The 71,398-nt window shown below is 43.1% G+C and overlaps 5 protein-coding genes across 8 annotated transcripts in view; 1 reads left to right on the top strand and 4 right to left on the bottom strand.

Moving 5' to 3' along the window:
• gpr184 (G protein-coupled receptor 184) overlaps window positions 1-3,971 on the bottom strand; it is a 4,062-nt gene extending 91 nt beyond the window's left edge. Inside the window, exons 1-2 of the mRNA XM_084019241.1 lie at window positions 3,618-3,971; window positions 1-1,513 (exon numbers count right to left, since the gene is read on the bottom strand). The exon at window positions 1-1,513 is cut by the window's left edge and continues 91 nt beyond it. Coding sequence (XP_083875367.1) covers window positions 443-1,471 — 1,029 coding nt within the window. The 5' untranslated portion in view covers window positions 1,472-1,513; window positions 3,618-3,971 and the 3' untranslated portion in view covers window positions 1-442. The remainder of the gene's footprint in view (window positions 1,514-3,617) is intronic.
• Window positions 3,972-6,945: 2,974 nt separating this feature from the next.
• prkd2 (protein kinase D2) lies at window positions 6,946-33,628 on the bottom strand. Its single transcript, XM_084019859.1, has 19 exons — window positions 32,689-33,628; window positions 15,974-16,112; window positions 15,588-15,719; window positions 15,239-15,438; window positions 14,386-14,569; window positions 14,198-14,269; window positions 14,051-14,068; window positions 13,718-13,877; window positions 13,521-13,632; window positions 12,856-12,933; window positions 12,460-12,778; window positions 11,735-11,787; window positions 11,574-11,646; window positions 11,199-11,305; window positions 10,037-10,198; window positions 9,701-9,799; window positions 9,246-9,513; window positions 8,910-8,995; window positions 6,946-8,412 (listed from the first exon to the last, which is right to left on the bottom strand). The coding sequence occupies exons 1-19, from the start codon at window positions 33,013-33,015 to the stop codon at window positions 8,191-8,193; spliced, it is 2,811 nt and encodes a 936-aa protein (XP_083875985.1). The 5' UTR covers window positions 33,016-33,628; the 3' UTR covers window positions 6,946-8,190.
• A 4,286-nt stretch (window positions 33,629-37,914) lies between these two features.
• Window positions 37,915-50,533, bottom strand: strn4 (striatin, calmodulin binding protein 4). Of its 3 annotated transcripts, none has more exons than XM_084018660.1 (19): window positions 50,040-50,533; window positions 43,638-43,741; window positions 43,418-43,494; window positions 43,213-43,291; window positions 42,869-43,054; window positions 42,389-42,451; window positions 41,828-42,005; window positions 41,573-41,729; window positions 40,944-41,039; window positions 40,469-40,587; window positions 40,199-40,374; window positions 40,006-40,053; window positions 39,805-39,926; window positions 39,553-39,720; window positions 39,323-39,463; window positions 39,120-39,218; window positions 38,940-39,026; window positions 38,432-38,630; window positions 37,915-38,204 (listed from the first exon to the last, which is right to left on the bottom strand). In XM_084018660.1, the coding sequence occupies exons 1-18, from the start codon at window positions 50,370-50,372 to the stop codon at window positions 38,461-38,463; spliced, it is 2,403 nt and encodes an 800-aa protein (XP_083874786.1). In that variant the 5' UTR covers window positions 50,373-50,533; the 3' UTR covers window positions 37,915-38,204; window positions 38,432-38,460. The 3 variants fall into 3 exon arrangements, with proteins under 3 accessions (XP_083874786.1, XP_083874785.1, XP_083874787.1); XM_084018659.1 differs by having other exon boundaries at window positions 38,442-38,630; XM_084018661.1 differs by lacking the exon at window positions 42,389-42,451 and having other exon boundaries at window positions 38,442-38,630; window positions 50,040-50,531.
• Window positions 50,534-51,658: 1,125 nt separating this feature from the next.
• fkrp (fukutin related protein) lies at window positions 51,659-54,692 on the top strand. Of its 2 annotated transcripts, none has more exons than XM_084019817.1 (2): window positions 51,659-52,054; window positions 52,190-54,692. In XM_084019817.1, exon 2 carries the CDS (start codon window positions 52,296-52,298, stop codon window positions 53,892-53,894), a length of 1,599 nt encoding a protein of 532 aa, XP_083875943.1. In that variant the 5' UTR covers window positions 51,659-52,054; window positions 52,190-52,295; the 3' UTR covers window positions 53,895-54,692. The 2 variants fall into 2 exon arrangements, with proteins under 2 accessions (XP_083875943.1, XP_083875944.1); XM_084019818.1 differs by having other exon boundaries at window positions 52,039-52,054; window positions 52,216-54,692.
• Window positions 54,693-55,176: 484 nt separating this feature from the next.
• Window positions 55,177-66,447, bottom strand: slc1a5 (solute carrier family 1 member 5). Its single transcript, XM_084018662.1, has 8 exons — window positions 65,810-66,447; window positions 61,691-61,733; window positions 61,498-61,566; window positions 59,403-59,569; window positions 59,000-59,233; window positions 58,577-58,771; window positions 58,249-58,383; window positions 55,177-58,078 (listed from the first exon to the last, which is right to left on the bottom strand). The coding sequence occupies exons 1-8, from the start codon at window positions 66,343-66,345 to the stop codon at window positions 57,880-57,882; spliced, it is 1,578 nt and encodes a 525-aa protein (XP_083874788.1). The 5' UTR covers window positions 66,346-66,447; the 3' UTR covers window positions 55,177-57,879.
• Window positions 66,448-71,398: the final 4,951 nt, after the last annotated feature.

Genomic DNA, 71,398 nt, shown 5'->3' with positions numbered 1-71,398 from the left:
CCTTTTATTTGGCATGCCATAGAGTTAATTGTAGCTATACCGGGGACACAAAATCACAATCACATCCTCCTTGTATAGATTGGAAGGAAAACACAAGTGCTCTTCAACCCCAGCAGTGTCCAGCCACAGACCAGAAGTGGCTGCCCCTGAAGAACTCTTGGGAGAGCAGAACCTGGCAATCCAATCCAATTACAGAGCTCTGAGATGCATGTTATTCAACTCCCTCCTCTACGCACTGTGCAGGATATGAGGGAGACAAATAGACAAAAGCGTGGCTCTCTCGAAGTCCGATCTGTACACACAGGGTTAATTATGGGATGTAAACATCCCTGCTACTTACTTGCTTACTCTGAAAACAAAGCCATTGGTTTAAAAGCTATCATGCATAATCGTGTGCACACGCATGTACAAAGAGCACAGAGCACTTATCGTAGCTTACCCTTCATATTAAGTTAGTAGTAGTCTTTCCTGTGTTGTATGCAGTCAGAGCACAGTCCCCTGACTGTGTCCTTCTATGCCTTCTCAAGAGAAGTTTCACCTCCTCCTGGAAGCCGTTACTGACCAACACATACAGCACAGGATCCACCACACAGTTCAGACTGGACAATGCCAGCGTACAGGAGAATGGATAGTGCATTGTTTGTTCAAACTGGCAGTAACTTCCTTTTATGTCACTACTGTTGTAGAAGACTAGGGAGCGTGTGAGCAGGAGAATGTGATACGGAGCAAAGCAAATTGAGAAGATGCCAATCACCCCAAAGGACAGCAGGCGGACCTTCCTCTTAGCCTGGGCACTCAGGCCGGGACTCTGGCCCACAGTGGCCAGCACCCTCCAGTAGCTCAGCGCCAACACCAGCAGGGGCAGCAGGAAGCCGATGCCCACTCTCAGCAGGTTGAACAAGGCCACAGGCTTCTCCATGGGGTAGGTTTCATAACAACGGTCATTGTTGTTGACCTCATCATGGGCGTCAGTGAGATTGTCATTGACCAGTACCATGATGTGAAGCGCAATCACAACAACGTAAACGGAGGCACACTGTGCCCAGGCGTAGCCTGACGTGCGGTGGATCTTGGAGCGGAGCGGGTAGGTGACCACCAGGCAGCGGTCCACCGAGATGCAGCAGAGCAGGTAGATGCTGATGTACATGTTGGAGTAGTAGAAGAAGCCGGCTATGCTGCAGGACACAGCACCGAGCCTCCAGTGGTGGTCCTGGCGGTAATAATTAATCCAAAGTGGCATGGTTAAAAGAAAGAGCATGTCGGAGATGGACAGGTTGAGCAGGAAGATGCCCAGAACGTTTTGCCGCCGCACTTGTTGGCAAATGGGGCCCAGGGTCAGCACATTGAAGATCAAACCGAAGATAAAAGCCAGGATGTAAACAGACATCAGGAAGTCACTGACGGCGCTGTCCCCAATTTTGACACACACAGTTGAGTTTGTGATTCCAGCTGGTGGGATGGTGACGTTCATTTTTCTGTCCGTTTTCTTTCACTTTCCTGGTTGGAACTTTACCTGTAAAAAAAACACACAAAAAAACAGTTTGACTAAGTTATAGTGACGCAGGCAACATGAGCTTATTCCTAGGATGCCATAAAATTCACAGTACATCTTGGCCATTTTGTATCCCCATCCTATTTCACGGTTCAACGAGCTGGATAGATAACATCATACGGTTGTCCTCGGATGTTTCTGAATGTGAAGTAGTTTGGTTCTGCAGTATATGATGCTTGGGCAGAGAGTTGAAGACGGATGGATTACATGTTGAAACCTTTGCTTCCAACTCCACCACCTCCAGCTGATTACATCCTTTTATGATAATGCTTTCATTTTAACTGCATAAATTGTTGCACTTATTGAACCTGCATGGTTTAAATCTGAGTGGCAGCCTGAACTCGTAAAGTGAGCATTTGCATTTTACTGCAATCAGTCCTAAATACAACTTCAGTCCGGCGGCAGAAAAGTCAGACTCAACCAGTTATTTCTAATTTAAAGACTGACTGCCGGTCCAGCTTAATGGCTGATGTGGCAACCATCAGCAGAACTGGGGGGCTTGAGTATTTCTCCCAGACAAGAGCTTTTAAGTGTCTGCTGTGGCTTGAATACGTAATGTGAACTTAATTAATGAATTGACTGTGGATCAAAAACATGATTCACGCTGCAGATGCACCGTCAGTCCCAAATCATCACAGAAATGTGGGTGTGATTCCCGTCTATGGACACAGATATTAGTCTGTGTTGCTTCCTGTGGAAAATGAGGTGCTGCTGAACCATGACTGGCTGCATACTTAATGTCATCAGAAAATGAATAACGAGTTACTCCTCAACATAGATCTCTTGAATCATTTCAACATCTGGTTGCTATTTTCTATGCCAAAGGAAATAAGATCACTTATTTAAAGATTTTATAAGTCGATTATATTCTGTCAACTTCTGAGATGTCAGCATTCTGTATCTTTGTGCTTATGTTTCTGTATCATAGCGAAAATATTGGATATTTGTTTCCTCTACCTTCCGTTTTACCGCTTAGGCTTGGCCCTGGTGTGTTCAGGAAGCATCTAATGCCATTAACGTCTGGGCAGAGATGGCTGTCCCATCCAAACTCAATAATGGAGCAGCCATTTAGAGTCAGGCCATCTTTAGTGGACGATAATGTGCAGCTGCAAGTGTAAGTGTGTCTTAGTTTCTGTGATTATGTGTGCTTGTGGAAGTGGGTTCGACGTAATGGATTATTCAATACATTCTAATATTGGTTGGGAAACAAGACTGACTCGGAAAGATTGTCTCACAGACATGATTCCGTTATCATTCCAAAAATGGAGGCTACTGCTTAGTCATCAGTCTGGGTGCAAACCAAAAATCTCTCCTTTGATTTCATTTTTTATTTCATCGTCTACCGCTTATCCGGTGTCGGGTCGCGGGGGCAGCAGCTCTAACTGGGGACCCCAAAAATCTTCCCGTTTACTCTGTTATTCCAATCAATATGGGTTATTTTACAAATATTCATGTAAAGCATTGCATTGACTTAATCCTAATATAAACCCACTTTACACAACAGGTCCAAGCTTCAGTCCGGTCTTTCATCCATCAGAGCCAACTATGTGTTTGTTAATATTGTAAACTGAACTTTGTTATTACAAAGCCTTGTTGATTTGGAGAGTCAAGAGTCAGCTGCCAAAGGTTTTTTTTCCAAGCAATATGGAACAATATAATTCATTTTGTTTCATAGCTTGCCTCCCAAATACCAAAGATGTGATTCAAAGGATCACAGTCCACAGTAAATTCCTGGTATTTCCCATTATTTCTTCTTGTCAAGCAGTTCTCGGCTGCACTCTCCAGCCCCGTGAGCTGACCACCGCTGGGAGATCTGCAGAAAACATCCAACCTCAACATTTCTAGCGTAATTATTTTTGTCACGCTCGTTCAAAGAGCCTGGAGCATGGCGTCGTTCCCCTGACAACAGTCCACAGGGACAGGAATAAAGCTACCAAAGAAAATTAGTTTTCAAACTAAGTTAACACCCAAAACACCCTGCTTGCCAAACATTAACACAATCTCAGATCCACTGTTAATTTAAGTTTACTCTTACATCCAGAACTGTAATCAACGGTGAACTCACCTTTTGTTTTTGGTAAGATGTGTGCCTTGATTGCAAAACCAAGCTGTCCAGTGGACGGAGAGTTTGTGACACATTCCAGAGATGCTTCTTGTTGGTGGAGTTCAGTCCAGGAGGATTGGAGGACGATGGGAGGATGAGACTCTTCAGATCTGCTGACATGCAGCCAAGCCACTACAATCCCACATGGCACCCTGGATCAATTACTCAAATGGATCATTAAAAGCAAGTCAAAAAAGTCTGGTGTTGTTTTTTTTCTCTCCGTTTATGGTTTTGTTTTTTTGCTGTGGATGAGATGGTTTGCTGTTGACGGCCACAGTTGAAATGTCAGCAAGGAGTGTGGGGAAGAGATGAGACAAAGTACAGAAAGGGGAAGACACATGTATGAGGAGGGAGGTTTGGTTCTGCACACGTGCACGGAGGAAGTACGCTTCAGGGGTGGAGAGAAACCAGGCTGATGGACGAGACAGAGGGAGGAAAGTCTTCATGGTGTACTGCATGCAGAAAACCGTTACTTTATATTGGATGAGTCATTTTGTCGTGTAACAGTGTAAATATAAATAACCAATGATGTTATCGTCACCGCTTTGTGGTTGCTTCGGTGTAAATCCCCATTGATACAGAGTGAGACTGCTCACCGTCATTGTGTGAAGTGAGAAGTGTGTACTGAAGTACTTCCTCCATTTCACTGCTGAATAATTTCCACGTTGTGAGCTCTGTACCAGGCAGCAGTGGGAACAGTGGTTATGAGGAAGTAATTTACCCAGAACTAGTACGCGTCACTGAAGAACCCACGGCTCCCCTTTATGTTTATGAGAAGAATCTATGACGGAAGCCTGCAGCCGATCTGTTAACGTGTTGAGTAAACATTTACACCAGCTGTGAATGAAGTATTTTCCTATGAGCAAGAATGCAAACCTGAGGTACAGAGATAACTGAGAGGTTAGAAAGAGGAACGGCTTAATGCTACATCTTAGCTGATGAGTAAAATATTCTTCAGGGGCTTTCTAACCTCATCACACCTCATCCATCACTTTTTTTTATCCGTGTTAAGAGGCCAAGTGAGAGTTTCAGAGTCTGGCTCTATGACAAGGAAAAAGAGAAGGAGGTTTGTAAATGTGTTTGTGGGGACCTGCACCAGTTCAGCTTCATTTTGAAAGCATGCCTCAAGTCTTCAGTAGCCAAATGCAATGCTACAAAATGTGATGTCATGTGAAATGTATTTAAATACACGCCTACTTTCTGGAAACAGTATGAATCAAAGTGTGGATTTTCCCAGAAAACACTAACAGGTGTGCACACATGCCAGAAGTATCTACTTCTCCACTAAATCTTACTTTCATTTTCGCTGTAGTGAAAAGCCCCACATCCTCTCTTATCTTCTCCTTTTTCCATTCCTACACGTAGCTAAAGTTGAAAATAATGATTCATCAGAAAAACAACACAATAACTTCACTGGTTGTTTGTTCAAACATTTAGGTTTTTTATTAAATTACCTTTTGCATTGTGACGTTGACTGACAAAGCGAAGGAGAAACCACAGGCCGCTAGTGAGAGAACAGTAATTCATCAAGTAATTAATAACAAAATATGCAATCATGTGAATGCATTTATACATTTTTCTTTGCTCAAAACCAAAAGGAAGTGTTAATTGATGCATTTAATATAATTATCCTTTAATGAGTTTAAAGTACCAGCTCCCTCTATTTCGTAGTCGGGGAAAGCATCCGCCTGACAACCGGAAATGTTCGGCAATTTGCCTCAATTTTGCTAATTATTTTACACTGTTGAATTATTCCCTTCGGAAGTGCATTATGCCCGATGCCAAGGGCAGGCTCAGCAGCTGGCCCAGCCTTTCAGCGTAGTTGATGGCCAAACTGCAGGTCAATGGTTCCGCAGTCATAACGCTGATGTGCACGATGAAATCACGTTACACAATTAAAGAAAACATTTCCAGAGCTAACAAGGTTTTTGTTTTGTGTGTTTGTCGACAGTGTTGAATGGTTATCTCAGGAAGGAAGCGAGGTTACTGACGTGAGCCGACTTCATAATGGCCCTGAAACCTTTTGACTTCAGTCCTCATTCCAAAATTCAGAGGGTTAATACAAATTTCTTATAATTTCCCTGAAAGAAAACCAGATATTACACAGAATAATGGAGGAATTTAATGAGTAGTATAAATAAAGTTATTTCATTTCCAGATTTTAGTCTATTAGTGATGATGACGTTATGATGGATTGATTATGTTTTTGGGAATTACTGGACCTTTTTAAAATAACTCAAACTATTTTTTAAACCGTTTTAAACATCCGATGTGTTTAGCAATGCAAATTCAATGAATGATAAAACGAAATTCAATCTGATTATCAGGCACAGATTGAACAAATCTGTTTTTAACTGAATAAACATTCTTCATGTTAACATAAAAGAAAAATGCTGCCATCTGTGGTGGCAATTGAAGAAAAATACCTGCAATAGAAGCTGAAAACATTGGTACACTTCCATTTAAGAAGCACCTGTTCATCTTTAAAGGTCATCACTCTCAGTAGGAACACATTTTTCAGCCTGCTCTTGTGAAATATTAGACTTTTTGTAGAATTAGATGAAGCTCAATAGAGACAAGGCCTAGAAAAGTGTCTGATGGGATAGTGACAAACCTGCCCACACTTGAGAGAAAGAAAAGGAGACAGAGCGAGAGAGTGAAAGAGTGTATCATGATTCATTGATTATGGGTGCAGTGTAGGAGGAAAACAAGGGTGTAATTTCACCAGAGGAGCTGGCTGGAGTGCACTTATCGCAGAATGGAAAACAATGCATTCCCGCTGCCTCTATAGCCACAGGATCCTAGAGAGCCACTCAGTCTGTGAGGAGTAATATGTGTGGAAAGAGTCTATTCTTTATTCTCCGACAGGCGTGAGTGATGTTTTTGTGTGTGCACTCCAATGCATACATAAATCTATCATATCGTAAGCCCACGTTTCATTTTGAAAGCATCCTTGAGAATTTGCACTGGCCCCAATAATGTCAGTACATCCCCGTTTTCTTAAAGGGACAAAATAACCGTCTGTCAGACTGCGGGTAGAAAAGTATTTTATTTCTGCATAGTAAAAGCTCCTTTATCGGTTGTCTCAAGTCATCCAAAGCATTTCTTCCACCATAGAAAACCCGAGTGACAGTAATGGCCCTTGCTTCTGAAACATCTTAGTAGTGAAAGGTAATCACAAATCCATGCCTGCTCAGTTTTGTATTCTCTCTCAGGAAAACTGAAAATTACATTTCTAGATGACAGTTATGTAGGCAGGAATAAATAAAAGGTCCAAGACAAAAGAGAATATTGTTCAAGGTTTGTATTATCTTTTACCAAGGCTAGGATTATCTTTCAAACGTGTTATACACTCTACGCATATTTGACAACTACAGAGACTTCAGGTTACACATGCGTATAATAGAACATCATAACTACAGTATAGAGAGTAGTTTGTATATTGTATCATTCTACTACTTCACAGAAACATGCAACATATTGACATGACATGCAGTCAATAATCAAATTACATAAACTCTATAAAACCTAGTTCTGTAACCCAAGTTGTCTGATGCACTTACATGATGGGAGAGTCTTCTCTTCTTAACAATAAACCAGGAAACAGGTGTCCATTTACCTACTCAGGTGTAAAATCACCGCCTTCATTAGCAGTATCTCAATCTTATGTAAACACAGCTGTGAGGACATATTACTCACTATTAAAATGCACAACTGTTGGACTTCAGAGATGGGTGAGTGTGGGCAACTCAGATAATGGACCCAAAGCTGAGTTCATTTAAACCCACAATCTATTATCACATACATACGTCTATTGTGGCTCAAAACTTGTGGTAATTACTGGAGGATTTGCTGTCACCGGATCAATACCTTCAGTTTTCACTGCAGGACATGCAATAATGGGATTCATTTGTGAATATAGCTGGGTTGGACTCCATGCCTGCACATTAGTAATTACCAGAGGAAGTCTTTTGTCACTGTAAAGCACCGAAAAGAGACTGAGCCGGTCTTTACCAAAGACATAAAAAGGGACTGTAGTTCCAGAAAGTCCCATTAAATGACGCCCAAATGTTACATCTCTTTTAATTTTAGCCCGTTTCATTTTCAATAATCACCATTCATTTGTTCAGAAAAAACACCTCAATAAAAAAAGACACCTACACCTCACCTTTATCACTTGTGGTGAAATGATTTCCTGCCTCACTGAGTGTGCAGCACGTTGCAAACGGAGGAAAAGAACAAGCTGCTCTTCATTCGTCTATAAGTTTGACTCTTGATTTGATCTGTGAAGTCTGCCCAGATGAGACGCACAGAGGATGTGAAATAGAGTTCAACAAACAGCAGAGGGGAATTTGATGAGGCTGGAGGACAGGCGTATTGACTTATAGCTGGAGAAAGGAGTGCTGGCAAACAGATGATGTGCTGTCAAAGTCTAAACAGCGAGACTCTATGTCTCCTTCAGGCTGCAGGTGGAGCATCTCTCCCACTTCTTTCCTCCTTCCTGAATGAACTCCAGTCCTTGGCCTGGTTCTGGTCAGAGGATGCTGACTCTCTCAGTGAGGCCTTGCACATCGATATCCTCGCAGCCCTCGTCGTCAGAGGCCGGCGCAGGAGGAGGAGGCACAAGGTGAGCGGGGTAAGGCAGAGTGTGTTCACAGGCAAACATTTGCCAGCGGCTGTCGTCGCTCTCATGGGTGATGTAACGCCCGCCGAGTTTAGTCTCCAGCTCCCGCAGGTCCAACCAAGCCTGATAGTCCTGAGACGTCGGAAACGGGAATGAACACAGAGATGAAGTTTCAGTTTCAGGAAGCATGAAATTAAGTTCAAGTTAAATGGGATTTTATGTGTTTATAGCACAGCATCCATTAATCTCCCGGAAGCTTGTAGCTAAGGGTGCTAGCAGAGCTTTCAGCACCAACATGCACTTAATAACACTCGGCCGGCCCAACTATGTTACAAAGCAGGGAGAAGCTGTGTTAACAACCCAAACAGGAGAGGGACTTCATTCTCAGCTCAAGTAGACATTACTCTACTTAGGCTTCACATTGGAAATAGCTGTTTTCTTCTATATTCATGCTCAGAATGTCCTCAATAAAGTTCCAAAATATCAGCCTTGAACCTCCATCATGGCACTTAGGTGTGAGTGAAGACTCGTGGTGATTCCATTTTCTTTAATTACAGAAAATGGCACTTTGAATTATTTGGGATAAATAATGATATGCTGTGTGCATAGGAGTAGTTTCTATATGTTACCTGTAAGTATACATGGCTGAGACTCTTGTCCACGCTGTAGCGTTTCCTCATCTTCACTTGCAGCAGGTTGTTGATCAAGTCGGTTGCTGGAAACACAAAAGTATACAGACGTTTAAAATTGAACTGACTTACGGTAACGTGGGGAAAATAAATCACGCCATGGTGTGCTTCACCTGAACAACAAATATCTGCATGTAGTTGTGGTAGAGATAAAACAACAGGAACCATATCTGCATCATCACGATGTATTTTTAAACTAATACACTGGCAACTAAGTGCATGTCCAGATACGTCTTCCAATAAACGCTCCTATCTTCCCTCCCCGTCTGTGTTTACCATCACTGGAGATCTGTTTCCAAGGGTTGGGAGGGTACATGAAGGCCGCGTTGTGGATCTGATCGTTGATATCTTCGTCCTCATTAAAAGGGAACGTCCCACTCAAGCTGACATACATAATGACGCCGACCGACCACATGTCCAGTGAGCGATTGTAGCCCTGGTTCAGCAGGACCTCCGGGGCCAGGTAGGCCGGGGTGCCGACCACCGAGCGACGGAAAGACTTCTCGCCGATGATACGAGCGAAGCCAAAGTCACACAACTTCACCTGAGAGGAGCAAACAGTGAGGAACAGCAGGCAGGGAGTCAGGCTGTCATTGAGACAATTGAGAAGTTGTGAGAATAGTAAATAGTGACCATCCTACTCATACTACTACTATGAGTACTCATACTCGTGACAGAGTATAACATCCATAATGAGAATGGGTTAATGTTCCGTGTGCGTTGGTGTATACCTGGGGGAAGGGATCAGCAGAGGCAAGCAGCACATTCTCAGGTTTCAGATCACAGTGAACGATGTTCTTAAAGTGGAGATGTCTCAGAGCTGCAAGAATCTGTACAAACATACAAGCACATGCCAAAACCTCAAAAACAGGATATGATTCCGTTTGTACCAAAAAAAAACACACACACTTATGACGCATTGGAAATGAAACAAGATGCTAGACGTCCAAACCACAAACAGCAAGACACTGCTGCATTGGCATGAGCAGCATGAACAGCAACACCGTCATGTTGTGGCTTAAAGCTACCGATACGATAAACCCTTCTTCGCTGGTGCACAAACACACCTGAGTGATGAGGAATTTGGTGAGCCGCTCAGGCAATCTGCCTTTCTCACTGGAGAGGATCATCTCCAGCATGTCGCCGTGCAGCTTCTCCATCACCACAAACACTTTCTCTGGGGTCTCAAACATGCACTCCAGGTTCACAATGCCCAGGTGACGTAAACTCTGAGAGGGGGACCAGGAAACAGGAGAAGGATGATATGGACATTTGGGATTTGTTTGAAAAAGAGATGTGTGAGAATTTAAAGGACATAATAAAGAAAGTGAGAGACGGGAAAATTGCGACAGTTTGAGTTGAATGGGAGAAGAAAACGAGACAGAGACAAACACGCAGCAAAAGTGGGTAAACCACATGACAGGGATGTGAAACACAGAAAGGAGAGCAGAAATGTGATTATTACATAGTTATGCCTTACAATGTTCTACAGAAAGCATATCTACATGATTCAGAGGGGCATCAAGGTAAAAACATATTTAGATTTTAAGCTGGTGAATGTCACAGAGCCTATTTAGTCAGACAGGCCAAGTGAGTAACAACCTCCTGTCTGTCTCACAGACTGTCTCCATCTGCTGGTGAACAACGATCAGTACATTTACGGTTGAGCTGAAACGTATGCTTTAAATGATTTTATAGATTAAATAGAACATTTAATGTAGATGTCATGCACCAAATAAGTATTAATGACTGTGGATAATCTTATTCCTCATAATAATGTTGTATAACGACGATTCATCACTGGGAACATGAGCTGTGGAGGCAGCTATCATATAACTCCTGACCTTTGCCATCTGACCTTTTGCAGCTTACTAGAAACAATCTGGCTATTGTTGAAGCACACGGCCCTTGTTAACGTTTCCCAAACTGATTGTCTCAGTGCTTTGATACTATTGTCCTATTATACTAAAAAGTGTTGGGTATTTTTGCTCAGACACTGAATCATCTGTTCCTAAGAAGTAGACGTTAAGGTTTTATGTACTTCCTCTTCCTCTTATGTGAGAAAATTAGAATTTTGAGACTCACCATCAAATTGCGTCACAACAAACCATATCAATGTCACAATGAACGCCAGCAGCTATGGGAATGACCATCAGCATTTTTCATGGAGCGAAGCAGGAGTTACGGTGTCAGCGTGAGCATGTATGTGTGAAACGTGTGTGTGTTTACCTGCAGGATGGCCACCTCGTTCCTCAGCTGGCTCTCCTGCTTGGTGGGAAAGCGAAGCTTGTCAATGACTTTGACAGCTACGTCCCTCCCCGTCTTCCTGTGCTTGCCTGATTAAGAAACTGCGTTTTAGTGACAGATGTGGTTGTGAGCTGGACCTCACATACATATACAGGTCATCCAGAGTTTGTGCTGTACTTAAAATAAGAATCGACTCATCCATAACTGCAGGATATGTTTTGAGGCGATTGTGATATATTGTCTTGTTAGGTAACTTTAACCATTGTTTCCTATACAGCCCTCCAACCTGTGAATTTACCTTCACAAAATACAACAATCTAGAGCTCAATAGGCATCACCGGACATAGATCTGCATACCTCCATACACTACTCCAAATTGCCCAGATCCCAGCACTTCATCAGCAAAAATCTGGTACACTGTACCAATATCCTGTAGGAAAGGAATATTACACACATTCATCATCATCATCACTGTATAATGCATTTAAAGATTGGAGGAAATTGAATTAAAGTCATACCACATTCTCTTGGATTTGACTGTTGGACACCGATATGCTGATAGAAGCTTGTCCTGAAAACACAGCACCAGCAACAATGAAAAGGTTCCTTTCAATGGAATCATATCATGAGGAAATCCAGAAATATCTTGATACACAAATTAGACATTTGATTTATATACAATAACGATCTTAATTAAATGAGAAAATACTGAAAAAATACTCAGTACTTTTCATTTGTCATGTATTTAATTCACAAGTATATAAAAACTTTTCTATTTTATGTAGACTATTTATTAATTGAAATAACAGATACCCTATTATACACTATTTAGATTTCTTAATTGTGTATAATTTAAGAAGCACTTCTTGTCACCTACTAATACATCACATGTATTGAATGGTATTTTCTTGAGCTTATAAAAGGAGAACTTTGCTCGACTTCAGCTCGACAAACCAAAACAAAGTATGCTCTTTATTTGGCCAGTGTGTTTTGGCACAGGACGTTCGCTGAGGTGGTCCTGATAAATGAACAGCCGACCCTTCTAGTTAGTCAGCTAGATCTGGCAAGTTGTTTTTTCACATTTGGTCCATTGTTTATTGAGCACCCAGTTGGCTCGTAACACAGCAACACACTTGGGCATACTAAACAGACAGCTCATTTATAAATCTCAAGCTGCAATGTGCCAACAAGCCAATATAATAAACCAAAACACACCACCTGCATTGGGCTGTGCTCAACTTACTGTGAGTTGTGTTCCCCTCAGCTGGCGGTGCGTCCTGAAAGATGACTGGCATGAGGGCCTGGCGAATGGCGCTCTCCCATGCTTTGGCCACCTCACGCCCAATGCCACTGTTGGGAGCTACTTGACTGGGGGAGGGAGGAGTTGGAGGGAGAATCTGGGGGTTGCTGGGGGACAGAGGGGGGAGGGTATTGGGGTCCTCCCCTACAAAGTAGCACATAGCGCCGGTGATGAGCTCAAAGCAGTGAGGATTAGTGCCTGGGGGGACGAGAGTGAAGTTGCCAGCAGGACGCACCTCCAGGATCTCCGATAGAGGGATCTCCTGCAAGAGGACGGACCAGTGAGGTGGTACACTTCAAATAAACCACTTGGAGCTTTTCATGGAGTATCTTTATTTACCTTGTAGTATTTGTTGGTGGTGTTGTTCTGGAAAAGGATGATGCACTTACAGTCCAGACGCCAGTAGTGCCTCTTTCGCTGTTGGGGTGTGGAATTGGGGCAAGAGGGGTGTGGGGGAATTAAAGGTAAGACAGGACATTGAGGGGTGGGATAGAGAGAGGACAGGGTGAGGGACAGGACACGGATCGGCTTCAGGGATCAATATGGACTGGAATGATATGAATATGCATTTCATGTTTGGCGTTGACGTCCAGAGAAGAGTGGCCAGATGTGAAGAGGAATCACAAGCTGCAAGGTGAAGAGGTAGAAACAAAGAGAAAAGAGACAGGTGAAAGAAAGAAAGAAAGAAAGAAAGAAAGAAAGGGTGTTAGTGAAGCCGTAGACCAGAGAGGCAGCACGTTTTCCTGAGGTCAAATATAGACATATACATCACGAGAAAGCAAAGGCAGAAATGATCAAGGTTGAAACAGTGGACAGAGGAGCTGGTGAACAGTGAAAATAGACTGATGGCACAAAGGTCTGTGAGGGAGTGGAAAGTAAACAAAACAAACGTGCTGCAGAGAAAAGAAAGTGGAGGAAGGGCATCTAGAGTAGAATTAAGTGACTTCTGTATGTTCAGACTGGTTTAGAGAGGGTAGCATGGGAATTATGGGTAATGTGTTTACCAGTGTGTCCTTATTGCTGTAGTGAACCACCCATCCTTCCTTGATTGCCGTACTGGAGCGACGAGTCGTCTGTCTCACAGACTGCACCACCCTCATTAACGGGATGTAAACACTAGAAGAAGGACAGAACTCAGTAGGTCAAATGTGCGTTCTAGTTTTGTGTAACTTTCTATAACATGTCCATGTTTCCCTCGTACCTCTGGTCTCCGCTGGTTCCATCCTGGTTGTTGTCAGGAGAAAAGGATCCAGGGATGCTGCAGGCCTCGTCTGAGTCGTCTATTGAAGACTTGTCTGTGGCGTCGTACTCACTGCTGTAGTCCATGGGCACCTCGGGGTCAGCACTGGGACTCATCATGTCTGGGGCAGAAGAAGGCAGAGAGAAGGGTTTGAGTGCAACTTCATTTAAAGTGACTGTGTGTTTAAAATGTTATAAAAACACTACCACTTGCTACTGCTATGACTCCATCTGAGACCTCGGCTAGAAGACTACAGCTGGACATGCATCAGTAGAGAGAGCCGGTGAAACTTACCGCAGTTACTTCTGTTGTCTGAGGAGATAAAAACATTAGCTTTAGTCTTTTTAGATGATGTTTCATGTGTGGTTATTAAAGTAACTTACTTAAGACAATCAGAGTCACAAAGACATGAGAAAGGTGACAGATTTATAAACTCCTCACCTCCAATGGTCTCCCCGAGGCAGTCATTAGGTACCTTGTACACGCAGCGTTTATGGCAGTTAAACTTGCAGTCTGAGAAGAATAAAACCCATTCTGATCAGATTACATGTCCTCAAATTAGATTCATTTTTGTATTCTGCATCGTCCTGAACACCCAGGAATGAGTCTCTCTGTTTGTCTGCGCTCACCTTTGCACTGAAGGCCCTGTCTGAACAGTCCTCGGAGAAGCCTCTTGCAGTACTGGCACACTGTCGGCCTCGTGTACGTGTGGACAGCGAACGTGTGGGGAACCTTCACCTTGCTCATCAGGATCTTGTCCAAATGAACTGGTCGGCCCGTGTAGAAGCGTCGAGCGTCACTCGGGGTCCGTGGCTAGCAGAAATATGAGATAATAAACTAGATTTTTGTGGCTAAACAAAATAGTAAAATCACTCATCTACTTTGGCTACAAGATAAATAACTACCACACAAATTAATTACTAAATAATTCATTTAGGGAAAAAATCCTGACCGTAGACCTGCAATAGTCGTTTTTTGGCCACTTGGGGGCAGCAGAAACAAGTTATGAACACATGATATATCATCAGCTATGGTGAACTGAGCTGAAAGTACTTATGAAGTGCTGTAAAGCCAAGTGGAGTGGCAAATTAGGGTGAAAATTCTCTGTAGGTTCATCATTAATAACAAGCCATTAAACATTGTCATTTGATGCATTGTTAAAATAAAATATAAAGCTGCTTAAGGTTACATTTCCTCTCTAACTAAAGGGCTCTCCTGTAATTAGCTCAATCAATCCTTTGCTTTAATTAAGCTGATCGGTTTACTTTAAGTGTTAAAATTCCAGTGACAGCTTAGGCTTGATTCTGAGGGTTTTCAACACCTCATTATGCCGTTATAAGAAAGTTCCAAAAAGACCTAAAAACTGCTAAATGAGTGACAAAGCTGTTTTATGTGGTCAATAAATGTTGTGTATTGAAATGCCTCCTTAAATCTAAAAGTGTACACCTGACCAGAGCATGGTGTGCATGAATCCACCAGTACCATTTGTGTGTGTGAGCGGATGAGGCTGGTGTCTTCGGTGCAGACGGAGGCCGTCCCTACGCTGTACACTGACTCGGTGGTAGAGAGACGCAGCGACTGGCTGCTGCTCAGGGAGGTGGTGGACAGACGCCTTTTGCGAGCTCCGCTGCAGTTGTTTGGGATGCTGAATGCACAGCGCTTGTGGTAGTTGAGTCCACATCCTGCAGGGGGCGGCATGGATCAACAAACCAGGGAGATCAACAGAGCCCATGAATGGAGGAGTATATTTGGTGAGTGTTAGAATTGTCAGAGAAATTTGAAATGCCTCATCATCTTTCATCATGTAGACTACATCTCTGTATTCCCTCACCGTCACACTTGAGCCCCTGTCGGACCAGTCCGAACAGCATCTCTCCACAGTGATCGCAGAAGGCCGGGGCCCGGTACGAGTGCACGTTGAGAGCGTGGGGCCGGATCTGGAAATCTTCAAATGTGGCCGCCGCTAAAAGAGATAACGGGTATAGAGTGTGGTCAAGATACCATCATACGACTATATGAGAGCATTAGAGTTTGAATCAATGAAAGAGCAGATTAGACAGTGTAAGATATCACCTGTAGTAAAATAAGCAGATAAGGACTGATTTGAGGAGCCAGCCAAGGAAAGGAGATGGAAGGTAATTTAGATTTGAATATCGCTATCTTGCACCCTAATGACACAAGATAGACACATTAAAAGATAGAGAGCTGGAGACTTACCAGAAAGAACCACCTCCACCAGGTCTCCCTCCTGGATGTCACTGGTACCTTTCACCAGCTGCAGGATGTTGTTGGTGGTCGTGTCATGCTTAAACAGCAAAATCTTGTCATAAATGCCGTAGAAGCCGCACTCTGGGAACTAGAGGAGAGAAAACATAATGGAGATGAAGGTTAGTAGGATCAACTACGAAGGGAGCATTTTTTTCTTCATTTAATTCAATTAAAAGCTATATATCAGATATGAGCAACAAAAGCTTAATTGGTGAGTGCATGTGTTCCTGTTCACGGTTCTCTAAGCTTCTGTTAGTGGCAGAACATTCCCAAATTCAAAAAATTACTACAGCACTAAAAAAAAGATACAAATATTATATAAAAACTGGACAATTTAAACAGACCTGCAAAGACAGACCATTACAGTAGATAAGCAGCATCTGTGCCACATGTAGATCACCTCTATAATCCCAACAGTCCTTTACTGTACTCAAGCTGGGACAAAGTAACTGTTTAGTAGGTCTTTTACAACAATAAGAAGTGCACATTTACTCCACACTATAGTGGAAGCTACAGTAAACATCCTAAACAGCCACCGGTCTGCTGCTGTCATTAACAACAACCACATCTGCCGTAACATTAGAAAACATCACATGCTGTACTGTGAACATGGTGCACATGGATGTTTAAACCACATGACCTTACTGTATGTCCTCAGCTACAGTAATCACAGTATCACAGGCTGCTATGTAAAGCATCTGGATTATACAGCAGCCATCACACAAACAACCATCAAGCAGCGTGGTCAGTGTGGAAAGAAAGACAAAGAGGAAACTCTATCCTATCATGCAATCAGTCATATACAACACACACACACACACACACACACACACACACACACACACACACACACACACACACACACACACACACACACACACACACACACACACACACACACACACACACACACACACACACACACACACACACACACACACACACACACACACACACACACACAGAGAGATAAAAGATATGAGGGATGAGAGTGTCAGTCAGAAGTCAGCAGAGCAGAGGAGGCTGTCACAGGGAAACCCTGCTCTCCTGAATAGTTAATACTGTCTGGTTCACTTCAGTGGCCGCACCACACAGGACACCAGCTACATACACATGCACACAAAAGAGGACCAGAGACAGAACGAGGAGGCGAAGACATTCACTGGGCTTTAAAGAGGTGTCTGTTAGTCAGAATACACCAAACACACTGTGTGAAACCAAAAGGAGAACGGAGAGAAGGATATGCGTTACAGAAACACACATGACCCTCCCTGTGTGTTTTGTTGTTGTTTTCCAATAGTGGGGTCAAGGTTCATCATCTGGCCATGGCCAACAATTTACAGGAAGGGGAACCCTGGTCTCCACCTTGGAACGACACAATGACACACTCGCCTCCTCCTCACTTACCAACAGACACACCCTCCTTCCAAACAGCAAAAACACCCCTCATTTCCCTTCTTTTCTCCTAAATACAGTCTCCCTCTCAGCTTCCCCCCACAGCCAATCACCACATGTGAAGTCCAGGCCTGGCCTGTACTGCTGCCAAGCTACACAGTGAGGCCACCACGCCCCAGCAGCTACTGCTACTGACCTCACAGTCAACTACAAGTCACCAAAAGCCGTCCCCCTGTGATTTGCATAAGATCACAGACACAAACAACAATTAACAAGGTGGTGGAAGACAAATCACAGTGGAGGCGTGAAAGTAAATTAATGTGGTGCAGCCATTTAAATATGACCTGTTTGTTTAGCACACCTTTTATGAAAAGTTGATTCAGAAACATGGCAAACAAGAACCCAGAGCCATGATTAAGACACGAAAAAAACATTCTAGTCTTATATCTTCGTGATTTAACATCCAAAGTTGTATTCCGCGTTTTGTTTTTTTCTTTCCATATCTGTGTTTCTCAAGTACGACAAAATAATGATTGTTGTTTTAATGTCGATAACACCTCAAATCATGCAACGACTGATTTTGAAGACAGCCAACTTATGTGACTGTGAATATGATGTGAATGTGAAGCATTAATGTTTGAAGTCTAGGCTCTGCCCTTGTTGCTCCCCACGAGGAAGCACCAGCTCAGCTCAGCTCAGAGGGAAGTGATGATAAAATCACTTCCCTCCTTGGGAAACGTAGACTCGGGGCCTTCAGGTGGAAGCTGGGGTGGAGGTGGGACTTTTAAAAACGCTATGTGAACGGCAGTAGTGGTGGTGTGGAGCATTGAGGGCTTTAAGTACACCATCACATTTGTTGCAGTGAGACAGTGACACGCGAGAGCTACGACCCTCTACTCAATGAGGCCTGTAGATTATCCAGAGTTACAGAGACCAGGTTGCTAAAAAGAGAGGCTGCTGTTGAATTTCTGCCATTTTTCCATTCGTCTCCATTGTACTGTGTTGGAGGCAGTATCCAAATGTTTAGATACCACGAGTGGTAACAACAGTGCCTTTAAATTGAATGCATCTGGCTTTTGACGATAAAGACACTAATAAGAAGAGGCTCCAAACTTTACCAAGACCAGACTTTGGAAAACCCACACGTTCTCTGACAGGAGTGAATCATGTAATAACTGCATGCATCAGTACCTGGGGTTGCCACAACTGAGACCAACTGCTGCCATTAGTAATTACAAAACACCCACAGAGCCCAGATCAGAGGAGGCTCCCAGCTCAGCCCAAATCCACAGACAACCCTCAGCCTAAGTCATTTATAAGCCCCACGCCACTGTTCGATGCCAGCCTCTCTGCTATTACCCCCACACTGTTACTGCTCACTTCTTTCCTGAGCAACCCCAGAAACAAGTCATATTACCCTGCGCCTTCTGTCCAAAACATACACAGCACACTGACCACAGCTGCAGTTGCCACGTCTGTGCAGACCGCAAGTCTTTACAGTTCTACTGAAAAACACAATATCCCAACTCTCCAAAACCACAGTTACCTCAGAGAAAATGGCCATTTGATTCTTTTTCTTCTCTCCCTGTCCCAGTTCTCAGTGAAAGTACAGGGTGGGAACAGCACAAAAGTGGCACATCACTTCTGTCTCTATGTCAACATGGGTTCAAAAAAAAAATAATGACATTATTTGTCTTGTGATTACATAATCACCTCTACATGTTTGCGTGTACACTGTGCATCTGGCTGCGAGGGTTGCAAATGTGTGTCCATGTGTGCAAAGTCTGTGGACAAAGAGCCGACTGTATTATCATACATTGTGAAGTATAGTGTGGTTTGCCTGGAGACAGGGCCGTGTCTCTAGCCAGTTTCTTTGGGTTACCAGGGATCAGGTTGCCCAGCGTTGCCTGCACTATTCCTGCAGCTCTTCAGGCCAATGAAGCCATTATGAGTGAAATTAATTATGGACTAGGTTTCCTTTACTTCACCCATTCCCTCTTTCTCTACTAGTACTCTTAATTTCTTCATTGCCTTGTTTACCAAACTCTCTTCAGTTTTCTTCTGAGCTGTCCATCTTTCTTTATCAAATATCAGTCTTTATTTTTTTACGTAAAACAACATAAAAAAGGAGAGAAAGGTGCATAAAGAAAACCATTCTGTCATCTTTTCTTAACAAACATTGCCCTCAATGTGCTGCACTCCCTCTCTCCAAAGCTGATGTAATGTTAAGGTCAGCCAGCGGCACTTGTCCTTGCCAATGTCTTAACTCACCTGTCTTCAAAGGTTTGATGCTGTGGTCTTTTTGCGACACGCTGAAACTATTTTCCATACAAGTAGACCGAGCATAGAGCTAAGGAATAAGAGAAAGACACATTCATGACTGTTAATGCTTCTAAAGTCCCTTATTCTGAGAACTTCTTGTACAAAATGCATGTTAATGGTATTATAACTAATGACACGTTGTCCTGTTGCCAGAAACCGCTGATGAGACTGATGCCTTTACAGAAACTTGTCAAACGGTTTAAACTGGAATGCAAAAATTAACAACTATCTAAATGCACAGCTGATGCATCTCTCACCACCGTCGCCACAAACAACAACAACAACAATCTCTTTCTGTGTGATTTTCCTTGTGTCAACAATGTCATTAAGGTCAAACATTACGCAGTCAGTTATTATTAAAACACACGCTCACACAAAAGTATCCAAACACTGGAAAACGGACAAAACAAATGATATCACGCCGTGTGTACACTTCACACACAAAAAACATCGTTCTCAGCATATGAGCGTGATGTCATGGAACAGGGCTATTGTGAGTGAAATTTGAGCTTAGACGCATTGTATTAAACAAACACACACACACACACACACACACACACACACACACACACACACACACACACACACACACACACACACACACACACACACACACACAAACGATGACCTCATTCCTTCCAGGTAACTTTATGTTTGTGCATTCGACACATTTAATTCCTCCGATGTTGAAGTGCTCTGAGAATGAATGAATTGATTCCGACATAAGCATCATCATCGTTGTCCAAATGAGTCGGGCACTAGAGCACAGCTTCTAAATATAGAGCCTCTTTATATAAAGACCCTGCATGTGTGAAGAACACAAAGACTTTAATGTCCTACTGAGAAAGCCGCTTGCTTCTGCCTTTCATGCTCCCCATCACTTCCCCTCCAGCAGCTCAGCATGAGCCACCTTCCACCACCAAGCCGCACACAACCCATAAGCATGCACACTCACGCATACTGCGATTGATGCGATAGCTCCGGTGCCATCTAATCAAAGCTCTGCAGTTATACCGACATGCAGCAATTCAAGGTAGTTGCTCAACAACAAAGCAGAGCTCAAGCCTGTTTTGCTAAATGACTGACTGATGGAATTATTCCCTCAAAAAGCTATTAATGCAACCTTAAAGATGAATTCACACAGGGAGCACGAGACTTGGGATGCAACTTTCTAATAGCCTTCTAACAGCTGAGAGAGAAGTTTCTTTGACATCAACATGTTGACATGTTTTTCCCTCACGTAAGGGGGAACTCCACACCATCAGTGAACAAACAAAGAAAGGATTTTCTGGCTGCCTTGGCCCGGGAGGCCTCTTCTCCACTGCTGTGTTGTTTAAAGTCACATTCTACACACCATCATAAACCAATATGTTGTACTCTTGCTGATATAGTAATTACTTGTAGTGCCAGCAGCGTTAGTAGCAGTTCAGTTTGTAGTGATGCGATTAGAGCTATAGCAACATTACAAGTTATCTGTTACCTCGACAACACAGGAAACTACAACGTGGAGAATGTGGTTTATAGCACTTCAAAAGGTGTAAAGCAACACAGCTATAAACACTATGTGGGTCTGAGTAACAGCATGTTAAATATAACACACACACACACACACACAACCACAGTGATGAGAATGCAGCTATTTAATAAGGTAATGGAGGTTATTGAAACATGCATTGGTGCACATTAATAACTAAAGCTATCACATCTTGGTCAAATAGCATGGCAGATGTATAGTATGGCTGGAACGCCACATTCTGGGGAAAGTAGGACACTGAAATGGGATAAACCGATCCACTTCAAACTGCTCTCTTCAGTTGTTGCTTTGTTGTTTTAACAGTGAAGAGCGACTGAGACGATACAGAGTGACAGGAGCTGGATTTGTGTGTACAGAAACACTGCAATGACGACAACACGTGATGAACAACTGAGAATCTGCATGGATGAAATGCAAAACGTGCCGCGTGTGTGACACTTCACGTTGGGCTCTGTAAACAGTGTGACCTCTATATCCCTACATGGTCCTTCACGCTGAACCGTTGCTGCAGCAGAAGCTGCTTATCACAACAGGAACCTGATCCAGCCATTTTATAGTCAAGAGGAAACATGCTGCATCCCTTCAAACAACAGACATTGTTTAAACATCCACGTCTTACTGTGTAACAAATCATGCAGCCTCGTGCACACGTGTGTGTGAACACACTCACGTTCTGGAGGATCATTGTGATGTGATTGTGATGCACCTGCACTTTACTGTGCATCCTTCTCTGTAGGACACTGATTGGACTGTAACTCCCTCTATGCTTGTTAACATGTCAGGCACGGGACCCAGAAAGAACCACCCCACCTTTCTGGAAGTGATGAAGTGTTTAATGAAGGGTTGCTGTGGCAACGGGCATGTAAAGACGTCAACGATCTGCCCTCATTAGCACCTGACAACAAGTTGGCGCAACGCAGGAATTTTTCCTTCCGTGATGACCGAGTCAGCGATACGACATACGTGTTGTTGGCCCGGCTCTCTATTTTTAACACCAGCGAGGTCACATGCTGACGAAGAGACGCAGCGGATGACAAAAATGACAGCCGTACCTGCTCTACCTGCATCCTCAGTCATTTGTAGTCTGTGCTCACCCTGGCTTAAGAAAAGAAAACATTAGATGAACACGATCTGTTGTCTTTATAACATTCACAGCACGCATTAAATCACAGCAGTGAATGACAACTCTGTGCCAGAAGGACGAGGAATTACAATGACGTCAGCTAAGCGTTGGGTTCGGCAGACACAAAGGAGGAAAACACAATAAGGGTGAATCAACACACAGTGTGTACACAAGGAAGGACAACTGAAAAGCTGCATGACGTGATGCGGTGTGCTCTCATGATGTCACAAACGTATTCACTCACTTGATACGTTCTGATCAGCTTACTTTGTAAGAGTTAACTTCACTTACAGAAATAACCACACAGGAGAGGAAGTACCTGTGTGACCACTTTGCCATCCTACCACCTCCTCAGCGGTGCTGACACTGTTTGAAGAGTGTGCACTGGCCAGAGTGTGAGGGTCTCCTCCCGCCCACCTACAGACCTGGGGATGCACTCCACTTCGATAGGGGTTTACCTGCCACATCGCCGAAGCACACAGCTTCAGTGTGTTCAACAGAACATGCCAACGCACAAACTGGGGCACAGCAAACGTAACCTCCCTGCGCCCCTGCATGGGGTGGAAGACAAAAACCATCCAGCTGCCTAACCCTCAACCTGACAGAAAGTTACTGGGAACAAAAGGAGGGCTTTGGTCTGAGGGTCGTCCTGCTGAAGTCACCATGAAGCATCAAACGAGTGGGGTGCACCGGCAGGGTGGTTAGTTCATACAGTCTCTTCACTGAGGTCAGTGCAAGCAGCATAGCTTTCAGAGAGGAGCACTCCAGAGGGACCCTGCACCAAGACCAGTTCCCACCGAGGGAAGCAGACTCCCATCAACCTGATCCAACGCAAGAACCGCTTCAGGAGAGGGACTCAGGACCGGTCTGTCCCCAAAACCCTATCAGCAGGTGCTCCACACACTGAACATGAGCAGCTAATGGGGATCCTAAAAAACAAACCAAAGAACTACACTGCTGCATTGTGATGCCACTCTGCATCACTATGTTACACAACCATGGTTTCCTGAGTCATGTTTTCAGTGTGGGTACAGAGACATAATCAGGTTTACATTCCCGACTTGCAAGTTTCTACATACCAGAAATAACTGTGTAAAGCTATGAGGTTACACAGTTACACTATGTTTTTTGTGTGTATGCTGGTGTCTACCCACAAGCATACAAAAACACACAAAAAAGCACTTGACCCATAAACACACAACCAAACCAACAGTGACAATGTAGATATATGTGCATAATTAAATGGAGTGCATGACCCAAAGAAATAAAACAACCTTGGATTAATAAACACACACACAGAAATGCACGCACTAAATTCAAAACAAACAGAACATTTGAAAGCTGCATGCATAAAAAGAGGCCAAAGGTTCAAACAAAAACCCCAAAAAGAAATGTTCCTACGAAAACATAGATGATGTTTATGAGTTGAGAGCATCAAGTTCAGAGTACATGACAGCATCCAGTTGTAAGTGTGTGTGTGTGTGTGTGTGTAGCCAATAAGTGGAAGAGGCTTAGTCTCAAGCAGGAGCACAAGGACAAAGCGTCTCATTCTGCTCGGAGCACCAAGGAGGACGGGGAGGTAACATGAGAGCTGTGACCAGGCATGAGAGAGGGGTCGGGGGATAAAGGAGACACGCACTGCTATTCTGAACCAGCCTTTGTTGGAAGCAGCTCCCGTCTCCATCAGCCCCCACCCATCCTCCTGCATTCTGTCTTTCCTTGGCTCGCTTCTGAGCAGGTAAGCCGATAGGAACTTTGGATTCAAGCCACTCTGTGCAATGAACAAGTCATTGATTCATGACAAGTGGGAGAGACAGAAAACAGGCCTTCATAAAAGAAGAGACGGCGAGTCTGAGTGACGAGAAGAAAATAAAGCTGGATGGAAACAAATCGAGCAATAAAATGCTCTAGAATGCTGATGTTACAGTAACTATACCGTTGATGAAGATGAAGAGCCCTTCTGGGAAACATAGTTATTTCCAAAACTTCACTTCTTTATTTGCTGAATCATGGTCAGATAAATATATATTTTTAAGGCTTTGTTGCAGTAATTAGAGTCGACAGGAAATTGAGGGAGAGAGGTGAGTGGTGACTTGCAACAAAGACCACAGGCCTGACTCAAACCAATTCTACAAAATACTTGCAAACGGTGCATGATTTGCATTGAAAACAAGGCAAAGTACTGTGAATGTTCCCATAAACTGTTACAGAAACAGTCAAGAAGACACAGCATAACTCTCCATTTCTGTCTTGCAATGTGCAGCATTATGGCGCATATACTGTATTTAGTTACATGTTTAATTTGTTATAAATTTGAAGAAGAAGGAGAAGGAGAAGAAGACAGGTTCCTCATTATTATAATAATGTAATTATTTGTGGTGCCTTTCTATGGTGAACAAAGTATCTGAAAATACCCGAAAAATTACTATAACTTAAAATATAACTTAAAGATGAATTATTCCTTTGATTATTGTCTCTGCATAAATGACAGAACTTATAGTTTTCATTTGCAGTGTCAACTATGTCAAAGAGGGCTGGTCCAAATTCTCTGCAAGAGTGCTTATGAACATTGCCTTCAGATCGGGTGGAACGCCAACAGCAATATTCAAATGAGTGATAATAATAGAAACTGAGAACGACCAACGGTAACACAGGTGCTTCAGAGAGACATCTTCCTCCAGTTACATATTACAAGACCGTATTAGATATATTAGAGATACTTTTTAACGCCTCTGTGATCCGTGCTTTGCCCTGCCCTTAATCACTTTACCACCAAGCTTAATAATCATACTATTTCTTTGATAGACAAATCTACCTTAAGGACTTTCCCAGAGTGACCACACACACGCTGGGCCATGAAAAGCCCATTCTCCGTGCACTAAGAGTGCCATGGACACACAAGCTTGAGGGCCACAATAGGCACATTACTGGACTCTGAGTCATCCCCTCTTCTTTCATGCCGGTCCCCTCTTCTCTTCATGTGCTGTCCTTGCTCTCCCCCTTTCCCCTCTCCTCATGACAGACATGATTTAGATCCTAATTGAAAGAAAGTGGCGGGAGAAACACTGAACTGCAGTCATATGACAAACGTTTGTGGACTTACTGTCTCCTGAGGGTTTCGCTTCTGCAACAAGGCCTTGGGTCAGTATGGGGTTACAGCTTTAACCCCTGTATGAGCAGAATGCATTTTTAGATTGTAGAAAATGGAACTGTGATTATTACAGAGAACAGTGAATTAAAGTAATTATCGTAAATGTCCAAGCCCATGTTAAGAATTAAAGACACACTATTTTCCAGTTGCTTCTTCCACTGACCAGTCTTTAATATTGATGTCATGTGTTTATCTACTGAGGTAAGACTGGTTTTGCCCATTTCCTCTCATAACAGAGCGTCCCCCTGCACCGACACACACACGAAGACACACACACACACACACACACACACACACACACACACACACACACACACACACACACACACACACACACACACACACACACACACACACACACACACACACACACACACACACACACACACACACACACACCACCTTGTGTCTGGGTCACACCAACACACTGCACTGGTGCCCCAGACCAACCCAACCCACCCAGTTAACCCTCACACTGAGCCCATTGTCTGCAGTCTTTCCAAGAAAACACACACACACACACACACACACACACACACACACACACACACACACACACACACACACACACACACACACACACACACACACACACACACACACACACACACACCTGACATTGTAGCAGCAAATAGTTTCATGCCCTGTGGCACAGTTCCTGTTTTTCTATGTGATCGTACAAGAGATCTTACTGTGCTTTAATACACTTGAAGGTATCATCCTCTGCTTTCATCTAAACTAATATCTGGATACTTTTAACTCAACTAAATGAAACCACTACTACTAAAAGACCTAAAAATGTGACACTTACAAAGTCTGGTCTCTACAATTCACTCAGTTTTCTGCTATTTCGATCAGTCACCAACAAGACCGGCCTCACTAACCGCTCTCTGTGTAATCAAAGTGTGTGTGTGTGTGTGTGTGTGTGTGTGTGCTCCCCCTCCTCTCAAAGAACCCTGTGTTTTGCCGCTTCTCTGACATGAGAAGAAATTCTCTGGTACAAACTCTCCACATGCCACCAAACACTGCTCAGCTCTGCTCCGCGGCTCCCAATTGGATTACAGCACAAAACCGTTTTTAGCGATGCTAATCGCCAGATTAGTATCATAAGGTCTCCTTTGCTCAAAGCAAGAGAAAAAATCCAGCAGGCAGAATCGGGCCTAGAAGCACATGAATGAAAAAAAAAAAACAACGTAAAAAGGACAATTCTGCTCTTCGGTGAACGTTGTTCATTGCACATAAAACTGTGTGCACTGTGTAGTCTACAACACTATGTCGAGTATGACATGCAAAGGTCAAGTCGAGTCAAAGAAATTGTATTTTTAGCCCCAGATCATAATTTTGCCGCAAGGGTTGACAATCTGTACGCGGTCCTATTTTCATGGCAGCGCATGAATATTTTCCTTAGATCAAATGAATGGAATGTTAACAAATAATTGAAACACTCTACAATCATTAGCTGTGTTTAAATCTGCATAACAAATTTACATTTAATGTGGTTAAAACAGGAACTGAGGATAATCTGTGTGCATTCATCTATAAATTAACACAGCTCATTCTATCTGTATACTTTATACTTCTCATGCAGTCATTAAATCCCTGCAGACACCTGAAGGCAGCAAACATGTTAAATGTGTGGCCTCTGATTGGAGATGTGCCCGGTCTATGCCGCTCTGCAACATCCAGACAGCAGCATGACTTGATTTGTTGAGCTGGTGCTGTCTGTGATTGGCTGCGATAGGAGCCGTTGTTCCAGAGGGATGAGACCTTCGATGTGACGGCTAGAGTCAGTTTATCAATCACAAGGCCCTCTGATCTCTATTCCTCTTCACACTGCCCTTTCCTACTTTGCCTTACACTCTCAACATGGCCGACAAACTGCAAATAGGAGGGAAAAAAGCAGTAAACGGGAAGTCAGTCTCAAAACTGTGATAGTTTACAACTGACGATTTGTAGAAGTGTTCACCTTATGTTTCTCTTCCGAGTAAGTAGAAATCCTTTACTACAGTGGCCAGTTCAAATGATGTTGTGCAGTCTCATTAAAGTTCATTTCAGGATCACAGTTTAAAGATTCAGATTCTCTCACTCTCTACATATATACAACTATATATATATATATATATATATACACACAACTATATATATATATATATATATATATATATATATATATATACTAATCCCCCCCTCTCCCCTCAGTGTGTGCTTTGAATAATCAAATGTCCCTGTGCCGACTTAACTTCCTCTGCAGCTTGCCGCTAACAGGAGACACCAGGCACGGTCAGTCATGCAAAGCTGTTCCGCTAGCATGCAAATAGTAGCAAAGAGAGACACACACAGTGTGAGAGAGAGAGAGGTAAGCAGAACTGATACATGTTACTGTGGGTCGACCCTGCTGAACACCATTTCCTTTACAGCTGCGTTATCTTCACGTAATCATCACGTCATGCAGCCTGATAAAAGGCGTAGTTTGTTCTTTCACTTGGACGTCCACCTGCCCGTGTCTTGCTAATTGGCTGCCATTTATTCATTGACCAACAATGGTTTGGGCTGATAAGCAGAGTGTATTTGCCCAGTGGCTCAGACACATACAGAGGGCTTTTTAATCATTCCAAGCAGGCGGACGGAAAGCCAAGCCGTGGGTTGTAATTTAGACCAAATTAAATCAGCGGCTCACCTCCAGCAGCGCTGAACACGGAACTGTGTTGTTTTCATACAAAAAATATGACCTCGTCTGCCACACTGCCAACTGTTACTGACTTTACAGTGTGTGTGTGTGTGTGTGTGTGTGTGTGTGTGTGTGTGTGTGTAGAATACATGTGCAAGAGAGTGAGGTAAACAGGAGGTGGTGTGTATGATCCCATTCCCAGGGACAAACTGCTTCTCCAGGGAGAGAGATAAAGAAACAAACCCTTCCAAAACGGAGGTGGAAACAATGGCCAGGGCAGGGGCTCTCAGCCACAGCTGTGTGTGTGTGTGTGTGTGTGTGTATGTGTGTGTGTGTGTGTGTGTGTGTGTGTGTGTGTTTAACCATCTGAACTAACTAAAAAAACTAAACAAACAGCAGAATCAGAGTTTCTTGTTACATGGTACAGAAATAAATGAAAGTAAAGCTGCAGGTTGAAGACTGAACATTCAGCAATTTCTACAATGTAGATGAATTCTCAGCGGTGTGCTTCCTGCACATCCACTGCTGGATTTGACACAGTTTGTTGGCAGTTGAGTGTGTGCGTAACTCATCACAGATTAGTCAGTCGAGACTTTGAACAATCCCGTAACGTGACGACAGCGAACACAGACGGGACTCGGCAGGTTCTCACATGCTGACACACCTACACGTGGAACACACCCACAAAACGCCGTGCATCTCACTGATGACAAAATACAACCAGTAAAAGAACAGAAACCGTTAAGCTGACACACCTTTTGGCAAACTAGGCAAAGGGGGACCAGACCTGTACTGTCCTGGAGCTCCTTGTGTTTTTAAATAGTAAGGCCTGGCTGAACCTGTCACCAATGTCTGAAATCCACCAGAAAAGATATTGATGGGAGCGGAGATAACCACTTGGCAGAGGAGTACAGGATTTTTGACTCACTTACGAGAACGTTTATGTCCTCCAAACCTGTATTGTCTTGTTGTGCCTTGAGTGTGAATTTCCCCCCAGATTTTTCCACCGAGAGCAAACGACCATTAAGAAAATCTAAGAAAGATAGGGGGGGCAGTGACAGTAGGTGGAACGTGCAAAGAGGAAAGTGGATGAAGAGGACGCAGAGTGCGAGAGGAAGTTGACGATAACGCAGGCAGAAGGGACCGGAGATGAGCGGATAAGGAGAGGAAGTACAGGATCTGAAGGGGAGGTAGAGAGGGAAAGGAACCACAGGAGTCGGAGGTAGCGCTTGTTTTGGTTTTATCCCGAGAAACAAAGAGGAGATGAGAGTCATGTATTCTGTAAGGTGACTCAATTTTCCTAAATTGCATTTGTTTTTTTCCCTCAAAGTCATCTTTACTCATAATGATGGAAAATAACCTATCCAAGGAACCTCAACAAATAAGAGTCTTATTTTAAAGCTATAGAATGACAGCACTGTAGATTAGGGGAACAAGAAGGTAAAATGAGGAGAGGAAATAGCACCAGGGGAAAAAGGGGGTCAGTGAGGCCTGTCCAACAAAGAGCAAATACATCAGAGCTGCATCACGGTTGAACGGAGACAGACCTCTAGTTTCCAGGCCACACTTTTACTTGTTCCATCAGGAGGACGAGGGGGTTGGGGCACCTGGAGGTTTGACCGGCTAAATGGGATTTTGGCAAGCAGCGTTGCAAGGTGTGCAGCCAAGCCAGGTTTTAGACGGGTGTGGGAAGTGTGGGCGCCAGATAGTTTGTGACTAAAGGTGGTTTTGATTTCCTGGCCTGAGAAACTGGGATTAATGCTCACATCAGGAGACCATTGACAAGAGCTTTAGGACGGCCATTAACGCTGGGTTGGTGTTGGGAGTTGAAGCCATGGGAGCATGTGCTCCTCTGCAGAGAAGTGAATGGAAAAACGTGTCAATGGAACACAAGGAGGGAGCCTTTGAATAAACAGAACCAGTGACTCACCCTTTCTGGGATGGGAGAGATGACCGTGGGTGGGGGTGTGGGGTACCAAACCTTCAATACCCCTCTAAATACACCAGTGTAGGCATTCATGCGTGCACACACAGTCCACCTCATGTGTCACACTCGGTTAGTCGGACCGGGACAAGCTGTCTTTTGTCCAAATCTCCCACCTAAAGCTGGAGCTCCGAGCAGGGCAGGAATTCTGGATTCGGGGGATTTTGGGGATTGCTCTATATGTGTGTGTGTGTGTGTGTGTGTGTGTGTGTGTGTGTGTGTGTGTGTGTGTGTGTGTGTGTGTGTGTGTGTGTGTGTGTGCGTGTGCGTGTGTGCTCTAACAAGGCCTGAGAAAGATCAGGCTCCGAGTGTCTTTTTGTTTGTGGGGTTGAAGGTACTTTTTGCTTTTTTTCCCCTCTTACTCAATTAAAAAAGAAAAAGTGAAAACTCGGGATGGATGAGGATTAACAATGGTTCTGGAGATCACCTATTCCCTCTGGACTCTCAACACTAACACCTCTGAACTGTATTGTGTAAAAGTTTTAGTGTCAGAAACACTAGTCATACTAACAACATCCCCTAAATTGAGGTTTTGAATTACAGAAACTAGGCCTTTACTCACTGAAACTTTGTGTTATTCTTTATTATTATCCCTGCATCTGCAATCGAGACATCATTAGCATTTATCAAATCACCATCAAATTAAAGCATTTCAGATTTCTAGTTTGGGATGTTTGAGTCCTTGAAGTCTGAAATAAGCGAGGAAGAACCAAACCGTGAAAGAAAGCACAAAAGCTCTTCTTTTGCTGACAAGGGAGTCATTTTCTAGATTAGCTGCTGTGGAGCAGGAACCACAAACTGGTACCCAACGTATATATAGAATTCTGCAGAAGCATCAACATTCCCTTCTCAGTGTAAAAACAGACAGATCTACGTGTAGATATGTGTAACCATGCTAGAAGCTTTGTGTGATTTCACCATATTCTTAGTAGTTATGTTGCCGAGGTTTTTTTTATTGACTTCCCTTAGTGCAACTGTTCTTGCATCTTTCTTACTGTTCTCCGGACGGCAGCATGTCTGCTAGTGTTTACGAATCCATGAATGCACAGCTTCATTCTAAATTCTCCAGCTGACCAATGCCATAATGTGCTATTTATATAGTTATGTAGTTGCAAGCAGTACAAAATCCGTGACATCGTCATCCCTGCAGGACTTAAATCACAGTCAGCTGATTGGTTTAAGCATGTGGGAGTTGCTGCCCTAATTAGTCATGAATCACTGTTTGCCATTGTTTTTCCGAAGTGTAATGAAGTTCATTTCTTTCATCCACTTGTTCAAAATGCTCCACCAACAAAACTGTATTTATAGGTGTCAGATTGTAAATGTAGAGCTTGCTGGTGACCTCGAAAAACTCCTCCTCACATGGCTTTTATTAGCTTTCCAAGTGCTTTTTGATCCCATGTGATTTTAATGTAGCTACAATAAAATGCGAATCATTGCACTTTAAAGAGCAAAGAAGGCTTTTAGCGTAACAAATTTTAACTTTAAATGTTGTTGCCGCTCTAGAAAAGCAAAGCACCGTGATATAAAAGGCATACGAGTCTTACTAAATATGAAAAAGACAAACATAAGAGAATCAAAACTCCCAACAACAACCTCTCCTACGTTACACAGGCCTTCAGAGAAAACAAAAGAGGAAGAGAAGAAGATGAAGCCAGAGAGATGCAGCTGTTGTTCACACTTTGATGGCAGTACGTGACACTTCTTACTTATTCCAAACACATCTGTGGCAATAATATGGAAACACAGCTGGAAGCATGGCACGGCCACAGCTACTGATCTCAGTCAGTGTGCAGGACGCATCAAATAGTACCGCTGGATGATCTCACTGAATTAAACCAAGCATGTGACAGATAAACACTTATATGGGAGAGGAAAACAAAGACTGTTGAAAAGAGATAAACTTGCGTGAGACGGGATTTAAGGGAAGATTTGAGGCAGTGGGGAACAACGCTGCTCTGAGCAGGTTGTGGAAATCTGCTAATCTTAACATCTAGCAGCCTGATTGGCAGATGGAGACACATGGACTGGCTAGTTAATGTATTTCTCCTGCATGTGTTTCATGCACAGCTCACATGTTGGTGCATGAAGCCAGGTGAAACACTAAGCCCATCAAACATCCCTCTGTAAGGCTCGAACGTGGCATAAAGCCTTATTGAACAGCGTTCTCTTCCAACTGTGTGAGGGGAAAGAATGCTAATTGCTGTAATTAGAGTGGAGCAAAACTGTGACATTTTCTAAATATTTCCCAGAATCTGTCACAGGTTACATGTTTAAACCCTTTCAAGAGAATAAGGGAGGTTTTGTTGGAGATTGAGATGCAAAAAAACAGTGTGAAAGAGAAAGAAAGAACCCAAACTGGTCATCTGACAAACAGCTACTCCTGCAAAAGCAGCTTTCCACCGAGATGAAGCAATCAACCAGTTTTACCTGACATGCCAGGCTCCCATTTACACATATGAGCACCCACATGGACACATTTCCTACCTTGGTGTCAACAATGGAGCAGGCGATTTGTTTCACATACGCCAGGTCAGCACTCTGGGGCATCAAGACCGATTCTCTGGTGAGGCCGATCTGGATGATGAAGGACACCCCTGCTGGAGTGGGAGGTAGTGAGGGTATCACAGCCCCACCGGGACCCTGCCCTGGTGTCAAGTCCATCATAGGAAAACCCCCCTGAGCCGGGATAGAGGGCATGGATATGGGGGTCCCCTGCTGCATCACAGCTGAGCCTGGTGGTGAGGAGCCCCCAGGAGGAAAGAAGACCTGGGCCATGGCCCCGGAGGACATACAAGGGCTAGCATTAGCCATTCGGAGTCCTATTTGTTGTCTGTCTGAAGCTCTTAACACACTCACAAGCACACGCCCAGGTCTACAGGTCTCCCAAAACCCTCACTCATTCAAACGGCGGAGGAGAGAGGGGTACACACTGACACATGGAGTCCTGCTTCCCGTGTCCCGTGTCCACCCCCTCACACTGGATCAAGGAAGAAATCCTTATCCAGGAAGTTGTGTTTTTTTCTCTCTTCTTCCTTTCTGCCACTTCTTTCGTGCTCCGGCGTCTTCAGACTCCTGTTATTGTCCTGGCATGACAAGCATGTGTGTGAGACTCATCCACCTCCTTCCCTCCGTCACCTCTCCCGTCCAAGCAAGTTTGCTCTGCAGGGGAGAAAGTCCAAACCTGATTATGAAACTGCCCGCCGTGGGAGAGAAAAAAACAAAAACAATGCCAAACTTTTGTTGTGCCTCTTCTCCAGGCAGAGTAACAAAATGGCCTCCTTACACAGGAAACCGTGAGAATGAAGGAGAGCAAGAGAATGCACTCCTTTTACGAGTCTTGCCCTGTTTCAGTTTCAGCCCCAGTTCAGTCTTTTTAGTGAAAAAACAGTGAGAGAGAAACCGTCTGAGGGTACCTCCCTCCTGCCTGCTCATATGTGATCTTGCCACAGCCAGGGAGGAAGTGAAATGACTGACATGGGCTGGAGCCAATCGGCTGTGAGAAAGTCCCGCCCTTTGGCTCCCTTCTCCCAGGCTTGCCCCTCCTCCTCTTTCCTCTTCTCCCTCTCTCTCTCCCTTCCTTGCTTTGGGGTTATTGGTCTTGTTTGCTCCCTCCCTGAGTCCAGGCCAGCAAAGATCCTCTTACGCTGCCTGAGGGGGCCGCTCCACGCTCACAGACCCTCCCATCTCTTCCTCATCTTCCCTCTTTCTGTCCCTCTTTGAAACTCTATTTCCTGTCTTGTTTTCCCTTGTGACAGCTTTCCTCTTTGCTCTTTAGGTAGACACACTTCTACCAGACTGCAGAATGGAATTCATTGCAACATTCAGTGAAATGGGGAACTTACCACAATCACCAGCATGACTGTGACTCTCCACCAACAACCTTATCTTACATTCAACACATGCAGATGAAAATAATGACTTTGTTTTAACCTTTGATCATGAAAAGCTCCCTAGATAGCAAAGCTGAAACTCACTCACCACATTAAGTTCATCATCATCTCACCTCCCCCTCCTCTTATTTCCAACTCTGTAAAACTAGTCTACCACAGGAAACTGCGGATATATTACGAGACTGCAATAACTCAGCAGCTGCTAATAACGATTCTACTTTCCACCACAAGGGGGCAATGTTGATAATTCATTCAAGTAGCAACGTTGCTGCTTTATTGCCTTTTCACCCGGAGATGTAGCTTCATAATACAAATGGACATGTAACCACAGGTAGAATTAACACACTCTGTGTTCTATTAAGTTATACATAGTTTTTACATGTGTGGGCTCAAATATAACGTGTTTGTGTGCGTGTGTGTGTGTGTGTGTGTGTGTGTGTGTGTTTTTAAAGAAAAAATGTTACACATCTTACTTACCCAGCTGCTGGTATACAGCATGTTGCTAAATGGAGGTAAGTCCTCTGAAGGGTTGAAGGAAGTGAAGAAGTCTTGGTAAGCAGCTGATGCAGCGCCTGTGTCTAGATGAGGTTCTCTAAAAACTAAACCAGACTGTTAAAGAAATTCTTCTGTACTAGTTTCAGTAACTCAATGGGCTTGTGGGCAGCTGCATTTAAAGGGGAACTCCATCAATTTGACCAATTAAGATTAGTTAGCTCATTGTGGTGATTACAATAGGAGTAATATAGGATGTTGACTTTGGAAACTGGAGTTTGACAAAAACAGTATAAGCATATCGATATTACAGCCTGCTCAGATTTCATATTATATGCATATTGAGAGATTTTTGGAATATATTAATTTTATGTATTTTAACAATGTACTTTGTTTTTTGGAGGGACAATCATATCAATTAAATTATTATTCATAGCAGAAAATTCCTATAAAATAGATCTGGCAACTGGATATGGTTGAAAGCCGGGGGGGGGGGGGGGGGGGGTCTTCTGTTGCCATGACGGAGCTTTCATAAGTCTGAGGAAATTATCCTGATTGTGTTGGGTGGAGGGTCTAATTATCTGTCATTCACCTGCTGCTGTATCCCTTTATAAGTACTCCATTACTACAATGTATTTTAGACGTGTAAGAGATTATCATCCCATGCATCCAGTTTGTTGCAGGTTTTGTATCTCTTACTAGAAGGCAAGAAAGACAACACAAAGACAACTCTCAATTCACTGTACAAAAATCTTCATTTTTTCTTCCTTAATGACATACAACAGGGGACCCGTAAACAAAAAGAAAAGAGTCATTTGATACAAGCTAGAATGCAGTTCAAAAATATATAATAAATCAAAATGAATAAAAAGCAGGTCTTTTATCCCTTGTAGTTGGAGGAAATTGTTTGAATACAGCTTAATATGATGTACAAAATATCACACAGTGATAAATTGCTAATAAAAAAATAAAAACAAAGAAATGAGAGTCCTTTACCTTGGCTCTGACTGGTAACAGATTTTTTTTTTTTTTTTTTTTTTTACTTATTTTCTTAATTTTTCATGTTTTTTAATCATTTTGCTTTTTCTTTTTTTTTTTTACAAGTTATACATTGCATTATCAATCACAAGCAAGTTCTATGCCTAGCAAGGAAGAATGATTCACTTATGATACTACAGTATTCTTACATCTTAATAATCATAGTCAATAATCAAAGAAAAGAAATGCAAGAAAGAAAACAAGGAAATGATGGACATTTACAGCACGTAATGGCATCTCTAGTCATCATTTACAACCTCCGTTTCAATTTCTTTTTTCTTTTTTGATGTGTCATAGTGATTTGTCTTTATTCTCAGAGAGGGGTCAACAGTAACTCAAATAACGCTGAGCCACAGCAGGTAAAACCCTTGTAGTATTTACCCCAGATTGTAGAAGAAATGCCTGCAAAATATTATTTCTGCACCCTGCCTGTCCATAATTAGATGTAGTGCAAAGTGGAGCCAAATAGTAGTTCAATGTGGAAACAGGACACGATGTCCAGCAGCAGTACAATAATGTAGTTGCACCCAGCTCTTGTCTTATTTCAGACAACAGTCCACCATCCTGTTACAGAAAGCTGAACTCTGCATGCTCGTGTCTGCAGTGATTACCCCTCTAGGGTACTTTGAACCCCTAGATCTGACCTCTGACCCCTCGGGTGACCCTGTAATCTTGAAGAGGTGTGTGTGCATGTGTGTGTGTGGTGGGGGTGATTTAACATCAGATTTTTGTCTTCTCAAGGTAATAAGATATAATAACTGGTCAAGTTATTTAAAGTCACATCCTTATCAATGCAGGACACAGACGGAGATGTGAGATGTTTTCACCTAAGCCAAAGGTTCTCTGGATTACATTCAAAATAGCAGAGCCTTAATAGATCGGCAAGACAGATTAGGTGCCGAGTATTGTTACTAATATCAACCCGCACATCTTAAATCCATTATTATTTCTTCTTTGTTTTTTGGGGTTTTAAAATGAATACATTTAAAATAGATTTTCCCCCTCCTTGCTCTCATTTCTCCCCGCCTCTTCTGCTTCATATCATTAGCTCTCTGGGTAATGTGCTACTGTGCAACTGATGCACGTCAAGACAAGACGACAGAACCTCAACATACAGGCAAAGGTAATGTCGAGCTCTTTTTTTTTTTTTGGAAAGCCCCAATAAATAACCAGAAGCCAGAACCAAGCACCGCCTACAAACTGTCACTGACTCCCAAGATGAAATTAAAAAACACGAGGTGAACATCTCTGCTGAGGAAACGTTTTCAGTCCAAGCCCTCCTCACTGTAAAATAATTCCCATCGGCTCTGTACATTCCTCAAGCCTGGAACGACGATGCCCACGTTATTCACATCCCTCTATCGAGAGCCACAGTCGAAGAAATGATGAAATGTCATTTAAAAAGCAGATTCACTCTGAATGAGGGACAAACACACTCTTTCTCACAAACACACACAAAAACAGGTCCCTGATTCCGACTCAAGACTGACAAGGTCTTTCATAGCACCGTGATTTAACTAGTGCATACACAGACACACATGCACACACACACTCTTCTGTAAAAAGCATCAAATCACACAATCTGTGTCATTTGATGAGAGCAAACCGAGCAAACCGAACACTTTGATGAGAGCAACCGCACTCTCATGATATATCTACCTTTAGCAAGCTAATGCAGTGTGAGAGTTCAAACTGTATGTCTGTAGGAATGGGTCATGATTGTGGAGATATGTTAATTTGTCTTGTACAGCAGAGAGACATTTTAATCTCACGCACACAAACATATGGAGGCAGAATCATGGGGACACTCTAATACTCTTCCACACAATGAGACTTGGCCATAAAGTTGAAATTAAAGCTATTTGTTCAACACTGGTTAGCAACGGTCTACACACACACACACACTCAAACACACACACACTCTACCTGGACTCTTTGGAATGTAATACATCGATTCCCAACGAGGATGTTGGTCGGGTGTCTTCTGCCGACACTGGGAAAGATCATTTATCAGTCATGCCTACACAGCCACAAGCATATTTGTGTGAAAAAAGAAAATCACAGATAAAATGCAGTGGTGCATCAGTGCATCGTGTGTGCTGTGCAAGCGTTTCCTTGGTGGTTTCTCTGCAAAATGTGAGTATTGTGTCAGCAGTTCAAGCGCACACACACACAGTGGTTTGTAATAAATGTTGCTAGTATGAAAAGAAAAGTAGAACAGAATATTGTAGTGTAGAAAAGTGTTACTCCAAACATGATTATTCGAAAACGGAGCAGCTGGGATTTTATAAAAAAAGCAGACTGATTAGTATTACAAGAAGTCACTGAGGCATCAGAGAACAGTGAGGGATTGAGAGGAGGTGACGTCCTGTGGCGATGACCCAGCCAGTGGGGTGCAGGACAAGAGTGAGTGTGTGTGTGTGTCTGTGTGTGTGTGTGTGTGTGTGTGTGTGTGTGTGTGTCTGTGTGTGTGTCTGTGTGTGTGTCTGTGTGTGTGTCTGTGTGTGTGTGTGTGTGTAAGCAGGTGAAATGTGTCCACTGTAGTCTTCAGTCTCTTTTGGCCCAATAGTTTTTAGGACTCTAAAAATGACAGAGCAAAAAGACATTAGGCCCCATAGTAATTTAAAAACAGATTTTAAAAGAGACGCAACAGAGGAAGATATCCGTACTTTAAGTTCCTAGATCTACAATTCCTAAAATGCAACTCAATAGATGTCTTTAAAGCCCACACTGCCTCCTATCAAACTCTACATCCCCAGTTTTTAATACGTGTTTCCTGTCAAATATCTGAAGGAAAAAAAACCCACCCCGCCTCACCAGCATGACGACAGCGCTGTCAGACAAAGATCTTGGCAAGTGCATCTGCGCCGGCGCTGGCGATGAAGGGCTGTGAAGAATGGAAGGCCACATCATGGATGGCCTCGTCATGCTTCTTCCTGTGAGCCGTGATCTCCTGCACGCACGTCCTGTTGTCCAGCATCCACAGGCGCACTGAGCAGTCGTGGCCTGCAGAGGGCAGAGAGCATGCGGAAACAAAGGGCAACAATGTTAGGATGGGCAAATATCACTGTGGCGTGCAATGTAAAGGAACCCTTTATATTGTCTTACAAGCTAGACTTACCTTCCCTGAGGCATTGTAATGTTATTATATTTTTGTTGTCTGAATGGATGCATTATTACAATTTAATTAACCTTTTACTGCAGGTGTGTGAGTGTGCAGAGGAATGGGAATAAGACTGTCTTTATCCTAGAGAGGAAGCCTGATTAGAAGATGATGAGCTAAATATGGACACAGTATAGCTGAGTGGTACTCACTGCCAGAGATGAGGTAAGTGCCTTTAGGGTCTGTAGTGAGACAGGTGACCGCATCCAGGTGAGCCACCATTGAGTGGACAACTTTACCTGTAGGAACACGCAAAACGATGTTATTTAGATTCTTGGAGGAAAAATGAATCAACAGATGGCCAGTGCAAATATAAGACCTGCTGCAGATACCTGTCTTGTTGTCTAGGAAGCGGATGGTGCGGTTCTCGTGTGCAGTGATGGAGACGGGCTCAGATGGGTGACTGACCACACGGTTGATCAGCTCGCTGCCTGCAAAGGAAGGCAAACCACTCCCTTTGAATTTCATCTGTTTTCTACTCACACAACCATTACTTTTATCTCAAAGCAATTTAGAAGTAGGCTCCAGGACATACCATCCTTGGTCTGCGTCTCTAGCGCGATGATGCTCTGCTCCGTGTTGAGGTCGTAGAGCAGCGTCTCCCCGGCATCGAATGATACCACCGCCTGGTTGGGCTCAGTGGCCACAAAGGCTACTGAGGTGGGTGTTCCGTGCTCTAGGAGAAGACGGGGGAAGATGAAGTTGTGAGGCCCGGACGCAATAAAAACTCAAAAGCACATCTACACACTCTGCACAGACGTCTACCTCTCTCCTTATTGAAGACAGACAGGCAGGGATCCGAGTTCTGGGGGTCCCAGATGCGGATGGTGCCGTCAGCTGAGCATGAAGCAAGACGATGGTGAACTGCCGAGTAGGTCAGACCCCACACGCTGTCCTCGTGGCCTGCTAGCACACTGCTCTCGATGCCGGGATCTGGATGGACCGACGCACATGTTAAACAAAAGGAATACACTCCCAAACTGGAGTATCTTTACTCTGCAGTTGAGGCTCACTGACCATAGTTATCATAAGGATCCACATTTAGGTCTGGCATCTTCCAACATCTGACAGTTCCGTCTAGACCGCCACTGTAGCAGGATTCTCCATCCTCGCCCATGGTCAGAGACAGAACAGCTCCACTGGATGGAAAGAGGGAGGATGTCCATCGTTGCACTGCAGCTCTACATGTCAGAGACTGAATTTGTGTCTATAACTCACCTGTGTGCTCTAAATGTGTAGATGGGCTCAACATCCAGCGCTGCATTCCTGTGGAGGGAAGCAGCCTTTTAAATTTGCTTCTTAGTTTTAGTTGTTTGCTTGTCTGATTTTACATTTGTACATTATCTTTCCTAAAGCGTTTGGAGTGAGTTATAAGCATAAAAAGTGCTATATAAATGTCACACCCCCTTACTTTTTAGAGTGCATGGCCTTGTTGAGGTTCCACAGTTTTAGTGTGCCATCCTCAGAGGCCGTGAGCAGCACCGCTTGACTGGGATGAAAGGTCAGAGCGCGGATGGCATCAAAGTGGCTGCGGAGTGTGAAACGAGGGTTCCAAGTCTTCTTAAACTCGTCTCTGTTGTCCTGCATCTGACAGGACACAAATAAAAAAGTAAATATTCACATATTCTGAGTGTGGGTAGGATTACATCCTGTGTATCAACCAGAAAAAGTGTCTAATTACATCCATGGAGAGATCGTTGTCATTGGCAACAGTAAGATCAGCCAGTTCACCCAGGTTCATGTCACCTCCTCCAACGGCATCCATAATGAAGACGTCAGAGGAGAAGCCCAGGGCGCCACCTGCAGGTTGGAGGAGGGAAAGCACAAGCGTTACTACAAGACATCATGGTCCTAGAAATAAAGGCTGAGATGAAGAGAATGTAAAATATAGCAATTAATCTCAAATCTTCCTGGCAAGAGTCCATTCATCTTGTTTCCTTACTCCCACGCTGTGTACAAGAGGAAATATTTATAGGTGAAGTAGCAGTTTTACAAGTTTACCCCTATGCAGCGTTTAAAGTCAACAAAACTGAGACAAGACAGCATCTGAATGTGTGGTTCAACAGCTACGCTACAATCATGCGGCTGGGACAGCAGAGGAGAGTCTATGCTTTTCGATGGGGCATAGATGTTGGGGGGGGGGGAGGGGGTCTTACCTTCCCCGGAGCGAGCCTGTCCCGATACAGAGGGGGGCGGGGTGGGTTTAGGGGGGAAGTCCGACATCATGCCTTGTAACTTGTTCCTGTGGTTCTCTGAACCCGGCAAGAGGAGAGAGACACAAAACATCCAGTCATGCAGAGAGGCGGAGGAAGGACGGAGTGACCAGCAGACGGACAGATGAGTGACAGACGGTTGTAGACAGAGGCAAAGAGATAGACTTCATTCTTTAAATATAAAACAAACAAATCATTTTAAAGCTCTTGTTTTGCAAATTGTGTAAATATGGCTCAAAGAATGAAATGTGGGCATAGAAAAAGAGAAGGCAGCATGCGTGATAACCGTTCAAATGACCCTGCACATCAGAATATACGTCTAGAGACAGAGATGACAGCTACACCACTCTAAAGAGTCACAGCCTGACAGCTCGTGAAACAGGACAGAGAGACAGGTGGTTGGGAAAAGAGGTCGGTTTTATTGACAAGAAGAGATGCCAGGACACAATGAGAAGTAAAAGATAAAAAGGTGAGCAGGGAGGGGAGGGGGGGGGGGCAAAAAAGACAGATACACTGGTGGCAGTGAGTCTGGCAGTGCTGGTGCTGATGATGTTGCTATGGCAACAGCGTACCTAAATCCCGGCCGTCCCCCGAGATCCGGGCCTCTCCCGCCCCCTCCCCATCCTCCCCCGAGCCCAGGAAGTCAAATTCACTGAGGGCGTCTTCCGAGTCGTCTTCGTCCTCCTCGTCCTCCGGGTCCAGGTCTGTGGTCATGGGCTCCGAACCCATCTGGACATGTGACCACAGCAGAGAAGCGGGTTAACCATGTGATTGGTCATGGGTCAATTTGCAGTTTGTCTTTGGTCATTCAGTGTTCCCCAGCATACCTTTACACGAGACTTCTTGTTCTTGCGCGGTCCATCGATGCAGTCAGTGGTCATGCCTTGGAAGTCATCCTCCTCGTCACTGTCGTCTTCATCATCATCCTCGCAGCCATGCAGGAAGGGGATCTTATCGAGCACCGAGCCACCCAAACGTTCCTTTGAGCTTTCTTTGCCCGCGTTCCTACAAAACGCACACATAATTACTCTCTCCATTACGGGTTACAAAAGGACAAAAAGATTATTTAGGACAATTTCTTGCACAGGGAGGCAAGATGACCTCAATTATACTTATATAATACCATATTATAAAAAGTTTGGCCACAGCAGTCTACATCACAGCATTAATATTTTTGATTATCTTAAAAAGCTTTTATGAGTGCAACTATGAGGTCTATAGGTGCACATTTGTTTAACTTTCCTACTTGAACATTACAATTTTGATTGTTGTTCACATATTTCATCTTTACATAGCAAAACATGTACCTGCCTGAGCAGTACATATGTTTCTGTGCAATGACAGGTACACAACCTTAATAGACTTCTGCCATTTCTTCATAATCTTACCATGTTGTCATGATGGAGGATGCCCTCCGTTTTAGACATCTTTTCTGCATCTTGTTCTGTTGGCTTTTGAGATTAGGATGTGCTATTGTTTCACTGTCTTCACATTTCTGCTAAAGACAAATGCTACTCATAACGCAGCCTTATGATACAATGATGAACTGTCTCATGCTAACATTGCAGTGCTTAAAACAGTAATGCACTCACGAACAAGGATCATGGTAAAGACTCTGCTTTGTTGTCAGATGATCTCAAATGGAAAACCCAATCTCTACAGTGTGGTGTGTGCACTACTGTTTCAAATCACCATAATGTTTCAACGTCAATGTAAATAAGGCCATGTCTATAAAAGGTGGCACAAAACTGAAAGCCTATGGTGTCAATATTTGACAACAACTCCACCATTTAGGTGGGAAAAACGCAAATAAAGTGTCTTCACTATTCTGATCAGTGCAGCAACAGCTGACTCATCCACAGTCTCACCTCTTTATTTGTTCCTCTATTTGTCTGACCAACAACGACTCTCCACCTGCCCGGGGCTCAGGCTCAGGACAGGTTTCACTGGGTGGAGGCCCATTCGCCTCGGGGCTGCTTCGCCCGAGCAGCGAGCGCACACGCTTAGACCGCATGTCCAGGATGGTGTCTGAATAACCCACTTCCTCAAGATATCTGCAAAAAACACACATATAAATATAAACCCACCCACATATAAATCAATCCATCTAGTCTCGATGCCAAGTTTAACACCAACGATAAAGTACTGATGGAACACATTAGTACGGTACAGAGATAAAAAAAAAAGGAGCCGTTGACAAGACAGGCCTTACTTGCGTAGTAGCTGACGTCCCTCCTTCCAGGACATCTGATTGGCTGGCTCAGAGTCCGACTCAGCCGGCCCATTGGGAACTACAGAAAATAGATTGGTCAATAATGTTGCAATAGCAAAACACGAGCCGGATAAGGGAAAGCAGAAATGTTGTTATTGCTGCTTTACTTTCAGAGCAAAGTATATAAGGGCTTGGTTAAACATACGTTGGTCTGCCTCGGTCTCTGGTTTCTTGTCTCCAGGACTCTGGTCATTTCCTGTCTTCAGCTTCTGGTGCTTAGCCCTGCAACCCCACAAAACACCACTTGAAGGCAGCATTACAAGCAAATATAGGAAAACAGTTCCTATATATTAGTAAAGCATGCAAAACATTAGGACAGCAGGCTGAGTGGATAATACATGAAGACAGACGGACATTTGTCTTACCTCTCTTGTTTGAGGGCATACTCGAGCATTTTGATCCGCCTCACCAGGTCCTGTTTCATATTTTCCTGCCCCTTCCTCTCGCCCTGTAGGAACGCCACCTGAGCCTGAAAAAGCACACGCACAGGATGGTAAGTCACGCACACACATACACACACACACAAACACACACACAAACACACACAGAGAGGATGGTAAGGCACACACATACACTAACCACAGCATATATGATTAAAATCAATTTATGTTGACACCGTAACTGCAGCATGTACCGTCACAGTTAAAGCTAGAAAAGCATCCGATATCAACAGCGATCACAAGCAGAGGCCGTGAAGGAAAAAGTTCTGTGTGACAAGCATAGCAAACATGACTTCTGAGAACCCAGAGGAATAAGTAGAGGGTTGTGGAACAGGGCTCTTATTTTTAACTTCTCCTAACCAAGGCCTCAGTGCGCATCTGCAGAAGAGGAAAAACAAGACACACCGGCCAAATTCAAATACCCACTTTTAAGACACATCCTTCCTTTGTGTGCTTCCCCTCTCATTTTCCATCCGTTTCCTTCCTCACTAAGCTGATAAAATGCTTACCTTGAGGAAAGACACGTTCACTGCCCAATCTGGCAATACGGCAACAATTAAAGAAAAAAAAAGATGTGATAATGAGAAAATGCAGCATGACAGCACTGTCAAGTTTGACAAGGGCTATCTTTAGTCAGGGTCTTCCCTTGGGCAAGGCATCACATGGCAAGACTTGACAAAGATGTGAAAGTGCTGCCAGAGTGACGAGACATATTTATAACAAGTTTAAAGCATGCTGTGATTTGCACCAGATGATGCTTCACAGTCAGCAGCTTGGTGGTCCACACCAGGCAACAAACATTCTGCCCTCTATTGGTTGGAGGAGAAAATAGCCCCGGTGGCAAAAAAAACAAAACAAAAACAAGTGTTCCCAGTTAGGAGGAGATTAAAAAGGTCTAGCCTAGTTTCTCCTCTCAGGATTTGCATGTAGGTGATTGTAGGCACAATAGTTAAATAGCATTTCCAACCTCCCCCTCTTGTTCTCTCTGTGTGCGAAGCAGTACTGGAGAGTTAATGACGGTTGTTTTACAGTCCATTTCTCCCGGTGTACGTCCCTGTCTGTGTTCACGGAGTCTGCTCCCACACGCATACGCAGTTGTGTAAAACTAGAACAGTCTAAAAACACTATCTCATGGGGCAGGCACTCGGTCTACTTGAGAGGGTAGTCAATCACCCGGGAAAGAGCACGCCGCATGCACGCGCACAGTCATGTAACCAGCTAAGAGGGCAAGTGGAACACAAGATAATCTGCCGAGCAAACCTGACTGCTGCTGCTGCCGAGTTATCCTGATTAATGCAATGTAATTGTAAATACTTATCTGGGAATTTTGAAGATAATTTTCAAAGCTAGCACGTCAACTCTGCAAATATGATCAAAGGTTGTGAAATACTGATGAATTTATATATATATATATATATATATATATATATATATATATAAAAATAAATAAATATAAAAGCATAGGTTGAAAAGGCCAGGAAAACTAGTGAACCACAAACATCTGTGTAGCCTTGTATAAACAGCTATAACATATCATTTTAGCTGCAACAGCTAGTCAGCCGACACTTCCAGCAGCACCCCAGAATTGTGTAGTTGTTGTGTTTTGCAATGGTAGATGCAATACTGCATTTGCACATTTCACACAAGCAGAAGCTGCTGTCCGACATAATCAGATGGGAAATGCTAAAACATGCTAAAACACAAGCCGAGCAGAGGCTGCTTTTGCTAGTTGTCATAATGTGGGTGGTTTAAATAAATAAATAAAAAACAACGTGTATATTCTACTGAGTACTATTAATGTTTGGGAACAGATTTAACATTTTAGCTGACATTAAAATGATATTTTCAAAGCGCATGGCTTCCATTATTAAGGGGAAACCTTGACCTAGGATCCACAATAATGACAAAGCACTACTCATCTTGTTAAGTGTTGTCATTAGGCCTAATTTCTACTGAACTGAACTAAAGGGCTTGTACCCACAGCAACAGTCACAGTAATGTCACCCTGACATGAACAGTGATTCGATCGCTCAGCTCAAGCAAACAAGGCCAATAGTCTGACAGCGACTCCTTCAACCAAACGATTCAACATCAGCAAAGAGCTTCATAATTTTCATCTCAAAGGAATGCGTCTACTCCTTTCTTCCGGGGCAAGGCACGGGATTTTAGTCCTACTCAGACACACGGACGAGCTGCAACCTGCTCACACCCAGATTACCATCACACCACTACGCACCAGTCTCACACTGCTTTGTTCCTGGAAGGACAGGTTCCCTGCAGCGGACAAAACCTTAAATCCCCGACACTGCTTTGCTGACCCGAGGTAGAGCCAGGGCTGCTTGGATACACACACACACACACCATACACACACACCATACACACACACCATACACACACACCATACACACACACACACACCACACACACCACCAACAACATGACAATGAACAGACTGCAAGAGCTGCCTTTTCCTGATATACAAATGTAGCCAAAACAGAGGGTTTGTTGCCGTGTCACTCTTCACTTATTATTCAACTACTCATTATTTGACTATGCCCTGGTTCCGTTTGACAGTATTCCTCTCTGCAGCTGGTAGGGTTGTGGGGTTCAGTGGGTTAAATATCATGTTAGTGTAGATTCATTTACCAGAACAAATGCAGCTTTCAATTAAATGGATTGTGGGTAAAATAAGGAACTGAAACTAAAAGCTTCAATCAAGCTGTGTGAACACATTAACAAGAAAAATGGAATATTTAAATACACATTTGTATCGTTTCTGGCTTTCACGCGTCTCTATTATTCTGCCCTTTGTCTGGTTCAGATAGGGACATGCTTGTTTATATTGGTGTGTGGGACCCGGGCCAACAGAAGTGAGACAAGGCAGTCCTTTCAGCAGCAATTAGAAAGGTGGGCTTATCGAGAGACTTTAAATAAGAGCCCAAATGGAGCAGCAGGTCAAACACAGAATTTATGAAGGAAGTTATACTCAAGTAAAATACCGGTCCATGTTTAAAAACAACCCACGTTGAGGAGTAACAAAATCATCCGTCTGTCTTTTGGGTGTCATTTGATACAGTCCCTGCTCACATTGAGACTGCTGTTATTTTCCATTGTATTACATTGGTAAACCAACAAAACTAACAAAGTACAAAGGAACCTTGCTGTGAGCAAACCTGTCGTGCCATCTGATCTCTTTCCTGTGGGTGGGTTTTCTTCTGTGTGGCTAACTGCTGCTGACCTTTCCAGAGTTTGTTGTAGCACGGAGAGAGACCGACACATTTAGCCTTTTCTGTCAGTCCCCCTCCACTAGCTGCAGAACAGGGTCAAGGGCAGCTTTCCTCCTCCACTGGCCACCCTCCATCTTCTCATCCCTTCATCCCCATGAGAGAATCCACGAGCCAACAAGTAGAGCAATGAACTTTTCTGGGACAGTGTGCGTTGATGGAGCGTGTCAGATAGCGGCGACTGTGTGCGTGTGGTATTTAGCTAGAGAATGGCCTCCTAGAAAGTTGGTCTTGCTGCCCGAGTTTGATTAATAGTTACTTCATAAGCAATGGGAAGCAAGAATACTGCATGTCATGAATGCGTTTGAACAAGTGGTGGGGGGGAGTAAACCATGACAATTTGCTGGGAAATACAACAAGAAGGACATAATTACTTACAGGAAAAAAGACCGTAAAGAACAGTAGCGCACACTGTAATAACGCAGAACATATGGATGTCATATATGTGTCATGCCTGAGGTATTAATTAGAGTTGAGTACTCAGGGTCCCCCTGGGCCACACTCAACAGGAAGTGATGTCATCTGGGTCACCAGTAATCTATTCTACTCTACTACCGACATGGTTAATACAATTTAAATAGCTGGGAATGAGAATAATATAAAGAGGAACAGGTGGAGGTCTGCCCCTTTTCCCAGTAGAATATGAGTAGTGACTTGGTTCAATGTCTGCTTCACAGTCTGTTTGTCCATTAAATTATAATGAGGATCAGACAAAAATGAGCTTGTTCAGACAGCGCCGTAGTCGTGTAATCTGATAGAATACACTGGGAAAAGCTTCTTGTGTGTCTGAAGGACAGAGAGAGACAAGGCCACTACCACCTGTCCCCTTGACTGCTGTCCCATGGTCGCGCCGGGACGTCCCACCTGGCCCAGAGAGGGGAGGGTCGTCATTCCTAGCATATCACTGGTGACACGACACCACAGGTGGCTTTTCACGTGGAAAACACCCTCAGAGACAGCACATATGTTACAGTCTCACAGAGACATGCCATGCTCCAAACACAGACATCATGCTGTTGCACAAAGAATCATACAGTCGTTAGATGATAGCGTTGATCTCAAATATTGTATCCATTAAAGCAGAGTCATAAGTGAGCAGATTATGGACACACGTACAGTATGGTGCTGCATACACCCGGGACATTGCCGGGGGGGTGTGCTAACTAGCATGTTGAGAGCCATGCCAGCATGCTGGCAACAAAAGCCAGAGGCCTGTGGCCTGTGGGCGACAGAATGTAAGCTAGGTCAATTTTTCAGGCTGGTACGCCAGCGATCCTCTCTTTCTCTCAGCACAGGACGTGGTGCTAATTGTACCCGTGAAACCAGACCATGTGCAGCAAGACGCACACGCAAACAAAGTTCCATAACAAGCACTAATGGCATGGTGGACATAGCGATAGCCTGCTTCTGCCTTTCATGCCCACTCTTTCCCACACACACGAACATGAGTATAAAAGCAGCAAGCACAACCAGTTTATTATTGTTCATCCATATTTCATCAAGGCTCCTATTTATAACTACATAGGTTTGAGTCGGGGGCAAAGTGAAAAATGTGACAGAAGAGAGGCAATTATATGGTTTTCTGTGATTTGGTCAAGCTCATGGTCTCCAGAAGATGGTTTATACTAATTCTGAGCAAACTGGTTACAGGAGGAAGACTGCGTGTGGGTTTAGGAATGAAAAGATGAACTGTTCATCCCTTCATTCCAATCGCAGAGTGAAAACATCTTTGAATGTGTGTGTTTCCCTAACCTGCCTTAATCCTGGAACAATTTGATGAGTAGGCACAAGCTTGCCCAGCAATGCACTGCATCAGTTACACATATGCATCTAGGAATGCTGCATAGTAAAACCTCAGTCTGCTGCCGTCTGGGGCCATTAAGGGACTTCTGCCTTGCTTACGGGCATTTCTATGGCATTAACATATTCATATAGATTTTTCTTGCAATTTCGGCGACTCAAATGAATGAGATTTAAAGACACAATCTCACTTATTTAACCTAAAGGCAGACAGCTGTGTATTTGGAAGTGGCAGGTCATAGTTTTGTTTTTACATTCACTGAGTATTTACAAGTTTAGGCCTTGTTATAGATATGATAGTACTTAACTGATGATAATCTAAGACAGTCAAGAAAGTATGAATGAAACTGACAAATGCAACCAATCAACAATGTCCATCTACCACACCGCTGTCTCATTCATCATTCAGACACTTTTACTACAAACTACTATCTGTTACGATTATGCCTCAAGTAACTTCATACGAGGAGATTTTGCAGCATAAGTGTGATCTTATTCATACACTGTCAGGAGTTGCTGGTGCGCATGACCATAATGTGACCATGATCACGATCTAAAAACGTTTATGTATGGACACCACTTTCACAACTGATGCACAAAGGACTGAATATGAAATAAAGTGACTTTGATTAATCCCACAGCTGTGTGACGCTGCAAACACCTTTTAACCTCAACAACAATTTCCCATAGAATATAAAACCCCAATAATTGTGAACGTATAAACTATGTTTTCATACGCATGTCAAAAAACAATCCTAATAGGAGTCTGGTGAAGGGATGTGCACCTGCTTTCATATCAAGGAGACATTGCATGGTAGCCACACCTAAACACTGTTTACCTACCTTTTCATTCGCTGGCTAACTTGCTTGCTTTTTAGGCTGACCCCTTCCATCTAACTTCGTGGTGTATTTATTTGTGAATGGGGATGTGACTGATTACATGGCCAAATGCATTCGGGAAAATACGGTTTACTAATAAAGCCTGCGGCTGGTTGGCTTTGGGTGATCATCAGCTGGAGGTCATATAGTCCCTTCATTGTCATGTACTGTCTAGTAATAATACATCCTGGTCAACACTATAGGCTGTAATGTTAGCCCGTTAGCATTGTGGCAACCCGAAAAGGATTGATTGTAGGGCATGTGTATTGACACAAAGCAACACCACAAGAGCCCCTGCAATCTGTCCTGGCCTTTATTCGGCGTTAACGTTGCCAACGCAGGCTAAATGATAAAAAAGATTACCCTGAGTTCGTCTCTCTCTGCCTCCCAGCGGTATTTCTCGGCCTGGAAGCGTCCCCACTCGTACTGGATGAAGTGAAGGATCCCAGGAAGCGTCATACCCGAGTCCCCGTCCTGTAGCTCCCGAGCCTGCGAGGATCCGGGCATGGCCCCGGCTGCTGCTGCTGCCGCCGCCGCCGCCGCCGCTGCTGCTGCTGCTGCCATCGCTCCGGTCGCCGCAGCTGATGTCGCCTGGCCCGGTGCTGCTTTGGGCCCGTTTGGGTTGCGCCCCGCTCCGCTGCTGCTGCCGCCTCCGGAGTTCGGGTTTGGTCCTCCGCCGGATCTATCCGCCTCCATTTTAACCGTTCAACCTTTCGCCAGGATAAGGAGGTGGAAACGGGCAGTGCGTATAAACAGTAATAATAAAAAAGCAGCTCGTACCCTTCTTCCAACCCAGCAGTACTCCGCTATAGACTGCCCTCTTTTCTTCCTTTTCTCACACGCACAGAGCAAAATTACTATTCTGTTAGCAAAATACTACACTTCCGCTTTCAAACCTTCAAGATAAAAGGCTGTGATCGCGCAACATATTTGTAGCATCCTTGCCTACTGAATCACCAATGAGCCGTATTTCACATACATCCTTACTTTTAGACTTTTGCTAAAGTAACGTGGAATGGCTATTTAATGCCTATCACTGAAAACACTCTACACGTTACTTGCTACTCTTATTTTGTATACACCGGATTTGTTTCCGGTTTGCTGTTGGAAGCGTCCAGTGTGGGTGACAAATAAAGGACCGTGTTTGCAGTAATACACAATGAACAGGACGCCAGGGGAATTCGTTTCCTGCCATTTTGTGAGTAACGATGTTTCGGGACAGAGAAGTTAGTCAACATTATCCACAACTTTGTTTCCGGTTTGAAGTTTCTCCGACACAGGACGAGAAGTTGGACGGGTAGGCCGTCATTTTGTCGCCCCAGAGGCACCTACGTATGGGCATGAAAAATGGCATTTACCGGTATGTTGCAGATCCATTATCAATTGAACTTAGATTTAATTTATTATTAATACATGTTATTATCCAGAAGTATTTTGTGGACATATTATAAACACATGGCAATGTCGATTTGATCATGTTAACCAGATGGAAATAAAGATATACGTATGTACACAATCTATTACATAATAATGATATAATAAATTATGAATACCGCTAAGGGGCAAGGTAGAAAATTAGCTGTGTGGATGATGGTTGAAGATTTCATAGTCTCTTTGCATCCACGCCAAAATAAGTGAAGACGTTTAGATTCCAAGATAGCAAATACTATTGGCCACATCCACTTCATTGTTTTTCCTATAGGTACAGCCTTGGATATTTTATGACATATTTTTAATATATTGGGGTGTTTTTACAATTTTCTTTGCACATATCAATAAAGGTTGCAGACATGTCCATCGCTGTAAAATATCAATATTGTAGGCTACAATGTATAGTTTTTCTTTTGTTTTAAAACGATACAGATTAAATGATAGTGTACAAATACATTTCGCCCAGCAATAGTATTTTGATGTGTAACTGAAGTAAATCTAGATTTTGTTGTTGTCTTTTATTCTGAAGGTTTAAAGCCGGAAGTGTTTCTGTTGTTGCTGCTGCGGGCAACATAGACGGCAAGCGTGATAATTTCGTGCAGCTCATGGTTGAGTTTGAGTTAAGCTACATTGTAATGACATATTCTGATTTGATTTGTGAGCACTCTGTTATGTATGTCTTCTTAAAATGTCGTAGACTCGACTTCAACCACAACCGCACAAATATTAGCTAACAATGCAGGTTAATCTGTGTTTGCTGCTGCTGCCGAGTCAGCCGGGTTGGCTCCAATGCTACCAGAGCTGAATGAGAAGGACCACCATGAAGACCAAATACAGCACAACGACGTTAATCGGCTTGATGTTGCTTAATAACATGGCCAGTGCACAGTGTGATTGGCTGCATATCATTGCCTTGTAAAGAATACGATGGGTACTTCTAAATTAAGGTGAGTTGTGGTCATGGATTTCATCAGCCTGTTAGGTTAACGAATAATGCCGCTGCACACAATACAATTTATAAAGATAATCTTGTGTGTAATTACATATGAACCTGTGAGATTTTTTTTTTCTGTCTTTGACAGGTTGTCTTCCACTCTTATTCTTCTAGTACTACACTGATGGGGACCGAAGAGGATTTCTAAATTCAAATTTCTCCTGTGAGAAAGTGGAAAGTAAACATCAGTTGCCATGCGTATCAGTCTCTGCCAGGGCCTATTAACTGGTGCCATCATTCTCAACCTCCTCATTCTTTACTATGTGTCCCGAGCCCAGCAGCAAATGATGGACAAGAGGAAGGAGCTTGGCAGGGGCACGAGGAGGGCTGCCCTACCAGCCTCCGGTCTGGGGGGAGGCCTAGGAATACTTGTCGGAGCTGGAGGTGAGCCTGGAGCGGTTGGGGGTGAGGGACACAATCGTGGCCCACGTGTGACTGTGCTTCTTCGGGAGTTTGAACATTTTGAGAATTATGTTGGAGATGTGGCTAGCTCCTTCCTCCACCAGAGACCTGAGCTTCCCTTCCTGGCTGTGGCTGACACATCTCCTTATCCTCCCCTGGTGCTTCCAGAGGGAGCGCGCCTTCTAGTCCTCTCCCCCAGCCCGGACCAGCCACCGCAAGTTCACAGGCCAGAGTTTCACGTCCAGACGGAATTTGTGCTGCTGGTGCCTGATGGAGTGGAGTTGGAACAACCTCGGGCTATCGAGAGGCTCATCAGGGAGTTGGAAGGTGAGGGTGGGGGGCCTGTGAGGCTGGTAGCTGCACCCGTGCTGGCTCGATCTGCGGTGCAGTGTCTCCACCTACGGGTGAACCTCAGAGAGTGGACAGCCACCTACTCACCGGCTGCATCTGGGAGCAGCGGCAGTGTGTGTACAGCTTTACACGGAGATGCAGTCGTCCTCATTCGCACCGAGGATCTCTTTAACCTCTCTGTACCTCTGGGGCGGCCCCTCTTCTCCTCGCTCTTCGTCCAGACTGCCTTGAGAGGGTGGAAGGTCAAACTGCTGGAGAGCCCCTGTTTTGCCGCCAACCACAGGCCCCTCTTCAGCTCCGCTCACAACCAGTGGAAGGCCGACACTCTACTGAAGGACGCCACCAGGAAGCTCATGAGGAGCTTTGGTCTGAAGCGTCTCCTGCTGCCGGATGGGAAGGATCAGTGGTACGGCTGCAGTAAAGAGACTCCTCGCTGCTTTGGCACAGTCCAGGACGACACTCCAGACTACCTGTATCTGGATCGCTGGACACCACCCTGCTGTCTGCGAGCTCTCAGGGAAACCACCAAGTATGTTATCAATATTCTGGAGACCTCAGGTGTGCGCTACTGGTTAGAGGGGGGAACTCTGCTTGGTGCCGTACGCCATCAGGACATCATCCCATGGGATTATGATGTGGACCTGGGCATCTACCTGGAGGATATACCCAACTGTGATCACTTGAAGAACCTGGACTCGGGCTCTCTTGTGGATGCTAACGGCTATGTCTGGGAGCGTGCAGTGGAAGGAGACTTCTATAGAGTCCAGTACAGCGAGGCAAACCACCTGCATGTTGACCTGTGGCCATTCTATCCACGTAATGGAGTAATGACCAAAGACACCTGGACAGAGCACAAACAAGACGTGGAGTTCCCAGAGCACTTCCTGCAGCCGCTGGTTCCCATGTCCTTTGCCGGCATCTCAGCCTACAGCCCAAACAACCACCGTGGCTTCTTAGAGCTCAAGTTTGGAGAGGGAGTTATTGAGAACCCTCAGTATCCCAACCCCTCAAAAAAGCGTCTGGACAGAAGCAAATTATGATATAGACTCTAATATGTTTACATAACAACAGAACATTTTGCTTCATCTTTAACAGCCTAAAAGATGGTGCCTGGAAACTAATATGGTGCCAAAAAGACTGCATTTTTACCACAGTATAATCTCATGCGTGGTCAAATTCTCTGTTATCAGTAGTTGGATGAAAAGTCTTGGACTGCCTTTTCATTATTTGTCAGATTGGTGAGATTTTGTTTGCAAGGGGCATGAATGCTTGACATATTTAAATCCATACAGTAGTTACATCAGGCATATCTTAAAAAGTCAGACTGGTTTTACTATGTGGTGTACTAAATATTTATGTGTTGTACAGTAAAGTATAAACATGACTGCTGTAAAGATAAATAATTTAAAATATTGATGGATGTACATGATCTTGATCAGGATTCAAGGTTTTGTAAAGAATTATTTGATTTTGCCCAAACAGGTATTTATTGATGGTGTTGCATTGATTTGCACTGGTTCTTTCAGTGTATGCACACTTTGAGTTAATGCCACTGTATGTCAATGTCATTACCTGACAGCCGTTATGTGTTGAGTAAATTTCCATGAGCTGTAAGGAGAAACACACCACCATTCATCCTGTCATTGTTGGCATGTGGAGAGGACAAATGTATGCATTGACTCAAATGGATTTGCAATTCAGAAGATTAATCAAAGAAAATATTTTCAAAAGAGAAGTTGCACAAAGAAACGAACCAGACTATGGGTACTATATTTTCCTGTAGTGTTGTTACTTGTGTGTGATGTATCAAGCTGCTATAATAAAAGAGTTGCAACAGATTTGTATTTGATTTATTTCTCTTGAGGATTGTTGGCAAATTCGTTTCAAATACAGCTATTGTGCAATATTGGTTGCAATTATTTTTTGAACACTAGGTGGCACAACGTGCCTAATTATGCTATGGCCTTTGTAAGTCCTCTAAGCTTCTGCACTAGTTCACGGTCCTGTTGACAGAATCATTGGCGTTCTTTCTGGCTCCAGTGGTTAGAGGATTTACTGACATGTCAAACGGGAATGCTGCTCGCCTGATTGTCAGGCTTGACATATTTTAGACTGGTTATAGTTGGAGGCAAAAACAAAAGGATCCAAGTGCATTTTAAATGTTTTTGCATGCTGCTACAGGAGGTCTCACATAAAGTAGGTATGGAATTTCAAACAGCCACAAGTGTTTTTTTGATTTGCTAACTGTGGTGCGTGCACATTCACTGATTAAGTTTAAACAAACCCTAGTTTCAAACAAACAAAACAGTCAAGAGACTCCCATATAATAAAAAAAGGCCTTTATTGTTTAAACCGTCAAGACAATAAGTTCAGACTCTACCCTTGAAAAGTGTTTTCACGACACAAATCCTATGCCCGGAACCTCCACATGATGAAAGATTTTAAAGGATAACATCTTTACAACCTCCCCTAAAAAGCATGACATAAAATGTGAAACGAACTTTTTTGAGGCTATGGTTAACATTTGTAGCATGCTCTGATAAAATAAGACAATAGACACGGATAGTGTAGAAATGATGAGGCCTCAGACCTGCAATGATTATACAGATCACCATCATTGGAAATATCACAAAACTAGAACCATACCAAGCTTGTAAGAATACAGACTTGACATTTTGTATACAACATTGGTAAGACATACCCCTGTCATTTGGTAGAGCTATAGATTAGTTGAAGATGATATGGATGGAACTGATAAACATCCAATAGTGCAACCCTAGTTAATCATAAATAGCATGTGTTGCACACGCATGTAGTGCATATGCATATTGCATTTGAGAAAATAGACAATATAAAGGGTCCAGCCAATGCAACTCATACAGTCACTGCTAAACCTCACTCTCCAAAGTATTAGTAGTAGTTAGAGTAGTTTCCCAAATGCCCTTGCCAAACATGAAACAAGAGTCACCAAATGTAAGATACTTGTACACAGTCTAGAATCTAGCCCCAAATAACAAAAAAAACACAAAAACAAATCACCAACCAGTAGAACAAGAGTCAAATTTAGAGTTAGCAACATTTAATTGGCCTAATGTCTTTGGATTTTGATTCAGAGAATAAATATGAATGAACAAATAATCTGAAGCATTGCCATGGCCGGCCCATAACCAGTATTTCATGTTTGTAGTGGAGACATGCAAATTGTGTGCCTTACACACAACAATCACACTAAACGTTGTACAACACAAACAAATGTCCTCATCATAGACCGTGCTTTAAAAACCCATTTGTGCCTCGTTAAGATGCTGGTACCCATACAGAGCAACAGCATGAGTAAAATATAGGATCTCCTTAAAAAAATAAATAAAAAAAAGTTTGGGAAATGTCTCTGTCAATGTTTTCACGGGTTCAATGGTCTCCTTCCTGTTTGGTGGGTTGGTGCGATCTTTGGTCTTTTTTCAAGCCATAGTTAAACCTGAGGTCATGTTGCCTGCCATCACACCGCTGTCCATTATAAGAGACATAAATGCTTGGAACACATCAGTCCACGTATGTTAACATATCAAGTGTTGGGACATTGAGGATATCATTTCCTTTTGCTACTGCAGATATCGTTTCCTTTTTGTGCTTTTGCCTCTTCTCACCATGAAAAAGGCATCGTAAAAAGGCGTGGAACAATAACAGACCCCCGCAAAAAAACAAAAAAACACTATAAAAAGTCATGTTCGTGGCTTTGGTCATACATACATTATCAGCCATTTCCATGCAGATCATAGAATATAGTTAAACTAGATCCATATGCTTTACATATGATGTATCGGATAGATATATATCTTTGACCTCTTCTTGTTCAGGAAATATGCTATTTCATATATAATAATCTGCACAAAAGTGGAAATAATCATGTATAATAAAATACACAAACAATGAGGGTTCATATACAAAGCACAAGATGTAACATTTCACAACAAACATGCCCTCGGAAGATTGACATTTAAAAAAAAAAAAAAAGAGACAAAAATAACATATTTGAAAAAAAGGTAGTTTTATCCAGATTGAGACTATCAAACATTGTCTTACTGACAGACTGGGTGCAGCAAGCTGCGTGGTGGTCCTCGTCAACTTTAAAGTCAGACATTTTCATGTTTTCCATCCAAACATGACCAGTTCAATACCGGTTGTGTACAAATTAGCAGCAGGGGGCCAACAGGTCTATACATCCATGTAACATTAATTTCTCCATCATTAAAGGTTGTATCAGCGATTCTGGTTGCCCTCACTTCTGTTGCGAGATCCAAAACAAACAGTGCCAGCTAGCCCCTCCCTCCCGTGTTTTGAAAATGATCATGGACGCGCATTTTCATGAACGTGATTGGTTGGAAGACTGTTTATTTTGCGTTTGAGGTGTTGGTAGTACCATTTGTATTTGTGTGCGATCTCGGAGCCTAGGCTGCCTAGAGAGACGCGTTTTTTTGACGGCCTGCTTATGGGGCGGGCAACTAGCGGATCGTGAGGTAAAAACAGATGAATGTGATCATTTATGTTTCGGCCCAGAATCGCTGATACAACCTTTAATGAATGAAACATTTATTCCATTTGTAACATTAGACCTGCATATGGCAGAGGGTCACTGGTCCAGCCTGTCGACATCCCAGTGCATGTATACAGTATATGGCTGAACACCTCGGTTATTCAACTTGGTCACATGATAAAATTGACTTTAAAATTGACGAAGACCAATCAAATTAAACATTAGTAGCTAGACTAATGTACAATACCGTCCCTCATTAAGGAAACGATGTCACTGTGCATTACATTGATTTTGGATTTCCCCATTGACTTAATTTTGTTTGCTGCCTGCCCAGGTCAGCTTTTAGGACAGATTTTTAATTTAAATATAATAAGTGTGTCCATCCTCGCTTTACCTCAGCGTAGGAAAAAAGGAAAATGGTGCTTGAACCTCAGGTTTCGGATTTTCAGGAGTGTTAAAAAGTGAGCCTGTCGATGACGGCGTCAGCAGCTGGATTACAGTACACTGTCACTCCCACCTCGCTTCTCAATAAGCGGTGAGTGCTCAGGGGCAGGTGCTGCCGAGTGTTCCTCCAGTCTGATCTCGCTCAGCTCTGCCCCCTCCTCTCGTTTCGCCGTGCGATCCACAAAGTGCTGCAGAAGTCCGGCTCCAAAGGCATCGCCCTCTACATTCAGCACTGTGCAGGTACGGTCACTAAAGAAAGACAGGATGGATAGCAGGCCATTTTACTATATATATTCATATTTATATCTATTTAAAATGCCTCAGACAGGGAGCATAATTAGGTTTTGTGGAGTATGCCCTAACTGTTGCTTGGCTATCATGTTCTATGTCTACATATAATACAAAAGTTTTGTACTCACACAAGCCAGTCAACAGCAAGGATGAGAGAAATGTCATTAGTGGGCAGTCCTACTGCCTCCAGAATGATGGCGAGGGTCAACACACCGCCGGCAGGTATACCTGCAGCTCCAACACTTGATGCTGTAGCCGTCACACTAAAGCATTAAGAGGGAACATGACACAAGTTAGACACCAACAGAGCAAATTCAATTTAACACAATATTTACACACGCACATTAAATTGTATACAGGACATTTGCATTTAAGTACCTGATAATTAAGGTTACTGTACTAACTGACATATGTAATTCAGTTGTGTAACTGTGTTTCAGTGGCTTTAAGACTTACAGGATGGTAATGACTTGGATGAAGTTAAGGGAAGTGTTGTTCAGCTGAGCGATGAAAACAGAAGCCACACACTGGAACAGAGCAGCTCCATCCATATTGACCGTCGCTCCGATGGGCAGGATGAAACGGCTGATGTGCTTGGATACGCCGTTATTTTCCTCCACACACTTCATCATCAGGGGCAGAGTGGCAGAGCTAAGAAACAAGGAATGTGTGAGTGTATGAAGGTCAGAGGTATGTGCATGCGTGTTTGTAGAGAGAGGAGAGAGTGTGTGTGTGTGTGTGTGTGTGTGTGTGTGTGTGTGTGTGTGTGTGTGTGTGTGTGTTTTAGAACAGGACATGCTCATTAGATATTTAACAATCAGGAGAACAAACAAGTGTGTGTGCGGGAGTCAGATAAGTGAACCGAAATGGGTTTATTACCTGGAGCTCGTTCCGAAGGCTGTTGCCAGCGCTGTGAATATCCCCCAGAGGAATTTGTATGGGTTCTTCCTTGTAATGATAAAGTAAATGGCAGGCAGCACGAGAAGGCCATGGATGGCATGTCCGATGACACAGCAGGCTATATATTTTCCCAGACTGGCAAATAGTGTGCCAACTTCCTCCATCTCAACGATCTTGCCAGCCACAAGGAACATGATACCAATAGGGGCATACCTGTGGAAAGATGGGGAGTCAGGAAAAAGAAAAGGAAAAAGGAGGGTCGGATCATTAGCTAATTATTGTTCTGGCTCAAAGTACAAAGAAAAAGCCTCTTGTACTCAAGAGCTTACTCCTGACTTTATTCTAATCCCTCCAAACCTAGAACCATACAAGTCTTTCTTACCACATTATCCAGGAGACGAGCACCATGGTGGCCTCATTGAAGGAGTTGAAGAACTTGATGAGGATCTCTCCTTCCTCTCCCAGCTTCCTCAAAGCCACACCAAACACAATGGCAAACACTACCAGACCAAGAATGTTCATGCCGTCCTGGTCTGTTCCAAAGGGCACCTAGAGACACACAGTGGAAACATAGTCAGGACACACGGGTATCACACAGGCATCATTCTAGAGACACACATGGGAAACATAGTCAGGACACACAGGTATCACACAGCCATCATTCTAGAGACACATGGGAAACAGTCAGGACACACGGGTATCACACAGCCATCATTCTAGAGACACATGGGAAACATAGTCAGGACACACAGGTATCACACAGCCATCATTCTAGACACACATGGGGAAAATAGTCAGGACACACGGGTATGACACAGCCATCATTCTAGAGACACACATGGAAACATAGTCAGGACACACAGGTATCACACAGGCATCATTCTAGAGACACACATGGGAAACATAGTCAGGACACACAGGTATCACACAGCCATCATTCTAGAGACACATGGGAAACAGTCAGGACACACGGGTATCACACAGCCATCATTCTAGAGACACATGGGAAACATAGTCAGGACACACAGGTATCACACAGCCATCATTCTAGAGACACACATGGAAACATAGTCAGGACACACGGGTATCACACAGCCATCATTCTAGAGACACATGGGAAACATAGTCAGGACACACGGGTATGACACAGCCATCATTCTAGAGACACACATGGAAACATAGTCAGGACACACAGGTATCACACAGCCATCATAGAGACACATGGGAAACATAGTCAGGACACACAGGTATCACACAGCCATCATTCTAGAGACACATGGGAAACAGTCAGGACACACGGGTATCACACAGCCATCATTCTAGAGACACATGGGAAACATAGTCAGGACACACAGGTATCACACAGCCATCATTCTAGAGACACACATGGGAAACATAGTCAGGACACACGGGTATCACACAGCCATCATTCTAGAGACACACATGGAAACATAGTCAGGACACACAGGTATCACACAGCCATCATTCTAGAGACACATGGGAAACATAGTCAGGACACACGGGTATGACACAGCCATCATTCTAGAGACACATGGAAACATAGTCAGGACACACAGGTATCACACAGCCATCATAGAGACACATGGGAAACATAGTCAGGACACACAGGTATCACACAGCCATCATTCTAGAGACACACATGGAAACATAGTCAGGACACACAGGTATCACACAGCCATCATAGAGACACATGGGAAACATAGTCAGGACACACGGGTATCACATAGCCATCATTCTAGAGACACATGGGAAACATAGTCAGGACACACGGGTATGACACAGCCATCATTCTAGAGACACACATGGAAACATAGTCAGGGCACACGGGTATGACACAGCCATCATTCTAGAGACACACATGGAAACATAGTCAGGACACACAGGTATCACACAGCCATCATTCTAGAGACACACATGGAAACATAGTCAGGACACACAGGTATCACACAGCCATCATTCTAGAGACACATGGGAAACATAGTCAGGACACACAGGTATCACACAGCCATCATTCTAGAGACACATGGGAAACATAGTCAGGACACACGGGTATCACACAGCCATCATTCTAGAGACACATGGGAAACATAGTCAGGACACACGGGTATGACACAGCCATCATTCTAGAGACACACATGGAAACATAGTCAGGACACACAGGTATCACACAGCCATCATTCTAGAGACACACATGGAAACATAGTCAGGACACACAGGTATCACACAGCCATCATAGAGACACATGGGAAACATAGTCAGGACACACGGGTATCACACAGCCATCATTCTAGAGACACACATGGGAAACATAGTCAGGACACACGGGTATCACACAGCCATCATTCTAGAGACACATGGGAAACATAGTCAGGACACACGGGTATCACATAGCCATCATTCTAGAGACACAACGACAGTGTATTTTCTGTTTTATGCGGACCATTTACTCTGCTCACCTTCTCCACTGTGACATTAAGGATTCCATCTGTGCCATTCTTGGTAATCAGCTTGTAGCTGGTTGCATACTGGATGGGGAAAAAAATGTTAGTTTACTGCATCCAGTCCTCTTATCTAAAGATTTCCTTTACATAATTACAAATCATAAGTATGTATGTATATTTAATTATAGAACAGAGAAGCAGCACTCACTGATTGAAAGGCAGCAGACACCAGGTTGGAGGGAAATATGTTTCTGTGGAGAGAGAAAAAAAAAGTCAAAATCCAACAATGTTTTCAATTTCTGTGCTCCTTGTTTACCAGATGTCTTAGAACAACATGGGGAAAGACATGGCTGTAATTTGAGGGAGAGAAATGATATATGGGATTAAAAGAGTGGAATACACAGTAAACACAAGTGTTTGGGCCTTGTTTGCTTATCTCCATATGCACACACCCAGCATAACATAACACATAACAGCATAAAAACAACCCAGACCACTTCTATGAACAAACACAGCAAGTACACCTGATAAATAAACACATTGTAAAGGAAAAAAGTGCCCTCTGTCAAGTTCACAACCGTTTCTGAGGAAGTCTGAAATGTTTTGCACCATATACTGTAAATTAACTAGAAAGCCAAGTCCTTCTTTATCACCCTAATTTTAAAATACACTGCTTCTTTCTCTTTCCCTCTCTCTCTCTACCCGTTTCAGAGACAGCGGCTATCCACTTCAGTGATGGTTCCAAACAGAATCACAAGATTGATCATGTGGAAATAGCTGAGAGAATTTAACTCTTAATCCCCTTTACTCACTCAGCCCTAAAATGAGTTTGACTGTATATTAAATCTGTAAGGAACTCATAAACACACGTGTTCTGGATTAACAGTAATAAGGCATTAACTGGACCCCTACTACGGTTTAAGAATTAAACACCATGTGATTGTGTGACAGGGAACCATGAAACTGGCTGAATTCAGGTTGTGTTGTAAAGAGACATGAAAAAAGGAGCCAACCTATCAAGCCAAAACAAGACTTCCTTTTGATAGTCAAATGGATTGTGTTAATTTTTTCAACTGACGGATACACAGTCGACTCTGAACAAGTTAACGCCCTTCAACATGTTACTATTAAATATGCATGCTTTATTTATTTCAGTTTTTCCTCTACACTAATCGAGAGACAAGGCTCTTGACTATTGTGTGAACTAAAGATTAGGAATCAAACGTCATTACGTGCGTGTGTTTCTCATATACCAGGCTGATTGAGACAAATTGCGTTACACCAGGATCTGACAAGCAGGGGACGTCTCATGTTTGTCTACATGGAAAAGTCAATGTTTAGTTTCCTACCCAACATCAATGATTATAGGTACTTTATGGGGCAGATGACAGAAGGCAGACTCAAGGAACAAAGCCCTTTTCAAATTTCATACATGTATTCCTAAGGTCTAAGATGGTCAGAAATATTAATAATCCAAAAGCTACAGTGCTAAAACTGAAATCAGCGATGTCTTCCAGTATAAATTGTGCAACTGCTCCATAGACAATTAATTAGAAAATATGTTTTAGATGACACAGAGCACCCAGGAGAATGTTCTGAGTCACATGTAGGCCATATGGTTTAAAGAGGGAAACCAAACAAAAGGTTTGAGATAGTGAATGTCAACAAGGATGTGTAGGAGTGGCATGAGTTTAACCCATCACACACATCCCTCCGTTAACGTGGTCTCCTGCGTGGACAATGACAAATAAGCATTTAATAGTGTGTGTGTGTGTGTGTGTGTGTGTGTGTGTGTGTGTGTGTGTGTGTGTGTGTGTGTGTGTGAGGGAGAGAGGGAAAGAGAAGACCAGGCAGTTTTGTTTTATGCTTTGATGAGCAGCTACTCAGTCAAAGTCTCTTTGTTGTCAAAACTAACTCGGAAACCAGCTGAGAAGGATGGCTCTAATGAGAGGCACAGGTTTTGGTCTGGTGTCCTATTAAGATAATGTGTAAGAGTGTGTGTGTGTGTGTGTGTGTGTGTGTGTGTGTGTGTGGGTGTGTGTGTGTGTGGGGCGCATGTGAGGTGGTGTTTTGTGTCCTGCACGAATGAACAGTACTGATATTTGTTCCTTCAAAACAGCAGCCACATTTAATAAATCTGGGCAAAGGTGCATTCAAGATGTTGCATTCAGGGACATCAGTTAAATAATATGCTGGACCGTTTGATTCTAGTAGTAAATTCCTTTTCATTCTCGCTCTTAAAGAACAGAGAGACAAAATGCTAAATGGACCGAGTTATGTAAACCAGATGAATGTGGTACGATTCATTGTTATGAAAGGGCCTCTGATAAAAACATTTTTTTTTAAATGTAAAAATCAGGGAAATTGTGTTACCCTGTGAGCGGTAAGGTTTTGCATTTTTACTCAACTTGGCAAAGTGAAATGTTTATAGGAGGCATTGCCAGGGCTTGGCCGTGCTGCCGGAGGACAGAGGGTGGAACATTCTAGCTACTGTTAGTACGTAACTCCAGCACTGAACACATAACGAATGTTCAAACTAACCAGACATGTGAACAGCGACTTTCTGTTAATGCCAAGCATCAAAAACAGATGCATGTTCTCATTCTGAAGGCATCACATTAGATAAAAATGGATTGTTGAAGACAGGACATCACATATTCCCAGCAAACTCAAAAAGGAGTGTTTGCACTACAAACCACAGTCCAGTAAGGGAAAACATCACAAGCATGTCATTTATGCTGGGGACTAAAATGGCCGACTTTGTCCACACCACTTTTTAAAAGTATAATTTGTTTAAAATGTTCTGAAAGTTAGGGTGCATGTAGAAATGGAATAAGAGGACACTTTGAGAAAGGTTTGTTTGCAGAAGAGATCATGTCTGAGAACAGTTCCTCCGTTCACACTTGGTGGGTGTATTTCTGGGGACCCAAGTGGAGCAATTTGGACATGCAACAAATGTAATATTAGTATTTCTTTTAATAGAAAACAGAAAAGCAAACACCGCTCCCGCTTTGCAGCAGTGGAACAGCACACGGCAGTAATCTACGCTAAGAAGAAACCCCCCTCCTTAGCCTAACAATTCTAAAACGACTCAAAAACATGCATGCCATGACGACCACGTCATCGACTTGTCCAGAGAGTAGGACTTTCTCCGCTTGACCAGGTGTTGATGTTGTCTTGAAGGTTATGATTAGGCTGTAGGCTGACATTGTAAATCCTGTGTCTACAGGTGTTGCGGGTGGCGTGCAATACAATACACTAACAATACAGGGTTGTCCCCATCACTTTTCAAAGCAAAGCCATGATCACAGGCCTCTTCAGGTGAGCCAGCACTGTGTGGGGACATGTTTAGAGAAGGTTCAATACACTTTCACCTTATAGTACCCTAATCTGTTGAAGAGTTGTTAGCTCAGATAAGCAAGACCATGTCCATCCGTTGTGGGGTAAACAGGACATGTGTCAAAGATAAACCCACACACAGCACGTCACATGTGTAGGATGCATTACTTCAAAATCATATGAGGGATGAGGACATTGCCATGTCCCCATTGAGTCAACCGTTGCTTCCCTTTATTCCTCAGTAGATGAGGTGGCATGTCTCATGAATGTGACATGTCGATGAAAAAAAAAATATGAGTGAGCTACGGACTCCTAAATAGACATGTCTAGAGCAGTGAGGTTAAGAATAGATACACTCTGACCTCAAAGTGCCAAAACGGACAACAAATTTAAGGCTGCAGTTCAAAGGGCAGTGAGCCGGCATTTAACGTCATTCTTTTTACCACGTGTCGGTCTGCACAACAGATTGTAAAAAAGGTCTAAAACTATAACCACACCCGAGGTCAGTTCACTGAATAGAGGAGTAGAACCGGTTTTACTATAATTATTTATTTATTTATGTATTTATTTTACAAACGCGGGACAGTGTTTCACCGCGCAGCTCAACGTATGAACGGGTGGAAGTTACGCACGTGGAGTTTGACTCCACGTGTCTATATTGTAAAAGCCTAAATGCGAGCTTAAAATCAGTTGACCGTGGTGGTTTACCGGTCTGTGGACACAAGGCACTCTGCCCCGGGGAGGTGAGCTGATGCAACTGCGTGTCGTTATTTCAGCACAGCGTGGGACAATAAGCCGCAGCGACTACCATGTGATTAGTATTATTAGACTTACGTTTCCTGTCCGGGTGTTTTAAAGCCACGTCACCGGCATGTACACAATGTAAAGTGAGCTCGACCTTACATTCATACACGACAACACACCGTGGTTAAACTACAGGTGTGTGTGTGGACTCAGCAGGTGAGACGGAGTAGGGGGATTCGCTCACCTGATCAAATCCAAGAACGAGTCTATCACTTCTTTAGCGGCGGGCACGTCGTCATCCAAGCCCTGCACCTTGGGTTTGGATATTGAGCCCGAACCCGGCGTCAAGATGAATGCCATCACAACCCCAATCGAGGACGCAATTAAGGTTGTGACCAGGAAAAAGAGCATAGCCCAGCCGCCAAGTTTGCCCAGGGCTTTGGGGTCGATGCTGGCCGCCCCTGATACCAGACTGCAGACCACCAGAGGGATGATGATCATTTTCAGAAGGCGAATCAGCAGCTCGCCGGGGAAACCGATGTAGATGATCTGGGTCCTGGACAGCGTCGCGTTGCGCACAGCGAGTCCAATAAGAACACCGGCGATGACCCCGGCCACGGTGAGAATCACCAGCAGGTTTGCCATCACTATCCTCTTCACCCGCCGGGACAGCGGCTCCCTGCCCTTGTCGAGGCTGTTCGTCCCGTTGGCCAGCGGCTCCTCGGCGTGCTTGTCGCCGTTGGAGGACTTCCATTCCTCCATGTCCATCTTCTCAGCCATCAAGCGCGCTAAAAAGTTACCCTGAAAGTAACGCAAAGAAGAAAAATAATCTCAACGAGAACGATTGTCACTGTGGTGGGAGTCACTTTCAACGTCTCCAACGCCTAACTGCCAGCTGCCTGCCCTCCTCCGTGTTGTGTGCTGTGTACTTATCGCTAAAGACAACCCCCACCCTGTGTGACGAAACAGCTGGGCGTGTTCACACTAGACATTTAATGACATTTAATTATCCACTAGTATTAACACAATGCGATACAAAATATTATTGTTATTATGTTTCGTGATTCACATCAAAATCCCATGTTCGACCTTTTTAAATGTGCCTATTGCGCAAAATCCGTTTGCACAATGTGCGCATCTGCATTACCATTACAGGGAGGCTTTGGTGGTTAGATTTATGATTTAGGGTATGTCGGAGTCCATATTATGTCAGCCGAGTATAGGAAGATTTCATATCTGATCCTTTTAGTAAAATGTCCATCTGTGATGACTTCTTCTGGTTGGATGATTATTAAAACTTCAGTTTTGTCAAATAGCAGATTTTATTTCAAGATTCAAGATTGTTATTGTCACACAGTAGAAATATAGATAGTTCACACTGGGCAATGAAATTCTTGTTTTGCCTTTTCCCCAGTGACCTCAAATAGAAAATATGGTAGTAAAGAACAAAAATAGGCTATATACCAAAAACTAAAAGTATAAACATATAAAGATATGTACAAAAGAACAAAAAGTATTCAGTTTGTGCAGTTTAGTAGCAATTTTTGTATATGCTCAGAGAAGGTATGGATATAGTGCAAATAGGAAGATATGGATATAAATATAAAAGGATAGAGTGCAATGAACAACGTTCAACGTTCCTTTTTTTTGCAGTGAAATGTCCCATCATGTAATATGCTCTTTTCTGGAAAATGTTGTTTCACCGCTGCAGATATTTATGGTGTGCTGGAATTCCAGGTGCTCCGGCCACTTGGAAAAAACGTGGCACTTACACAAATTATGAAGTTGAATGAGAATTTGGAACACTTTCAAAGTGAGGTAAATGCATTCAACACTACACCCAAAGTAAAAGCTTCATTTACAAAACATATCAAACTCCACCAACAATAATCTCCTATCCCTCTATTTTTATTAAGGTAAGCCATTAAACTGGGTTGATCTGAGGAACAGAGACTGCGGTCAAGCCAGCCGACACTTAAATCTCCGTTGTCAAGCCAGCCGACACTAAAATGGAAGTGCCCCCATATACTCACATTGACGGTAGACGCATGCAGATTGCCCAGATCGGGAGCGAGCGTCGAACTTTACAAAGTTAGCGGAAGGAACCAAGAGCGACAACTTCCGGTTTCAAAATAAAAGCTAAACAAATCGTATATTAAAAGAAGCAAATAACAACTTCCGGTTTCAAAATGAAGCCAAACAAACTGTATAAGAAGCAAATATATTTTTTTTTACAAACATATTGTCTATGTCTCTTATAAATTCACAGGAAATTGGCACTTCATTGTGAGGAAATTCTTCATTATGTGTGTTGCTGAAAAGATCATTTAACATTTTTTTCAGAAAATGCCTGATAGATTTGTGTTCAGGACATCTCAGACTCCGTATATACTGTCAGAGAGAAAGAGGAAAACATTTTTATAAGGGTGTCCAACTGCCTCGCTCCTCTTTTCATGCGCTGATCCATGTGTTTACAGTCCAATAGATTCTATGTTTGGACAAATTTAAAGCGCTTGCACAGCTACTATATATACTGGAAATCAAGCATTTTTACCGTACCAATTAAGGTATATTACAAAGTAAATGTCCTACATTTTTACAGAATACGTTGATTTATCAATGTCTGGGGTGCTATAAAAACACCTTTGTCAATAATTCCAGAATGACACTGATATATTTGTGTTGAGGACATCTCTGACTACATACACACTGAAAATCAAGCATTTTTACTGTACCAATTAAGAGAAATTACAAATTAAATGTCCTACATTTAACGAAAATTTTAAATTATGAATATTTGAGGTGCTATAAGAATACTTTTCTCAATAATTCCAGAATGACACTGATTGATTTGTGTTGAGGACATCTCTGACTACATACATACTGGAAATCAAGCATTCTTACTGTACCAATGTGGAGAAATTCAAGTATAAAAGTCCCATATTTATACCTGGAGAATTGCATATTTGCCCATATTTGAGCTACTGTAAAAACACTTTGCTCAATAATTCCTGGCTATGGGTGGTATATTTGACTTCTACACATAATTGACTACAAGTATGTTAAATATAGTATATTAAATATACCTTAATTGGTACGGTAAAAATGCTTGATTTCCAGTATATACAGTAGCAGTGCAAGCGCTTTAAATTTGTCCAAACATAGAACCTATTGGACTGTAAACACATGGATCAGCGCATGAAAAGAGGAGTAAGGGAGTTGGACACCCTAATAAAAATGTTTTCCTCTTTCTCTCTGACAGTATATACGGAGTCTGAGATGTCCTGAACACAAATCTATCAGGCATTTTCTGAAAAAAATGTTAAATTATCTTTTCAGCAACACACATAATGAAGAATTTCCTCACAATGAAGTGCCAATTTCCTGTGAATTTATAAGAGACATAGACAATATGTTTGTAAAAAAAAATATATTTGCTTCTTATACAGTTTGTTTGGCTTCATTTTGAAACCGGAAGTTGTTATTTGCTTCTTTTAATATACGATTTGTTTAGCTTTTATTTTGAAACCGGAAGTTGTCGCTCTTGGTTCCTTCCGCTAACTTTGTAAAGTTCGACGCTCGCTCCCGATCTGGGCAATCTGCATGCGTCTACCGTCAATGTGAGTATATGGGGGCACTTCCATTTTAGTGTCGGCTGGCTTGACAACGGAGATTTAAGTGTCGGCTGGCTTGACCGCAGTGAACAGAGGGAGGGGCTCTGCCTATTCAGCTGAAGATACCGCCACTGAACTTTGATGAGACCTCCCTCCTCTGTGTGTTAATTTGCTTTCCTTTATTGCTATTACATCAAAGGATAGCCCATGTGGAACCACAAGCACAGCAATAAAACCAATCTAATTATTAAAACACAACCGGCATGTTTGAACAGTATGTTCAGTCAACCAGGGCGTGGTAATGCTCGAAAGCTTTTATGTCGACAAACGGGCTTGTTTTAAGATTTTGATGCTCAAAAACCTAAATCAAGTCCAGTTGCCTCAGACAAAGTCTTCAAGGATTTGAATGACAAATAATTATCATCGAGGAGACCCAATCATTAGTGACCAGGACACATGGCAACACACCACATGGTGATGAGATTCAAAGTGATCGAGTGTCAAAGTTTGGGATGAGAACAGTCAAAGAGCAGTTTCAAATGTTACAAAACTGCAGTTCTTGGCTAGATGTGCATCTAACTGTAACAAGAGACAGACTCTCATTGTCTAAACTGAAGGCTGCATTCTGATCACTTAAAAAGTGTGTGTGGTGCTCCAAGAGATTCTGGGATTATTTTACACTCAAACAACAACCCAGGGCTCTTTAAAACAGTCCCACTGGTAGACATTTCTGGGAAACCTACACTGAACAAAAAGAAAACCCACAGGCCCACAACTGAGGCTGCTAGGAAGCCATCCTCTCAGTGCCCAGTTTGTTATCTCAAGCTTGTTCTTTGTTCCCCTAACTGTGTGAGTGATTGGAGGAATCGCTGTGATTCTGTGAAAAAGTGCATTATGCTGTGAGAAAGGAGAACTTCAATAGCTAAACCCACAGGCACATGAGAAGTGAGAGAGTTTTTTTTAGAGTGGGCCCCATCTATAAAAACATACTGCACACTCAAAAGCTGCACATGCTAAGGACATGAGTTTTTGCTGCCATTTAACATCTCAAAATCTGACTGGTCTTCTAAATGCAGATCTCACAAGAATGATGTAACAATGCTAACAGGAGTCTCCGATCCATGATATTGACGTCCTAGAGGACAAAAAAAACACCCAAAGCAACATGAACATGATTAAATAGTCTCTATTTATATGAAGCCTGTGCCTCAGTGTAACCGACTACTGCATTTTTGTTTCACTTGTGCAGCTTCTAACAGGAATACACCAATAGTGAAACCAGTATCAGGTATCGGATCCAATACTGTGCTACTTGTACTCCTACAAATATTCCATTACAGCTGCATCCGATACCACGAAGGTTATGTGATGATAACCTCTCATCAGTTGAGCCTAATAAACCGGCTGCAACAATAACCTGATACACAAACATGTTAAATCCATCATTTGGGTTAGATAGCACTGTTAAATGGTTACTTATTAGCATCCCTATTGAAAACAATGCCTTCTTTGTATCAGGAAAACACAAAGTTGAATGTTAAAATGTCGGCAACGGCATCATGTGGAATTTGAGAGGATTATCTGTTTCAATGTAATTATGAAGTACTCATATCGGTACTCCATATCAGCAAGTACTCAAATGGAAGTACTTCTACTTGGTAAACATTACCACTTCCCACATTATCATAGCCATTGTGAGCATGTTAACATGCTGATGTTAGCATATAGCCCAACACACTGCTGCTGTACCTTAAAGAGCTGCTAGTGAGGCTGTAGACTTGCGTGATAAAACTCATCTTAGGTGCACAAAGGTTTTGCATCATCATAGATATGAAATACATGAAATACAATACAGGTTGTTCTGCAACGCAAAACAGGATGCATACATTTATAACAAGATAGCTTATAATAATGCAAAGATAAAAGTGATTCAACCATAAGCTCACATTTCCCCCAGTTTGTTCCTTTTTTCAAAAGCTTATCCTAAAGTTGATCACAACGGTCCTCATTCTTAGTCAACATATTTAATCAAATCTGCTCTTTTTTTATTTATAAAATGTATTTGCAGCAAACTGGCCATTTACGTTATTGTATATTCTATACTGTATATTGATATGCTTAATAGTGTGTTGTGCTATGTAAATCGTACCCTTGTTGAACTTGGAGAAGCCAAAGACAAATTTCCACTGTGGTGAATAATAAAGTCCATCTAATCTAAT

This window comes from Eutrigla gurnardus (assembly GCF_963514095.1).
Source record: "Eutrigla gurnardus genome assembly, chromosome: 10".
NCBI lineage: Eukaryota > Metazoa > Chordata > Actinopteri > Perciformes > Triglidae > Eutrigla > Eutrigla gurnardus.
Note: the sequence above shows the minus strand (reverse complement) of the source record. Positions and strands in the feature narration are given on the sequence as shown.

Excerpts from the sequence above, each read along its gene's own strand:
- prkd2 (XM_084019859.1), bottom strand. The coding sequence starts at position 33,015 with ATGGCTAATGCTAGCCCTTGTATGTCCTCCGGGGCCATGGCCCAGGTC. Across the intron at positions 13,633-13,717 it reads GGAACCAGCGGAGACCAGAG|TGTTTACATCCCGTTAATGA; the intron begins GTACGAGGGAAA and ends TCCTTCTTCTAG. Across the intron at positions 11,647-11,734 it reads GTCAAATCCAAGAGAATGTG|GATATTGGTACAGTGTACCA; the intron begins GTATGACTTTAA and ends CCTTTCCTACAG.
- strn4 (XM_084018660.1), bottom strand. The coding sequence starts at position 50,372 with ATGGAGGCGGATAGATCCGGCGGAGGACCAAACCCGAACTCCGGAGGC. Across the intron at positions 43,495-43,637 it reads TATGCCCTCAAACAAGAGAG|GGCTAAGCACCAGAAGCTGA; the intron begins GTAAGACAAATG and ends GTGGGGTTGCAG. Across the intron at positions 39,464-39,552 it reads TGTCTTCAATAAGGAGAGAG|AGCACGGAACACCCACCTCA; the intron begins GTAGACGTCTGT and ends GTCTTCTCCTAG.
- fkrp (XM_084019817.1), top strand. The coding sequence starts at position 52,296 with ATGCGTATCAGTCTCTGCCAGGGCCTATTAACTGGTGCCATCATTCTC.
- slc1a5 (XM_084018662.1), bottom strand. The coding sequence starts at position 66,345 with ATGGCTGAGAAGATGGACATGGAGGAATGGAAGTCCTCCAACGGCGAC. Across the intron at positions 61,567-61,690 it reads TGTCTGCTGCCTTTCAATCA|TATGCAACCAGCTACAAGCT; the intron begins GTGAGTGCTGCT and ends TTCCCCATCCAG. Across the intron at positions 58,384-58,576 it reads ATCCAAGTCATTACCATCCT|TGTGACGGCTACAGCATCAA; the intron begins GTAAGTCTTAAA and ends TTAATGCTTTAG.